Source organism: Jaculus jaculus, chromosome 2 (genome assembly GCF_020740685.1).
Source record: "Jaculus jaculus isolate mJacJac1 chromosome 2, mJacJac1.mat.Y.cur, whole genome shotgun sequence".
Lineage (NCBI taxonomy): Eukaryota > Metazoa > Chordata > Mammalia > Rodentia > Dipodidae > Jaculus > Jaculus jaculus.
The window spans coordinates 171,621,771-171,693,859 of NC_059103.1; the positions used below are offsets into that span (position 1 = coordinate 171,621,771).

General features: G+C 43.3%; 1 protein-coding gene across 1 annotated transcript; it reads right to left on the minus strand.

Moving 5' to 3' along the window:
* Positions 1-7,468: 7,468 nt before the first annotated feature.
* Positions 7,469-32,624, minus strand: Ywhaz (tyrosine 3-monooxygenase/tryptophan 5-monooxygenase activation protein zeta). The gene is made up of 6 exons (XM_004663039.2): positions 32,451-32,624; positions 29,248-29,552; positions 13,687-13,810; positions 12,714-12,877; positions 12,534-12,629; positions 7,469-9,435 (listed from the first exon to the last, which is right to left on the minus strand). The coding sequence occupies exons 2-6, from the start codon at positions 29,539-29,541 to the stop codon at positions 9,376-9,378; spliced, it is 738 nt and encodes a 245-aa protein (XP_004663096.1). The 5' UTR covers positions 29,542-29,552; positions 32,451-32,624; the 3' UTR covers positions 7,469-9,375.
* Positions 32,625-72,089: the final 39,465 nt, after the last annotated feature.

Consider the following 72,089-nt stretch of genomic DNA (forward strand, 5'->3'; position numbering starts at 1 on the left):
TGTTTTCTTTCATCACCTTCTAAAAAATATTTTTTTTTAATTTTTATTTATTTGAGAGAAAGAGGCAGAGAGAGGGAGAGAGAATGGGTGTGTCAGGGCCTCCAGCTGCTACATACGAACTCCAGGTGCATGCACCCCCTTGTGCACCTGGCTTATGTGGATCCTGGGGAATCGAACCTGGGTCCTTTGCCTTTGCAGGCAAGTGCTTAACCACTAAGCCAGCTTTCCAGCTCATCTTTCATCTTCTTACTCAATTCAACATTTGTATTATGACCATATTCTATTTGATATGTACTGTTACAGATTCTAAGCGGAATCTGTACTTTCTGAGGTCAGTACTTTTCGTTTCAAAGAAATTCTTACAGGTACAGGCGAGATGGCTCAGTGGTGAAAGGCACTCGCCTGCAAATCCAGCCTGTTTAATGGCTCCTTACCGAAGGCTCTCTAGGTCAAGTGTTTGGTGTGCTCACCAAGGATCACTCTGCGGTTTTGTAAATGGGGGAGAAAGCACCAAACTCCAGAGTCAAGACCATCACAGCCCAGCCTGCAACCTCCCTTTGGGCTGAAGCTCTCCTTCCCTCTTGTGGGTGCTCCATGGGTACATGACTGTCAGTTTTGTTTCAGGACCCTCAGCTCCTTCAGCACCCCGCATGTTTGGGCTGCCCCGGGCCACAGTGAGCAGGAAGCAGGACACATCTACCGTGAACAGCACTTAAGGGACCTGGGCTTCGGTCTCTTCTGCCCCTGACAGATGCTTCAGCCAGTTGTCTTTGTCTCTTTTGCCAACTTCACTGGAGACTTATTGGTTACCTCTCGGGAGCCATTCTCACCAGTTCCTGTTGACTTCTTTCTTTCGTGGTTTTTTTTTTCAAGATAGATTTTTTTTTTTTTTCAGTCTAGCCCAGGGTGACCTAGAATTCCCTATGTAGTAAAGAGTGGCCACGAACTCTTGGTGATCATCCTACCTCTGCCTTCTGAATGTTAGGATGAAAGGCATGCGCCACCATGCCTGGCTAAAACTTATAATATATGCATGTTGCAGTTAGGTCTGCATTGCTGATAGAAATCACCCAAACAAGAGCAGCTTATGGGGGAAAAAAAGGTTTATTTTGGCTTACAGGCTCAAGGGGAAGCTCCATGATAGCAGGGGAAACGATGGTATGAGCAGAGGGTGGACATCACCCCCTGGCAAACATCAGGTGGACAATAGCAACAGGAGAGTGTACCAAACAGTGGCAAGGGGAAACTGGCTATAACACCCATAAGCCCACCCCAACAATACACTCCTTCCAGGAGGCATTAATTCCTAAATCTCCATCAGCTGGGAACCTAGCATTCAGAACACCTGCTTATGGGGAACACCTGAATCAAACCACCACAATATGTATATGTATTTTTTTTCTTTTCAATTTTTTTATTAACAACTTCCATGATTATAAACAATATCCCATGGTAATGCCCTTCCTCCCCCCACTTTCCCTTTTGAAACTCCACTCTCCATCATATCCTCTCCCCCTCTCAATCAGTCTCTTTTTTTTTTTTTTTTTTTGAGTTTTCTGCCTTGGTTTCTTTATTGTCCATCAGTCTCTTTTATTTTGTTGTCATGATCCTATTATGATGGTCTTGTGTAGGTGTATTTTTTAAGGTAAGGCTTCACTCTAGCCCAAGCTGACCTGGAATGCACTATGTAGTCTTAGGGTTACCTCAAACTCATGGTGACCCTCCTACTTCTGGAATTAAAGCGCTGGGATAAAAGGTGTGCGCCACCACACCTGATGAATCTGCCTTCTGCTGGTGCATCCTGGACTTTGTTCTGGGAACATCCCACCCAGACAACCCTTTTAAGCCAAGTCTCTTTAAGATAGCCATTGGCTATCTTGATCCAGAGCAACTGGGAACACATCCACTTTTTCAAACTTTGAGAGAACTGATCATTTCTTTTTTCTTTCCTTTTTTTTTTCTGTTCTTTTTCTTATGTTTGTTTTTTCCAGGAAGGGTCTTGCTCTAGCCCAGACTGACCTGGAATTCACTATGTAGTCTCAGGGTGGCCTCGAGCTCATGGCAATCCCCCTGCCTCTGCCTCCCCAGTGCTGAGACTAAAGGCGTGCTCCACCACACCCGGTTAGAGCTGGTCATTTCAGCTGCTTACCACACCACACAACCCACATGGCCAAGAGACCACCATCTCTTGACTTGGAGGCTTTCCCACCAGCCTGGCACTTCCATGTTGTAAAAGACTACATTCCTGACTACTTTATGAGGTGTTTCTTCATGGGACACCCTCTCCTCTCTGCCCCTGCATGGAGAGACGCGCACAGCCTCTGAAGCTTTCTCCCAAGTTCATGGCTCTTCCAAGTTGGACTAACATTCCCAGTAAGGGTTGTCTGGACACTTGTCTTGAAGATCTAAGGAAAACAGAAACAAAACCTGAGGCTGGAGAGATGGCTTAGTGGTTAAGGTGCTTGCCTGCAAAGCCAAAGGACCCAGATTTGATTCCCCAGGATTCCCTTGTAAGCCAGGTGCACAAGGGGGTGCATGCATCTGGAGTTGGTTTGCAATGGCTGGAGGACCTGGTGTGCCCATTCATTCTCTCTCTCTCTCCACCTGCCTATTTCTCTTTCCAATGATTAACCAAAAAAAAAAAAAAAAAAAAAAAAACCTCTACTACCATATTCTATTTGATATGTACTATTAAAAATTCTAAGAATCAGTGCTTTTTGAAGTCAGTACTTTTCTTTTCTTTTCCCCAAATTCTGCTAAGCACAGAACTCTTGAAGAATACCAGAGGAAAATAAGAAAATATTGAAATCCTTAGGGCTGGGGAGATCTTTCAGAAGTTAAATGTGCTTGTTTGCAAAACCTGCAGGCCTGAGCCCAATTCCCAGCCACCTGTGGAAGACAAGCGGCTTCAGCGCCTGGCATTTGTTTGCAAGGGGCCCTGCCATGTTTCTCACCCACTGCTCCATGCAAGGAAGGATTCAACCAAGCAAACACCGAAAACCTTACAACCTGGCCACATTCACGGTATGATTTGATTGAATGAAATGCATTTCAAAGACAGGCTGAATTTGCTGAAGTGGTGTCCTAGTGACAAACTCTTCTGAGCCCAAAATAAAATAAATAAAAAACCTCACGATGTGCTATCAAAGGTCCTTAAAGGCTTTCCTGATCCATCATTTCAGAGACTGGCACTTTCCCCTTTAGACACCAAATTTAAATCCTTCCAGATCAGTCCTTCCTCTGCTCGAATCTCCAGGTGTTTTCACTTGTTCTTTCAGAGGCAAATGAAAATAAAGCTAGGACATTTTTTTTTTTTTTTTTTTTTTTTTAATTTGAGAGCGACAGAGAAAGGCAGATAGAGAGAGGAGAGAGAATGGGCGCTCCAGCCACTGCAAACTAACTCCAGACGCGTGCGCCCCCTTGTGCATCTGGCTAATGTGGGTCCTGTGGAATCAAGCCTCGAACCAGGGTCCTTAGGTTTCATAGGCAAGCGCTTAACCGCTAAGCCATCTCTCCAGCCCTAGGACAATTTTTTGGGGGGAGGGGGGATGGGTTATGAACAGGATAGCAGTTCTTCAGCCTCTGTAGTCTTGCATGTTCCTTCTCCCGTCATTTAAACAAATGTAGTGACTATTTTTATTTTATCTGTTATTTTGAACCACTAAGCAAGTCTTTGATATTTTGGCCTACTGTACTTTCATTTATTTTTTCCCCCTTTCTGCAAGCTCTGAAGTCCAACACTGAATTTATCGTAATTCTTTCTCCTTGCACTTGTGAGGCCACCAGCACAGCTCAAATCTAGAAACATTCACATTACCGATAACCTGTATTTACCCATATCCTCTTACCTTAGCCTGTTCCTGCTTCTCTATGGACAGCCTCTATTCTCATTTTTAAAATGTTTATGAGAAAGAGGGAGAGAGAGAGGTGGGGGGAGGGAGGGAGAGAATGTGAGCGCCAGGGCCTCCAGCCACTGCAGACAAACTCCAGATGCATGCCCCACCTTGTACATCTGGCTTAGGTGGGTCTTGGAGAATTGAACCCAGGTCCTTTAGCTTTGTAGGCAAACGCCTTAACCGCTAAGCCATCTCCCCAGCCCCTTTAGTCTCCCACTTTATATACTTGCACCTCATTCATTTCTTTGGTGGAAGAATGTTTCTCACATATACAAGCAAAGATAATTATACTTCTGAAGTTTTATGAGGGTCATACTATTATAGTTAGCTGGGTTTTTTTTTTTAACTCAATATTGTTACTATTATTGATTCATACTCCTTCTGGTCATAGTTGATCCATTTTCACCACTGAAGATTTGACAGCATGATACTATCCCTTCTCCTTTCAAGGAAGATTGTTTCCGTTTCTTTTTTTTAATTTTTTATTTATTTGAGAGTGACAGACACAGAGAGAAAGACAGATAGAGGGAGAGAGAATGGGTGCACCAGGGCTTCCAGCCTCTGCACACGAACTCCAGACGCATACGCCCCCTTGTGCATCTGGCTAACGTGGGACCTGGGGAACCTAGCCTCGAACTGGGGTCCTTAGGCTTCACAGGCAAGCGCTTAACCGCTAAGCCATCTCTCCAGCCTTGTTTCCGTTTTTTGTTAATTCCAAAATTCAACTTTTTCCTAGCTTTTCTCACAAAAGGGAGATTTCTAGCAGATCTCAGGGAATCCGTGGAATTGTCAGGACGTGAACATTCATTACAAGCTTTCCCCCTTTTTCAGAGCGCTAAGCACCTTTTTTAAAATGTGTGTGCGCATGTGTGTGCATCCCTCAGTCCTATTTGAGACAGAGGATTTCTTAGCATTCGGCTGCTGGACAGGCCAGTCTTGCCGGCCCATGAGCTTTCAGATTCTCCTAGTTCCACCTCTTTTCTGCAGGCGCATCGGGACTACAGACACGTGCACCACTTTATAGATTGTTTTACATGGGTGTTGAGGAGCCAAGTTCATGAGCAGGCTGGCAAGCACCTTCTGACTGCTGGGCCATCTCCCCAGGGCGCCTCCTCCGCACTGGAAACAGGATCACTACAGTCTCTATTCTGCTTCAGCCTCTCCTTTCACTGTTTGGTAAGAATGCTTTATATATTCATGATACTGTTTCCTCAGTTACCTTTCCATTTTTATGTAGGTGAACTTAGTTCAAGATTCAAAAAAACTATTTACTTCTAGTGTTTTCTGTGGCCTACTGAGCAAGTGTTCCTTACACTTCAACATCAAGTTAGCTACCTGTAATCTAACCTCCTCCCCCCCCATTGCTTTTGTCCTTCTTTTGTGCTTAAGAAACAAGCTTCCACTCATGTTTGAAGTTCCCCAAATACTGGATGCATACCCACACAGAAAAAGCTCTCTAGAGCACACCCCTAAACTAATCCAGGCTAATTAGCGTGAAAGCCCATTTTGACAACCTTTAGCCTCAATCTCCCTCTTTCGGAGGAAGCATAATCTGCTAAACAGATTTTCTACCTTTTTGTGTGGGCTGTTAGAATTACTTTTTCTTTTTTTTTTGGCTCAAAAATGTAGTCTGGCATATCATTTCCCCCCAGTATCTGCATTCTCTCCCCTGCAAACACGTGATTTACCCAATGCTAATATGAAAAAATGCCTCTTCTGGGCTGGAGGGATGGCTTAGCGGCTAAGGCATTTGCCTGCAAAGCCGAAGGAACCAGGTTCGATTCCCAGGACCCACATTAGCCAGATGCACAAGGGGGTGTCTGTAGTTCATTTGCAGTGCACCCATTCTGTCAAATATTTACCTTTTAATGCCTCTTTTGGTTTGGAGAGCAGCCTAAGCAGTTAAGGCACTTACCTATGAAGTTGAAGGACCCAGGTTCAATTCCCCAGTACCCACATAAAACCAGATAGACAAGGTGTGGCCTTCTCAAACGTTTTTTAAATGCCTCTTCCTGGGCTTCAGCCCAAACCCATTAGAATCCTTACACATGGGTGCGAGGTGGTCTTTAAATGTCTCAGGTAATCCTGTGAACAAGCGTACTCGAGAAAGCGGAATGGAAGACCTCGTTTCTTCCTGCCCTCATATTTGGTGCATGTAAATTCGTCTTGACACCTTTCATACCGTAAATTCCATCAGGATCCTATTAAGTCTACAAGTCTTTGCTGTAACATAAATCTCAGAAAAAGCTTACTGGAATAGTGGCTGGCTTAAGCCAACACCTAATTATATTAGAATTACTAAGCCCTTACTGAATTCAGTTATTTGGTAGGGGCTCAACTTTAAGTGTTGACATGTTCTTCTGGACTCAACTGTGATCAAGTATTTGGCCCACAGGCATCACCTGGGGTTGTGTATAAATATACTTGGCTCTTCATTTCTGCATCACAAAGACAAGCTCCTTCGGCAAAATGGTTGTATGTCCTTTTATGAGATTGGGTAGTGACAGCAAGACAAGGCAGGTACAATTGTCTTCCAAATGATTGCAAGGGGTTCACATATTCAATGTTAGCACACTACAGTGTGATGTCTCTAACCGCCTGCTTACTCAAGAGACCTGTTATCAACTGCATTCCTCAAAATCCAGACCCCAAAGGAGACACCCACTGGACAGTGCACTTGCAGCAAATCCATCATTTAAATACTGCCATCACCACAGAAGTTTTCCATCTGTGAATTCAGGCCACGGAGGACTGTTGTGAACATCTGTTGGGTTTCCAGTCACTGTTTCAAATGCATGTTTGAAGTCTAAGGTGGCTGACAAATGTGTTTTGGCCCATGGTGGGGAAAACAAGGAAATGATTGAACATCTACAAATTCTATGGACACATGTTCCTTCAATGCTATCCTGACTCTTCCCAATTCTATGATCTTTGCAGGAAGGGGACGGCACAGCTGCCACATTAAGGACAGGGTTATTAGGCAAATTGCAAAATTCCTTTCATCACAGGGCCACTCCACACAAGAGTGAGGACTCTGAAGAGGCCTTCACAGACTGCAACTACTGGATCCACCAATACCCTGGCATTATGTTACATTGATAAAACAGACATGAAGCCTTGGTTTGCAATAATTAAGGAAATAAGGCAAACTTACTGAAATAATTTCAAGGGGAAAAAAATCTCAGGCTGAAAATCTTCCATCTATTAGGCACTATTTAGTATGATAGTGAAAAACCAAACTTGTTTACCAATTGAGTAGTGCATACAAATAGCCAATAGGCAAATGTGACAGGTTCCAGAGTTTAATTTACTTGAACAAGATGTAATTCCATCCTCAGTCTACTAACTGCTTAATTCTCTTTAGCCATAGTGGTTTCATCTCCTTGGCCTGGGGTTTAGGCAAATTTGAAGTAAATGAGATGCTTGCTTCATGCCCCAGATGTGTGAGATTTTGTTTCTCCTGGAAATACCCACCCAGACTACATTTTTGATTGAATCCAGTAGTTGTGATAGTTGTCTGAAAGTGCTGGTACTTCCCAATTTCATCACCCTCATCATCAAGACTCACTGCCTCCCGTCATCAGTATTTATTGAGCATTTACAGTGTACTAGGCACAACAGAACATACAGAAAACATTGTCCCTGCTCGTGAGGAGCTTACATTCTAAAAGAAAAAAAAATACACCTCTTTTAAAATGGCAATTTTGTTTGGTGTTTTCTGTAAAGTACTGAGGAAATATTCGGTAGGGTGTGAGCTTTGGGTATAACTTAGCCCCATCGTTATTTAAAGAGGAAGGGAAAGGATTTTAAAGGCAGACAGCGACAGACCATTCAGGACAGGGACACAGACACAATCTCATCAACTAAGGAGAGACGTGCTGCAATAAAGGGGAGAGGGGAAGTGTGTGGGGTGCAAGCAAAGGAAGCAGATCATTATCTTAGACATGAGTGGAGCCAGAGATCATGCGGCCTTTCCCAAGTACATGGCCACCAAGTAGGAATGGTTAGTGCCAAGAGAAGAGGCTAAAAAGGTAGGTAATCTTGCGCACTTGACAAACGGAAAGAATAAAGGATCAAATCAAAGGCAGGCTGTAAGAATACCAAGATAGTTTTAAAAAACAAAGTGATTTGGAAGCACAGAACTTATGTCATGATGGGCCAAGAACATTGTGGCTTCTTAAGTTAGAAAATGCCATATACCAAAATTTAAAAATGGAGCATATTACCTTTTGCAATCTGTCCCCACTTCCCCCAAAAAGTTCATTTCACTGGGAAAGGGGGAGAAGAAGGGGGGGAATATGGGACGTGGTAGAGAATGTTAGTTATATTAGCATTTTTTGTTATGATAAACTTGGTAAAAGCCCATTAGCTGCCAAAGGGAATAAAGAATTTCCAAGAATGTACAATTTCCTTTAGAGAAGTTTCAAAACCAAGACTAATTTACATGAAAAGCTGTAGAGAAAGTAGTTGAAAAGTCTATTCATAAAACTTTTATTCCACTGACATGAACTTAATACACATGTTCTTAACAATTATGCTTGGATTGTTCATGAAAATTTCATAAGACATTAAACAAAGCTAGCCATCATCTCAAGTTATTTCCCTGTTAACTATTTTTACAGCACATGCATGTTAGGCAAGTATCAAAAAAAAAAAAAAAAATCACAAAAGCAAAAAAAAAAAAAAAACCCTAAAAAAGTTAAATACATGGGATTTTTGTTTACTGCGGTGCTTGATACACATGAAGTCATGAATACCAAGAATTCATTTTACTGTACTTTTACACTTGTTCTTAGGTTGCCTGAAACATTTAAATACAAATAAAATGTGTAGCAAAAATAATGAAAGCAAACAGCAGGTAACTTTACAAATAATGGAATGTGAACCGTTTCTGCCCTTACCAGAGTAAATTGGGTCACAACTTTTTCTAAAGAACACTTCTGTAGCTGCAGTCAAAGATGTGCACGCTGAGATTGACTATTCCACAGAAACACATGATTCCAACATGTAGTATTCCATGGGATATCTGTTTGTACCACAGCCTTGTAAGTGCTCCAAACCTTAAAGTACCCACAATAACTACACTTGTGACTGGAACCAATTATCCCTTTTATTCCCCACCAGGACAAACCAATATGTAGGCAGTTTTCTTTGCTTAGACATGGAAGCAGTTTTAACACTGGCCCCTGTGAAGCCACAATGTACCAAAGTACTATGCCAAACATTTATAACGTGTATAAAAATTCCACATCCCCATATTGGCCACCTCAAGATGAAAACGAGTAACTCCCTAAATGTTAACTGGCTCTACTCCCCTAATATTAAACATAAAAACCACATGGGAAATATAGAAATTCAAATAGAAGTAACATAAACCTGTCATAAATCGTAAACAAAAAACTATTTGTGGGACAGCATGGATGACAAATGGTCTACTGTGTAAATTTTAGAATGAGGCAGACAAAAGTTGGAAGGCTGGTTAATTTTCCCCTCCTTCTCCTGCTTCCGCTTCATCTCCTTGGGTATCTGATGTCCACAACTGGTAAAAGAAGGAAAAGATTTTTTCAGCATGCTTCAGAGATGAGAGGAAGACACTTACTTTTCTCTTGTATGTCAAGGTCCTAGCATGTAGCAGGCTTTTCAAAAATGAGATACACTAGCTGAGTACAACTAAATCAGAATCACCTAATTTTCCCATGGTAAGACTAGTAAGGCATTCCTCCCTGGTAGCACTTACGACCAACTCACACTCCAAAGAAATTCCTACACTACATCAGAGTTGTCAACTCAGTACTTGACATTTCAGCTGAGAAAAACTTACTTTCTTTACTTGTATGACTTAAAATGAATGTTGAGTAAATAGTATGGTCAGAACCAAGAATCCTAAGAGGTAAAAACAAAACTCTCCTAGAATGTTAATTATGGATCCCATTATTTCTTCATTAATATTTTTTTCAATAGGTTAAAGTAAAGTTTGAAATTATTTCACTGTTAAATTATTTCTTAAAGATTGGGATCACTAGTAATATTCAGATACATGTAAAAGGACTGATTCAAAAACATCCCAAAACTTTTTATACACTAAAAATAAGGAGGGGAGGAGAAATCTCAGCTAATAGCATTTATCCCCCCTAATCACCCACTAGTTTTACTTATTTGTTAATCAAATCTACCTGTAGCCTGGAAAGGAAACCACTTTCAAAGTCATGTTGACCTTTTGTACCCTGTTGCATGCTCTTGTTAAGTAACAATTATGGTTAAGACAAGATCAAATCCTCTCACACCTTCAAAGAGGACAGGTCTCTTTCTGGGGTAAGGTGTTGATAAATTACGCAGACCAGAATCTCAGGTTAGATTTTGGCAGAATTTTTGGTACTGGTGGTATTCAATCCAGAATCCCAGACATGCTAGGTAAGAACTCTATTGAGCTACATCCCCAGGCCAGTTAATATTAAAAGTTAGTTAATGGGGCTGGAGAGATGGCTTAGTGGTTAAGGCATTTGCCTGCAAACCAAAGGATCCTGATTCGACTCTCCAGGACCCACACAAGCCAGATACACAGGGGGCGCATGCATCTGGAGTTCATTTGCAGTGGCTGGGAGACCTTGGCGTGCCCATTCTCTCTCTCTCATAAATAAATATATTTTTAAAAAATATTTAATGGGACAGGGGAGATGGCTCATTGGTTAAAGGCATGTGCTTGCAAAGCCTACCAGCCCAGGTTTAATCCCCCTGTATACATGTGGAGCCAGACTAAACATGCACATTCATCTGGGCGTTTGTTTGCAGTAGCAAGAAACCCTGGTGTGTACATGGTACTCTCTCTCTCAAATAAAATGTAAACATTAATTAGTAAACAAATTGAAGTGCTTCCTTCAGCTGACAGATCCTGTTAGGGCAAGGCTGTATGTAACTCAGCGGTATAGCATCCGCTGATTCTGAGGAAAGCCCTGGCTTCAATATCCAACAGCCTTTCCATTCTTTGCCACAGCTTATTTTTTTGGTTTAAAATAAAGTTATCACAAATTTGCAGACAACCTCAGAACTGCAGTTACCGAAATAATTTTAGCTATTTAATTGACAGTGGTCCAGAATGAAGTCAAAGGGAAATATGTAAAAAGGATGGCCCAAGTAAGTCTCCCCCGAGGAAATGGCCCGAAAGCTAACAAAACACTTTAGACTGCAATTTCTAATTTCTACCACTTTACCTGACACACAGTAAAGCCAAGACCTCAAATTGTTATTTACATAAGAATGGGGCAACCCAAGAAACCAAAGAGACACAAGCCCCAGCTGCAGGGAATGGGCTTTATTCATTGAGGGGTGAGTAACACAACATCCTCATAAGCTCATGCGTTCAGCCACTTGGTCCTTAGCTGGTGGTGGTGTTTGAGAAACTATGGAACCTTTAGGAGGTGGAGGCCTTGCTGGGGAGCAAGTCACTGGAAATAGCCTCGCTCTGCTGTCTAGTCTCTCTCTTCCTTCCTGCCTCAGGCTGAAAAAGTGAGCAGCTGACCTCTATGTCTTCCCCACCCTAAGGAAAGCATATCCCTTGGAAATGTACACCCAAAGAAACCCTTTCCTTCCTTAAGTTGTTTCTGGTCAGGTATTTGTTCACAGCAGTGGGTAATGCAGAGACAACTTAAATTTTAGGTACATATTTAATATTAAGGAATTATTTGTTAATTTTAAGCAAACGATGGCACTGGGGCTCTTTTTAAAATCTGGAGTACAGGGAGGATCATTACAAGTTTTCACAATGTCATTTTTTTTAAAGAATAAACTGGTTAAAACAGATTTTCCAACATGTCTATTTCAGAGTATGAAATTTTCTGAGGTTACTAACACCTCATACCTATACAAGTATGAAGGTAACTTTTTAAAGGATTTTTTAAATATACACGTACTGGCTGCCACTGTTTAGTTCAGAATAACCCTTAGTTCATGATCCTTCTGCCCCCAACTTTAGATTAAGACACTGAGATTACACCACATCAAGTCTCAGTTTACTTTAGCTACTACGCATAATTGTTTTGGGACAAGTAGGAAAACACTCAAGACTTGAAAGTAAGTGGTTTATGCCATTACTAAGTCAAAACCAAAGCTCACAAAGCATTCCTGAGACTCTTAATTGTTCCCATAGGCTTGTAACAACCCAGATGTACATTTTTTTTTTGTTTGTTTTTCCAGGTAGGGTCTCACTCTAGCCCAGGCTGACCTGGAATTCACTATGGTGTCTCAGGGTGGCCTCGAACTCATGGCAATCCTCCTACCTCTGCCTCCCAAGTGCTGAGATTAAAAGTGTGCGCCACCACGCCCGGCTACCAGATGTACATTTTTAGTACTTGGACCAAACATTTCTGGAAGATAAGTTTTCTTCATGTGGTTTTAACAGCAGACAGGACATAGTATTTAGTAATTTAAGAGACCAGCTGGTCATGGTGGTGGCATTCAGGAGGCAGAGGTTGGAGAACTGCCATTGAGTTCAAGGGCACCCTGAAACTGCAGAATGAATTCTATATTAGCCTGTGATATAGCAAAATGCTACCTTGAAAAAAACCAAACCAGAAACATTCCTGCAATGAAACAAAGTGTCTCGAACCTCATCAATCATTCATGATGCTGGTGGGTACTTACTGTCAAGTTGTCTCTCAGTAACTGCATTATTAGTGTGCTGTCTTTGTATGACTCTTCACTTAATGTATCAAGTTCAGCAATGGCTTCATCAAAAGCCTATAATATTTTTTAAAAAAGTACATTTTAGTGCTCAGCTAATGAAGATCACTAAATTTCCACCCAACAAGTTAAGATACATACTGTCTTTGCAAGAGAGCAGGCTTTCTCTGGTGAGTTCAGAATCTCATAATAGAACACAGAGAAGTTAAGGGCCAGGCCCAATCTGATAGGATGTGTTGGCTGCATTTCCTTTTTGCTGATTTCAAAAGCTTCTTGGTATGCTTGTTGTGACTGATCCACAATCCCTGAATAATAAACACACCACAATGTACTGACAGGTTGTGATTCATCTTCATTTCCCAAGCCAAACCTCTCAGTTAAAACCCATGTCCTCTGAAATATAAGCTCTAACAACCTTAACCAAAGTAAGACTCTAATTTAAAACAAGAAAGGCCTCCTTTTCTGGATCATCCCCCAGCCCCCACTTGCTATTGGTGAAAACAAAACCCACCTAATTATCTTGCCATTATGATAGTTCTAATAACTGACTTATATCACTCCCCAGTTATACTGTGGCCGCTTCTTAAAACTGTGTGGAAACATTCTTATATGCAAAACTGGCTTTTCAGAAAGCACGCATTTTGGAATACAAGTATTACACAGTAAAGCAAGGGGGTGGGAGATAAAAGCTGAGTGCTGAACTGAACAGATGCCTCAGCAGTTAAAGTTTCTTGCTTCCAAACCCGATGGCCTATGTTCATTAATTCCCCAGCACCTACGTGGAGCTATAGGCACAAAGTGGCGCATGCATTTAAGAAGAGTTTGTTGGTTGTGACAAGAGGTCCTGACATGGCCATCCTCTCTCTCCTTACAAATAAATAATAAACTATCAGCTAGGTGTGCTGGCTTACACCTTTCATCCCACCACACAAGAGGTAGAGGGAGGATGGTTACCAGGAGTCAGGGAACCTGGACTACAGCACGAATTCCAGGTTGGACCTTGCATCAAAGAAAAACCAACCACAAACGGCTGACACTTTAGAAGGTGACCACCAGCACTAGCACTATGGTATTTGCTAAAAGTTCAACCAACAGGCGTGAAAACCCAGCATACCTTTCTTGTCATCACCAGCAGCAACCTCAGCCAAGTAACGGTAGTAGTCTCCCTTCATTTTCAAATAGAAGACTTTGCTCTCTGCTTGTGAAGCATTGGGGATCAAGAATTTTTCCAAGAGAGACTTAGGAAGAGAAGAAACAAATGTGATAAGACATTTATAAAACAAAGTTCAGTGTATTTCTTAAGCACATACTATGACCTAAGTTATAAAACTTTAATACCAAGTCACTGCCTATAATACAATAGAATACAACTGGTTCATGAATTTGCAATTTAAAAGATGGCGGAGTGCTTCAGGCAGCAATACTTGAAATTGGAATTTAATGTTTCATTTACTACTGAAGGATGACACAACAGTGTTCATCTGTTTACAGGCTGATTTTAATGACTGTGAGGTATCTAATATTTCCCCTTTAAGAGCATTTTCCTGGAATGCCTTTAAATGTATGTGATATGAGGACAAAAAAAGTAGGGTTGTAGAGCTGGGCGTGGTGGCGCATGCCTTTAATCTCAACACTTGGGAGGCAGATTGCTGAGAGTTCAGCCTGCGCTACAGTGAGACACTACTTCAAAAATCCAAAAAAAGAGGGCTGGAGAGATGGCTTAGTGGTTAAGGTGCTTACCTGCAAAGCCAAAGGATCTCTGTTCAATTCCCCAGTACCCACTAAGCCAAATGTACAAGGTGGTGCAGAGGCCCTGGCACACCCATTCTCTTTTTCTCTGCCTTTCCCTCTCGAATAATTTTTTTAAAAAGGAGTAAGAGTTGTAGAGATGAACTCTTTGGGATTTGGAGAAATGATTCAGGAAGAAACCAGTAACAGATACAACCACAGTCCATACTCAAAAAAGTAGAACAAGATTACCATAACTTACAAGAATACAACTGAAATAGCACTTCATAAAAAGTCAACGTTTCAAAACCAAAAGTTTTTTTTTTGGATGTAGGGTAGTCTCAGGGTGGCCTTGAACTCACAGCAATCCTCTTCCGCCTGCCTCCCAAGTGCTAGAATTAAAGGTGTGTGCCACCATGCCTGAAATCCTAGCACCTCAGAGGGCTGAGGCTGGAGGCCTGCTTAAGTTTGAGCTAGTCTGGGCTACATGAGATCCAGACTGAAAAAATACAAATAGTAAATCATGACTAAAATTTAAAGTGTATCTTTAATCTCCTCACAAAGACACATATAAATCACTATCAATAAATTAAAATTTCAAAGGGTAGAGAAAGGAAGGGAGGAGGATACTTAATAGGTTGATATTGTATATGTGTAATTACAATGATTGTAATGGGGAGGTAATATGATGGAGAATGGAATTTCAAATGGGAAAGTGTGGGGGTGGGGAGGGAGGGAATTACCATGGGATATATTTTATAATCATGGAAAATGTTAATAAAAATTAAAAAAAAATTAAAATTTCATCCTTTTCATTTACAACTATTAACAAGAAGCTTATGAGAGCCTTAGTGTACACAAAATAAAAAAAATCTCTCTGCAGGTTGATTTAGCACAAAAGGTATGGTAAATGTATTGGGGTGGGGAAATAATAGCAGTAGCAGAATTGGGTAAACATTAAAAAAAATTTTCACCACCTCCCCTTGCTTCTAGTGTTACATTCTGGAAATTAAAGTGAAGTCTATTTTAATGAGTTGAGTTCCCTGTATACACACACACACACACACACACACACACACACACACACACTTTTATTTATTTATTTTTGGCTTTTCAAGGTAGGGTCTCACTCTAGCTCATGCTAACATGGAATTCACTATGTAGTCTCAGGATAGCCTTGAACTCATGGCGATCCTCCTACCTCTGCCTCCCAAGTGCTGACATTAAAGGCATGCACCACCATGGCCAGGCCCAATCAATTTTTACAAGGAAGACCAATCAATATCTAACTTTGGAAGTCCAATTCATCTATTTACATAAATAATTACAGACAAAATAGGGCTGCCAGGGCCTGCAGACGCATGTGCCAATTCGCACACCTTGGCTGCGTGTGGGCACTGGGGAAATCAAACCCAGGAGTTAAGTTTTTACAGGTAAGTGCCGTAAGTGCTGAGCCATCTTCTAGCCCCAGCTTATTAAAAAAAAAAAAAAGTGAGAAATATCACCAGTCCAAGCCATGGAATCACAAGAAAATGAGGTTTCAAGCTAACAAAATTTATATGGCTTATTATACAGAAATTGATTTTAACTTACAGTAAACACCACCATACTTTTGCTATTAGCTTTTCTATGGACTACTTAGTCTTTCTGGGATCCTATCTTTAAGACACAAACTAATATCCTCATTTAATAGAAGTCAATGTGACTCAAGTATGTAACGTGCTCAAGCCCTCAGATACTTGTGAAGGTGCAACTCCCAGGAAGGCACTCTGAACACTCTCCTAGGATCAGGCCATGCTTCCTCTGCCTCAACATAGTACTGTGTCTACTGAAAGGGGTACTGTGGTTCCAAGATATATCAACAAAAGAAAAAGTCAAAGTTAAGGACAAGAGCTAGGGAGACAGCTCAGTGGGGAAGAGCACTTGCCAGGCAAACTTGAGGACCTCATTTTGAAATCTAGCAGCAATGTAAAAAACTGGGTGTGGTGATTCATGCCTTGTAATCCCAGCAGGGGCCAGAGACAGGAGGATCACTAGGGGTTACTGTACAGCGTGACTAAGCAGAAAAATGATAAAAGCCCTAGGTTCACTGAGACCCTGCCTCAAGTACATAAGGAACAAGATAGAGAATGACACCTGACACCCATTTCTGGCACCAGCTTACAAGTACCTTGCACTAACATGAGCACATACTATACTCACACAGTTTAGTTTATTTTTTGAGGTAGTGTTTCACTGTAGCTCAGGTGACCTGGAATTCACTATGTAATCTCAGGGTGGCCTCGAACTCTTGGTGATCCTCCTACTTCTGCCTCCCGAGTACTGGAATTAAAGGTGTGTGTAACCACACCTGGCTCACACATTTTGTGCACATACACGTGTGTGTGTGTGTTGAGGACAAACTTTCAGCACTACATTACACTGATGAGACTAAGTCTAGAATATAGTTTAATAAAGACGATATCAATCAGCCAGGCACTGACAAACTAGGGAACAGGCAGGCAGCACGCAGGCGAGAAGGAGTGACAGGTTATGCGCGGCTCCAACAGCTGTGACTAGCTCTACTCACAGCTGCGTCTGGCGGCGTGCACCATGACCCCAGCACCGCAAGGACCCTGAGGGGCAAGGCAACCCAAGCTACATGAGATCCTCTCTCCTCACCTGCTCCAAGATAGCTAGTTAAATTTACCAAGAGGAGAGCTTCTGTTTAGTGAGAAAACTTAAGAACAGTCTACCAATCCAGCAACAGCTACCTCATCAGAGGTCTAAGAACCCAAGAGGATCACTTGGGTTTTTGAGAGAGGAGATTCAAAAGTAAGATGTGGTCTTTTTTTTCAAATCTAAGGCAAAATACTGAGTGCACTACACTAGCTAGCTAATGTAAGAGGCAACTAAGTAAAAATTAACTTGTCAAACTAACCAAAAAGCAATGGAACAAGGTAAAAAGCCAAGTCCAAGAAGGAAATGTAGGAAGAGAAAGAAAGGCAGAATGTCAACTGGATAAAAGGGAGTAAAGCATCAGCACAGCAATCAGTGAGCAGAACAGAAAGGGGAAGGAGAAAAATCATGAGCTACTTTCAAAATGCACAATGAAACTTAAGAGAGTATGTGGAAAATACAGAATGTGTTCTTCTAGACTTTGTTCTCCTACAATGTACAAAGTAATGAGAACCTTAATTTGAAAACGGGGCAGGCAGTGGTGGGCATTGAATTACATAAGGAAAGCACAAACACAAGGCCAACTCCAGCGAGGGCCGGGCTGACTACCAGCTACTCTAGCATTCCAGTTCACTGCTTACTATAGGTTGTTACCAGGTCAAAATTTTAGCAGTATCCTTGGGCTGCAAGAGTTTGTTAAAGAGGGTTGTCAACAGTTGCCTAATACCCAGGAGTGCTCTAAGGATTAAGTGAGTCAAATCTACAGTTTAGAAAACATTGAGAAAATGAAATAAAGAGCATTAGATAATCACCTTCTGACAAATTATTAAAGGTGTCTACCTTAAAAAATTCCAGTTTTGCAACACATACGTGTCTAGTGTTATGTGTGATGTATTTGTGTAGATGGGTGTGCCTCAGACACATGTGTGGAGGTTTCTAGCTCAAAAGGCCACCATGCTTAAGCACCAAGTGCTCTTAATCACTCAGCTGTCTCCCTAACCCTAGGGATGGCACTATGCTACACAAAATGGTTGCCAACTCTCCAGTCTCATGTGGGAGATGACAGGCATTGCTACCACACCCAAGTTTTTTTTAAAGCCCTGTTTAAACTGAAAAACGAAAAGCATTGCTGGTTAAATGACACCATCATGTGCTTCCCAATGACAGTCACTGAAGATACAGTATCATATACAGGAATTCCTGCCCCAAACCACAATACAAATTTAACAAGGAATTACAATTGTCTTAAATCAAGGGGATAACTCAAAAAAACTTGGGATAAACAGCACCCAAATCATGAAGGGCAGATGGAATAACTGATCCACACACAGTAAAAGAGAATGAATGAAATGTGTGATCTGGAATGCAATCACCCAGGAAACATGGTGGTTCAATCTGTGAGATTTAAGAGATATAGGTTACCTCATCTGTCAAGTTCAATTTCTAGCTTTGGTTATTATATCCATTTGCAGAAATCAGGTGAAAGATGTGAGAAATTCTTCCTACTACCTTTCCCAAATCTAAAATTACTTGAACAATGAGATTTGGAGGGAAGGTTCTCATTGTCTTAAGGAGTATTTCAGGGCCAGGTGTGATGATGCAGGCCTTAAATGCCAGCACTTGGGAGACAGAGGTAGGACAGCCATGAGTTCAAGGGCAGCTTAAGCTAGAGGGAGACCAGTACCTCAAATTAAAAACAAAAAAAAAAGGTTTGTTATCTGTAAGTATAGAAGTTGTCAATAAAAAACATATGTTAAAAAAAGAGAATAGTTCAGCAAATGGTCATAGTGTTCAATTCAATCTATTCCCCAGAAGATAACTATACATAAAATGACATCAGACAAAACAAAACAAACTCTTAAACTGGGTACTGAGAATCATTCTTGTAACCCTAGCACTACAAAGACAGAGCCAGGAGGGCTGTCTTGTCTCCAAGGCCAGCCTCTCAGCTATGGAGACTATTTCAAAACATAAGATGGGCTGAGAAAATGGCTCAGTGTTTAAGAGCACTTGCCACTCAAGCATGAGGGCCTGAATTCGAGATTCCCTAGCACCCACATAAGCAGCCGGGTACGACCACATGTGGAGAGGAGACTGGAGAATTGCTGGGGCTCATGAAAACTGGTAGAGGGGAGGCCAGAAAGACAGACTTCATCTCAAGGAAATACTTGGGTGACAGAACATTCAACATTCTTTTGCACAGGCTGGGGGCCCTGTTGCAACCATTCTTTATTAGCCCCTTTCTCTCTCAAAATAATTTGAAAAAAGGGGGGGGGGCTGGAAGTCCCCTCAACTCTAAAACTCCATGCTTCTCCAAAATTCAATTCCCAATATAAAACTCACAAAATACTCCAAGTGGCTGCACATTTTTAAATCATGGCACCCCAGCACTCAAGAGGGTGAGGCAGGAGAGGACTGCTGTGAGTCTGAGGTAAGCCTGGGCTAGCCTGAGACACTACCTCAAGAAAAAAAAAGATATGCCCCTTAATAGGAAATAATCTCAACTTTCAAGCAAAACAACTGAATTTATAGCCTTGTAGAACTCTTTTACTTTAAAGAGCAATGGAACTTTTGATCATTCCAAATCCTCTAAAATTTGAAATAAAAAGCAAAGCCACGTGTTGCAAGAGGGGCCAACTTTAAAATGAGTCACTTCCTCTCAAGTGGCTGGAGCAGCTTCCAGTTTTTACCAATCACAACCTCTTTAGTTGCTTCCAATCAGCCAATTAGAAAAGTGCTCCATAGAGGGTGTCAAGAACTAATTTAGTATTTGCTGTTGATTTCAAACTTAATTTTGTATGCAATGCCTGGCCTCTTGGAATAAGATTTTTAAGTGTTCTATGAGGAAAATCTCATACAGAAATAGTTGTTAACCTTCAAAGGTAAGGCTGAGGATAAAGGGTAAAGATTAATGAACAGAAAGTTTTCTGACACATCACTTAACTCAAATGCAGTTCCCAATAATAAGCAAGATTGGCAATCTTTTAACATCTTAAAAACAACAACAAAAAAAGCTGACAAATCAAACCCAAGTTGAGAAATATTAGTGGCATCCCAAAATATTGTAAGTCCTTTAAAAAGTAGTTGCTCTCTAGTTTATGCTAAAAATTAGGCAAGACATCTGCACACACTTTAATGCTGATAGAATATCCACTATATTCTATACTGTTGTGGGATTTTTTTGTGGGGGGATGGTGGGGAGTGATTAGGCTAAGAACCACCAAATTAAATCAGACCTGCAAACTTGTTTTCTGAGTCACTAATTTGAGCAAAACAATGATAGGAAATCACTGCAGCCATTCCTAATGGCTCACACCTGTAATACAGCCAGCCCCTCCCCCAGTGTCAAGTTCGAGGTCAACCCGGGCTAGAGAATTAGAGCTTGCAAAAAGTAACAAAAAGCCCCTGGAACAAACAAACACAACCCCATAAGCACAAGATAAATGCTAAAGGTGACCAACATGGTTTTAAAATTAAATTACCAGGGAGGGGGAGGAATCACCATCTAGTTATAGCATTTGCTACAATTATTCCAACACTCCAGTCTTGCTTTTTCATTTTGCAGTTGCCATCGACCTTGGCCTGAGGTCAAGTTTCTCATAACCCAAGGGCCCACTCCCCAATTACTGCTAACACAAAGCTTTGTGTAAGTCTGTCTGAAACATCTTTTCGGATTTTGTGTGTCTTTAAGAGAATTGCTCACACATATATACAAGGCTGGTCCAGATCTTGTGCTACACACAGCTGACATTTATCTTCATTCTGAGAAGGTCGTATGTATCCCACCCAGGCCAGCAGAAAGCTATGTAGCAAAGGATGGCCTTGAATTTTTCATTCCTTTTTACCCACGTGGCAAGAAAGCATTACCAATGAAGGAACCTCCTCCCCATCGTGTTATTTCTGAGCCTCCTATCTCCCCACCTTGGAAGTGCTGGGGACCCAATTCAAGGGCTTCACTAGGCAAGCATTCTACTGAGTTACTATACTCCTAGCCTCCTCACCGGGTCTTTATATAGTGTGCTTAATTTGCACATGCACACTACATATTTTGTATGAATTCTTTAATGGTACTGTGCTGTATCGAATTCTTTAAAAACGTGTCAGGTCTTTTCCACAGTTCTTTCTTGCTCCCCCCCCCCCCTTTTTTGTTTTGCTTTTAGGCTGTCCAGACTTAAGAGCTACAGCTTTTGATATTTACTTTTCTCTGACAGGCTTGTAGTAGCAGGTGAGAATCAATAAACATTAAATATACACATTTGAAAGTGCATAGCCATGACCCCCGCCCCCGCAAAAAAAAGTAATGAAAACTAGTTTTTAGAAATACTCAAGAATTCCCTTCAGGTTTAATCCTTGATACAAGTAAAGAAACAGGTTATAATAATAATCCCTTCTATCAGATGGGAACAAAGGTAAAGTGGAAGGAAAAAACCATTATTCAAAACACACAGCTTTTGAGACCTATTACTTCCCAGATCTTCCCCAGTATTAAAAAGCAAAGCCTGCATCTGGTCTCAATCTATAGAACCACACTTGGGTGGCTTCTGCCAGGCTTGGACCGAATGTGGTCTAGGTATATGTTGTTATAAACTCTGGACAATGTGTTTATTAGGCTTCAAAAAGCAAAAAAGAGCTGACATTTGTTGGAGAGGTAGTTGTAATTAATGAGAAACATTCAGCTCATTACTGGGGTTCCCTTGTAATAACACTTCTGACACACAAAATAGGGTTGGGGACCAGCAGGCTTTGCAAGCAAGCACTTGTATTACTGAGCTATCTTCTCCAGCTCCCAAAACTTGTTTGGAATTAACTTTCACTAAAAAAGGTTCTAAGCTAGGTGTGGTGGCACATGCCTTCAATTTCAGCACTTTGGAGGTAGGAGGATTGCTGTGAGTTGGAGGCCAGCCTGAGATTACATAGTGAATTCTAAGTCAGCCTGGTCTACAGTGACACCCTACTTTGAAAAACCAAAAATAATAATAAAAGAACTCTTGGGTGGTGGGAAGTATTGATCAGTCATCTTATATTTGTTGGATGCTTCTTTAAAACCTTTATCCTTTGGGAGACCTCTCTGCTTGTGAATTAACAGACAACTATTTTTTCCTAAAGGTGTCTCTAAACTTTTTTTGACAATGGAAATTCCTGAGTAGACCAGAGGAGAACAAAAACCACCACCCATTGCAGATAAGTATGCCTAGTACATTGGGAAATACTGGGTTACGGTGTCCCAGTAAAATATTCCTCCCAGGACAAAGTCAAATTTGTGCCAACTAAAAATAATTAACATATACCTACAAATTAAATGCCACAAATGCAAAGTTAATGGTTGCAGAAATGACTAGGTGTGAAGAGTACCAACGGTAGGTAGGGTTAGGGTTAGTAAATAATGAAGAGAATCAGCAATGGCTTGAACCAGGACAGTATGAAGACCAGCTAGATAAGGGATTTTGGGCAAAAAATGGAACAAATGGGCATGATGAAAGTACATTAAGAAATGTATGCAATAATTTCTGGGTAATGACAAAAATTTAAGTGAATGACCAACAGCAGCAGTCATTAAAGAACTTTTAATTTTATGTCCACTAAAATTACATCAAACATGTGGATTGTGCATGATGGTGCACGTCTTTAATCCCTGCACTCCGGAGGCAAAGGCAGGAGGATGGAGGCGAGCCTAGTGAGACCCAACCTTTAAAAAATTAACATGAAATTTATCTTTACAGTATCACTTTCCCACTTGGCAACATGAACTTTTCTTCACTGTAACCCTTAGTATTGCCCAAGAGAGTATATAGTATGAATTAATTATTGGCATGAATGAGTTAGGGTAGGAAGCAATGATATGGTAAGCAGTCAACAGTTGGTGGTTAGAAAATTAACGAAGGCAGTTTCAGGAGGGTAAGCTCTGGTTTTGAATAGAATGAAAGAAAAGACAGCAGAGGCTGTAAGAATGGCTCACAAGCTAAAAGTGCCTGGCAAGCCTAAGGTCCGAGTTCAGATCACAAGCATCCACATAAAAAACTGGGTATAGTGGTAGAAGACTGTCTGTAATCCCAGTACTGCACAAGGAGGACCTCTGAGAGGTTTACTGGCTAGCCAAACTAGTTGGTGATCTATCTCCAGGTTCAGTGAGTTCTCATCTCAGAAAATAAAGTGGGGCATGGCTGAAAAAGACCCCATGCCTTACACACCCAACACACACATTTAACCCTATTTATCCCCGTTAGAAAATACCCTATGTAAAGCAAGAGCTAAGTGGTTAGTATGAAAGCCACAGTGGTGACTCCAGAAATTCTATAGATCTTAAGCAGCTTACTGTAATTTCAATGAACTGTTAGTTTATTTAACTTATTTAACATCAGAACCTTAATCTTGACTCTAAACATCTTAAAAATCTGTGCCCCCCCCACTGGAATATTAGCATGAATATGCTGAAGGTCATCTAGATTAGAACACAGTGCAAGATAGAACTCAAAGATGGCAATGGTTATAAGGCACATTTCCTAGACTCAGTTCCCTTAATGTGCTAGAGCTGGAACCACCATGGAATTATTATACTCATGAGGAAGTTTTGTCTTGCATAGGTTAACAATGTACAGAAGTCCAACCCAGTTCTATAAAAATAACATTAGTGTATGAGTAATAGAAGAAAGTGAGTGAGCAGCCAGCAGTTCCTTCTCTACTGCGAACTGGCCATAGACACAAGTGACGAGCTGCCTCAACCTCCTCCCTCCATGATGGACTATACTCTCAAATGGGTGAGCCAGAACAAACACTTCCTTAAATTGCTTTTAGGGGACATTTTGTCACTACAAGGAAAAAAAATAATAAATACACTACGTTTCTCTTTGTTCCCTCCCCCTTTTTCTGAGGCAGTGTCTCACTCTAGCCCAGGCTGGCCTCCCACACCTCACAGCAAAGCACCTACCTCAGCCTCCCAAGTGGTGTAACTAAAGGTAATTTTTTTCTTGAAATAAGTCTCACATCCCTCATTAGCTTTGAACTCTCAATGTAGTGGAGGATAACTCTGAAACTTCTTGCCTCCACGGAGTAATGGGATTACAGGTATGTACCACATGCTTAGTTATGCAGTGCTAGCTAGGCAAGAACTCTTACCAACTAAGCAATAACCTCAGCCATTCTGATTTTATTTACTTTTCTACCAACCTACTTTCCACAGGCAAGATCTGATGTCATTACCTCTGTATAGTGTTCTTCATGATGCTTAAAGCCATCAAGCTTATTATGACATTATAGTGGGCCCTTCACAATTTGATCTCTTGGGACCAACTTGGAAAAGGTTTTAACATGTAGCAAGGCTTTCTGCCCCCACAACCAATGCTCTAATAAAATGATTGAAAGTGTTAACAAATGTCACTTCATTTGCTACATTTATTCATTTCACTTAGTAAGAATGGTTGTGTTCACTTCTCTAAGGAAAAGGCTGATGCCAACAATGTGGCCTACATGCTTGAGGCCAGGCTTTTTAATGACTCAGTAATGTATGCTAGTTTCATGCTTACCAAGAGCCCACCATCTGTTTTTAAAATGGCCCCAGTTATGTCCTTATACTTACAGGTTAATGAAATAGTTATGAACTAAAAGATTAGAAAAAAATTACAGGTCCTCTAGTATTTTGAACTAAGAGCCTATCAAATATTTCTCATGTCAAACCCCTCATTTTATAAAGGATACATTCAGAAAGATCAAACATACAATGAAATTATTTTCACACTGTGGGACTATCAATCCTCAAATCAGGCCACTGAACATACACATCTATGAATAAAGAATGTTTAAAGCTAAGCATGATCACATACTTCAACCACTTTTCAGTCAACCAACTAGAATGCTTCTACTGTCCCACTCCTGAGGCACTGTTTGCTTAATGATAAACTGCTTGCTTCCTTAAAAGAGTTAAAAAATTACCCATTGCAAGCTCTTACAACTATTAAATGGTGTATGTTCCCCACTCCTGTAAATCACACACACGGATATGGTGACCAGGATGCACTCTTGGGCATGCTTAAGAGTTGGATCAGTAGTTAAGTACACACAGTCTTCTCTTCCTTAGACATTGAGACATCCTGACGTTTTCCATTCTCAGTCAGGCCTAACAACCCTTCAACCTGTTTATTATTTTTGGCAGCCTGGCCTTTAACCCCACCTTTTAAGTGCTGGGATTACAGGTGTATGTCACCCCGCCCTGTCTACGGAGCCCCCCCGGGGAGTATTGATTATAAGGAAAGGACCAGCAACTTTTTACTTTTGATCAAGGTGTTATTCTCCACTTGACACCAAACAAAAATACCTGCTTTCCCAGTCACAGTCCTTTATTGTCACCATTTCTACTTCATATGCCTCATACTTTCCAACTGAACAAAATACTTCAGAGCCAATATTTAGTAATAAAAATGCTACTGAAACATTTTACTAAAAAGACATTCCATTTACTGCTTCTGGAAGGCACTGTAGGGTACCTTCAATGTCACCCAAGTTCTTTGTACCTTATGCCAAATCACATGTGATGAAGACATGTCAATATATCTCTTGAAAGTACTGAAGATGAGTACATCCTAAGAGGACCTTTGTGAGGAACCCTTATGCTACGGTTGCCAAATACGTCTGGTGCAGTTTCACTGCTGCTTCTCCCAGGCCTCATACAAGGAAGGGAAGCATTCTTTGCCTTATACCAAGTAGGTTTTGGTATTTTGAACGAAGCACCTGAGAATCTGACTGCTGCCATGAATCCCTCTGCCCATGGCCATACAAGTGCACGTGCACACACACAAGTGTACAAAACACCTTGGATCATACACATGCCACTCAGACCCTTGAGTGAAGAGAACTCTGAAAAGAGTCAAAGTGATTTGCCAATTCTCATCTCAACAACAAAGTCATGGAACACACACTACTGCTATATAACTGCAAGTTTTCTCAGAGTGAGTTATTTCTACAATGTTAAATGGCAGTTTAAGTAAAAATTTTGAGCTCTTCATAGCACAATATACTTTGGGTTTGAATTAGGTTTTCTAGTATACATTCTTTCATTTTGATTTACATATGCAACGTTAAAATTACCACCACACCAAAACGTCTCCCACAGTAATGCTTGGTAACTCCTATCTGGTAACATCTTCCCTTCTTTCCATTTGCTTCTTAAAAAAATGGCCCACGTAACTGGGTGTGGTGGCACATGCCTTTAATCCCAGTATTCGGGAGGCGGAGGTAGGAGGATCACCAGGAATTCAAGGCCACCCTGAGCTAGAGTGAGATCCTGCCTCGAAAAACCAAAAGATTTTTAGGGAGACAGGACATTTTCTCAGTTAACATAATGTAGGTGCTTAACAGAATACAGCTGGATTTGTCACTGGTGTTACTAGCCTAGAAAAATCAATTCTGCCAAATGATTACCTGCTTATTTGTCTCAAACCAAAGTCTAAGCACTTTTACTGATCAAGTACAAAGACAGTTCAAGAAACCTTTTTTTCTAAGACAATTATTAGGTACACTTTACCATTTTACTGAAAAGGGGGAAAGGGATTTTATTAAAAATGTTTTCAAGTCAATCTGACTTCTTTGAAGAGCAGGGTAGAGAAGCCCACATATTAAGTATCAAGGTATCTAAATATTGAGTTGAAAGAGAGCAGCTTTGGAAATTAGCAGCGCTACTGACTTCATTCCATTATCTTCTTCCCCAAAAGCAGCATTTAAGACCTCAGCATTTACTGTATTTTATGAAACCTCCATTACTGAGATGAACTCTTGAAACCAGGTTGAAAATAAAAACTTTGCTAATTCTACTTATATAGTAAACGAACTGAGTTTTTTCAAGGTTAAGATTTCATTAGACTTTGTGAGGAGCTAGTATGCTGAAGGAGACAGAGAGATAATCTTCCAAGAGGTGGTTAGACCTAAATCATTTTCATCCATTTCTATGCAGTGTGTCCCTCCCCCACCTTAAGGAAATCAAAGGGAAGAAAAGGTTAAAACTGCTAGCCCTTTCCTAGGAAAATCCTCAGAGGAATGTAATTTTTACATTCTTTGAGTGGAAAACATGCAAATACCCACCTGTAGTTGCAAATAAGCATGTTAGAAGGTAATACTCTCCCTTTATTTGGTTTTTCAAGCCCAGACTGACCTAGATGTAATCTATGTAATCTCAGAGTGGCCTTGAACTCATGGCAAACCTCCTACCTCTGGCTCCCAGGGTGCTGAGATTAAAGGCGTGTGCGTCACCATGCCAGGTGCATACTCCTCCCTTTCGATTTTTGCCTTAAGGAATATTGTAATTACTAACATACCCCTCTGAAAACCAAAATGAAAAACTACTACTGGGGAGGGAGGAAGGAACATGACAGAAGCTTAGTAATATTGAAGACTAGTAAGAAAAGCTGAAAAAGAAACCCAAAATTTTTTAATATAAAAAGGACATTTTTTAGATTTTAAATATTTTTAATTACTTTAGCTAAATCATGCAATAGGTACATTATTTAGTTTTAAAAAAGCCTATTTTTCAACCTTCAAACTAATAGCTGTACAACTGGGTATGGTGATGCATGTCTACTCCCAAGACTTAGGAGGTGAAGGCAGGAGGATCCAGAAGTCATCCTCATTGAGTTTGAGGCTACCCTGGGCTACATGTGACCCTGGCTTAAAATATAATTTAAAAAAGTTTTCATAAGACTTTTAATTAAGCCAAAAAAAAAAAATGTAGGTAAGACATATGCCACTAAGGTCTTGTGATTATAGGCTCATCTTACTTGGAAAGTTTTTTAAAAATGGTGGGCTTAATAATGGCCTAACAGTTAAGATGTTTGCCTGCAAAGCCAAAGGACCCATATATGCACAAGATAGCACAGGCATCTGGAGTTAATATGCAGTGGCTAGAGGTCCTGGCACACCCATTCTTGCTCTACCTCTTTCTCTCACATAAATCAATCAATAAATAAAAAATTTTAAATGGTGCACATCTTTAACCCCAGCCCAAGAAACAGAGTTTTGAGGCCACTCAAACTCACATAGTGAATTCCAGGTCAGCCTGGGCTAAAGTAGAGACCCTATTGCAAAAAAGAAAAACAAAAAAAGGTTGGATGCTGCCTCAGGAGGTTAAGCCACTTGCCTACAAAGCCTAACAAGCCAGGTTTAATTCCCCTGCACCCATGTAAAGCCCAATGCACAAAGTGGCTAGAGGGAATATGGCATGCTCATACTCACAAACTCCCTCTTTGCTTGGAAATCTTTTTTAAAAAATGTATTTTTAAAAGCCAGGCAGAGTGACTCACACCTGCGATCTCGGGTACTTTGGACAGGTAAAGCAGGAGGCCAACCTGGGATACACAGTGAGACCCAGGCTTAAAAAAATAAAATAAATAAAATGGAACTTTTACAAGAACTAAAACACACAATCACATCAGAAATAACTCGATACTAGTTCTTCAGTGACAAGGATCAAATGTTAAGTATCAAGTCCCAGATTTAGTAACTGTCCAGAGAAATTAGGATGCTGCCTCAATTTCAGTATGCCAGAGCCCTGACAGAGACCCAATGTGGAACAGGAAACCCTATGACATTAAGAACAATCATTTAGGGAAACCACACTGCAATCCCAAAAATTCCTACTTCATTAAAAAAGGCAAGTTCTATGTGCATAAGATGTTAACTGGTAGGACCCTTTACTAGATTATCTCAAAGTTTTCTGGATCAGAAAATTGTAATTGGAAGTTTAATGTTCTTTGGAATTTGCAGAGAAGCCCAGTATTTCAAAACAGTTAAGTACCAAATACTTAAACACTTCTTGAGCCTGGAATATCAAATTTGAGTTGTCATTTCAGTTATCAATGTTCAAAGTTGACTTGCAGCACAAATGTAAGAGCAAGAAGCCAGAACTGTGAATCAGTTTTCTGAGTCATTACATGAGTATTGTAATGGCTTTCAGAGAAGGGAACTAGGTCTACAATGAGTCTCCTGCTGCATTTCTTACAAAGAACAAGGTATGTAAACATCCTGCATCCATATATGCACATGTATGACAAACAGCTCCACTTAAATACTCTACAAGTGAAATGGTAATATATCTGGTTTACATTTTTCAACTAGTTTAAATAATTGCTATTTTTAACAAGACTGACAGTTACTGCAATTATTTTATAGAAATTATCTACAATTGTCTCAACGTCCTTTAAATGTCACCTGAACACTTCTACTTTAGACACACTATTTATAAAAGGCAAAGAAAAGGATAAACTTCAGAGTATGTGACAATGAAACCAGACTGGATGGTGATTCTCACCAGTACATCATTGCAGATGTCTCTTAGCTCCGTCTCAATTTTCTCTCTGTATTCTCGAGCCATCTGCTGTTTTTTTTCAGCACCTTCCGTCTTTTGCTCAATACTTGAGACGACCCTCCAAGATGACCTACGGGCTCCTACAACATTTTTATAAGCAACGGAAAGAAGATTCCGCTCCTCATTAGTTAATTCAGCTCCTTGCTCCGTTACAGACTTCATGCAGGCTGCCATGTCATCGTATCGCTCAGCCTGCTCGGCCAGTTTGGCCTTCTGCACCAGCTCATTTTTATCCATGACTGGATGTTCTGCAGAGGAGAAGAGAGTATTTAGAACATTTTTTACATTAAAATACCCACCAAGTTTTAGCTGCTGTAAATGAGGCCCACTAACACCTCAAACCTACTTAAAGTGAGATTCTTTCAAGGAGGACCCCCCCCAAAAGGATGATCAGAACAGAGAATTTACATACCAAGCACAGTAACACCCAGTTAGTACACAACTCAAATTGTATTACCTCATCTCTATTTAGAAGATCCTAATTTCACGTAAGATCAAAGCCCAGCTCCACAGGAGCTACCTTGAAAACTACCTCTAGGCAGTAGGTATTATGTCTTTCTGCCTAGCCTAATGCTGCCCCTTATACTGTACTACAAACTAGTTGTCTTAAAACAAAACAGAACAAACAAAAAAACCACCCATTTCCACCTACCTTACTTGGCCAAAACTTCATCTCAGCATCACTAAGTGACCCAAACTAAACAGCTTTCCTTCACTTAGTAAGAAACAATGCCTATGAAGAACTACATTTCTGATTTTCTTTCCAGCATGTTTCATGTCAGTTCAATGTAAATTGTTCTTTAGTAATTTTCTAACTCCGGTCAGGAGTGATTAAATGTTTTCCCACCCCAAATGTACTACATCTTTGTAGCACTGCCAGCTGACCACAACATGACAATTGTCTGATGAAAAGCAACCAACCAAACTGCTTAAGATATTTTGAATATAAAACCACTAGGGATCAAATATGTAACCCAAAGACCTCATCTATCTGTACTGTGTTATTTGCAAAACATCCATGACTCCTCGAACTTCAATTCTTGTTAACTATGAGCACTAAGAATGTCACACTGGAAGCATCCAAAAATGCTTCAATGTCATTTTTCTAGCTTATATTGGGTGTCACTCCGTTTCTAACGGCTGAAATTATCACTCAAGCTGGTCTTTCCTGCCTTCCCATTTAATTTTGTTTTGCTCCTTTTGATGTTCCCTGGACTTCAAGTTACCTTACTCATTATTCATACAATGATCCCAGGAAACTAAATGAAATGTACTATTAAGAGGGGCACCCACCACGGGAACCTACTCCCCAATCCCAGTTACCTACGCAGGGAAGTACCACATGCTTTTTTTTTAACCTATCCAGAACAGTTTCGACTAGTTTAACAAGTAAATCCGCAATCTTGAACTGGAGGCGTACTGTTTCAGTGCTTTAAGCTTTCTAAAATTTGTGATCGCGTGGTTTCCCTCCGGGTCTCGAAATGATCAGAAATGGCCTCTGGGCTTAACGTTGTTTCTAAAGAAAAATGACTTAAAACCCGTACAAAGGCTTCCCTCCCTCACTTCTTGGGCACACGGGGACAGAAAACTGGTGCTGCTAGGCCTCGCCTCCACACTGCGGAGGAGACTGGCCGCACCCATTTAACCCTTCCCCTCCGCCGGCCGCCCGGCAGGGTGAAGTGCAACCACCTCCCCTCCTTGGCTCCGCCCCGGCGGGTGCCGCCGCTCCAGTCCCCGGCTCTCTTTGTCATGGCGGAACTGTGTCAAGGAGCCCAACCTCTTCGGAGTGTGAATTCCCCCCACCCCGGCTGGAGGAGGAGCAGCGGCCCGCGCACCCGCCCCGGTCGACGGCTTGGGGAGCCGCTCGCCCGAGCCCGGGGTGGTGGTGATGGGGAGCGGGGGGGGGGGGGGCAGACACACTCGAGCGCCGTCCGCACGAGCGGGATCGCCGCGCCAAGCCCCGCTGCGGACACACCCCGCTCCCGCAGCCCGCACGGTCGCCGCGTCCGCCCGGGGTCCGGCCATCCGGAGCCCGCCGAGTCCCGACAGCTGCAGCAGGTGGGGGAGGGGGCGAGAGCCCCACCCAGCCCAGCGGGGCCACCGGCCGCGGCTGTTCGGCTCCGGGGCGCACGGCCACAGCCCGACGAGTCTCCAAACCCACTCGGGAAGAGGGGGTAGAGCGCAAGGCGCGACCCCGCGACCGCCACCCCCGAGCCCGGCTCTAAGCCCACCTGGCCTCGGCCACCCCACCCGCGCCGGGTCCCAAGCAGCGAGGGCTGGCGCCCCTCCCCCGCCGCAGCCGGGAAAATTCAAGTTTTTTTTTTTTTTTTCCTTCTCTCTCCTTGTACTGCAGAGCCCAGGAAACGCAGCCCTGGGTGCCGGGCGAGCCCCACCCCACCCCAGACCTCTAACCCGCGCCCGGCTCGCCCTGGGCGCCACGGCGCGGCCTCGCCCTCGCTCTCTACCTGGCGGCAGTGCGGGACGGGACCCGCGACCCGCCCGATCCTCCTCCCTCCGTCCCGGGTCTCCGCCGCCCCCCCCCACCTCGGCCCCCCGAGCCCAGCCCAGCCCGCCGCCCGGCCCGGGGTGGGGGAGGGCCGGGTCCTCGCGCCGCAGCGCGGGCCGCGGAGGGGGAGGGGAGCGAGCGCCGAGCCGAGGGGAGGGGGCGGCCTCACCTGCGCCACCGCAATGCCCGCCACCGCCGCCCAGTCATTCTCTCGGACGGGGATCGGAGGCCGCCCGGGGCCACGGGTAGGGGCGGATCGCGGCCGGCGGCGCCGCGGTCAATGGTGCCGTCCACCACCCCCACCACTCCATCCCGGGGATCTCGCGCGTGGGCGCATCCTCCACCGCCACCATCATCTCCCCCCTCCCCGCCCCCGGGGACAGGGACAAGGCAACGAGCACCGACGTGCGCCGAGGCCATGGTCCGGAAGCAAGTGGCCGGAGGTGGCAGCCCGAGCCCAGCGGAAGAGGAGCCGCCGCCCGCGTCCGGCTCCAGGAGACTCCGCCTCGGCCCCGCACCGCTTACCGCGGACGACCGCTCCGGCAGGAGCCGCCGGTTCCCCACGCCTTCGGGGAAGACCGACTTGGGGACGACACGGACGGAGCGGGATGAGACGACGGCGACGGGCCGGCCTCCTTACCTGTGTCCCGAGTGGGTGGCGGGCGGACGGACGGGCGCTGGGCAGTCTCTGGGCGGCGGCAGCGGCGAGGCTGAGACTCTGTCCCTGGATCTCGCTGCTCACAGGCTACAGCCGCTCCGCAGACACGGGGTTTCCTCCAATCACCAGCCCCGGCAGCAGGGGCACCACACGCACGATGACGTCAAACGCTGCTATGGCAACCGTTGATTGGTGCCCACAGCTCTCGGGGCCCGGCGCAACCGCCGCTCCCCAGCGCGCGCGCCCGCCCGCCCACCCGCGCCACGGGGCGAGCGGAGGAGCGCGCGTCCTCGCCCCGCTCGCTCCCGACACCCTTTCCGTGCCACGCTAGGCTCCCCCAACTTTGCTCTGCTCCCCACCCCACCCCCCACTTCCCCGCCCAGTGCGCTCGGCCGACTAGGTGCTTTGTTCTCTCCACCCCGCCTCGGAGGCCCCACACCCTCTCCCCAGCAACCTCCCCGGGGCTAACCCTTCCTCTCAGCCCGCGGGAAGGAACCCTCGCCCCACCCCCACCTCCGCTGGCGTCCACCGCTTCTGCGTCGGCGCCGGACACTCCCTCCAGCAGGGGCTCCGGTTCTGCCACATCCGGGACCTTTCACATCTCCCCACCTCCCCTCCTCTTCTTCTCCCCCCCACCCCGCGGCCGCCCCTCCCTGCGTGCTCGGCTCCGCGGTCACTGGCCCCCTGGACTCCTCCGGGGCCAGGGTGACGCGGGCTCGTCTAGGGTTGGGCATTATGAGCCAGCCAGGGGATGGGGAGGTGGCCGTGGCGCATCCCTGGTGGGTCCCCGCCCGTGGCCCCGCCGCTCCCATCCTCGGGCTGGGCGACCTGGACGCACGGCCCTTCCCCTCCTTCCTTCCTTCCTTCCTTCCTTCCGCCATCCGGCTTTACCTGCTTGGCTGGGGAAAAGCGGTCTTCGACCTTTTAAGGCTCGGAAAAGAGAGCGAGCGAGCGAGCCGTCCCGCTGCCGAGGGTGGCTGAGCGACGCCCGGGCCCTTTCCAAAAAACCGGCGATGGCGCGCAGTGACAGCCGCGAGGGGACAATGGGGTGGGCGCGAGGTGAGGCCCCTTGGCAAAGAAGAAAGCCGTTCCCAAGGGCAAAGGCTGGGCTGGGAAGGTTGGAAGGGGTCGTGGAAACCTGAGCAGAGGCGAGGCTCGAACGCACGGCTTCCTTCCTTGGATAGATTTCGGACTCCCTCCCCCCTGTAAAGCTTTCACTTGAAGACCTTACACTGCAGTGATTAAAAGCATGACCTTTTTAGTGTCCTGGAAACAAAGTTTGGGGGTGGGTGGGAGATGAAGTCGTTCTTAGGGCCCCTGGCAGAAGGGAAGGAGAAGGGCGGAAATTGCAGGTGCCTGAGCCGGCCGGGTCTCCACCCAGAACACGGAAGGAAGTTCGAGGAGACACATTGACAATGTCAAGTATCGGCCCTGTCGCCCTTCGCGAGCTAAGACGTGATTTGCAAACCTCTTGTAAAAGTCATCGATTATATATAGTTAGTGAGGAAACACTTCTATTACCTTGAGGAAACTGAGCACCTGCTGGAGGCCTGTATTAAGCACAGTTGAGAAAAGAACCTCAGGAATTCAGCCTCAGGTTCTCTAGAAGATTCTGTGTCTCATTCTTCATCCTTTCCTAACGTCGTCCTCTGTGTGCGTTGGATACAACGTCTGGACCACAAGCCTGTCTACTGACTGCTTTTTGCCCCAAATGACAGCTGATTACATAGTGTAAATGGAGAGCTGCCAGTGACCAGTTCAATTTCCTTGTTTAGTTCCCCCAAGTTTCCGCATCAGCAGTAAATTCACAGTAGGCTTCAGTAATGAACAAATTGATCCAGATTTTATTTCTGAGATACCCGAAATCAACTTGCTTTGATTCTCATGTGAATGCTTTCAAAGAGTGAGTCACATAAAGTGACTAATAATTCAAAAGCATTTATTTTAAAGTTGTTTCTAGTTTTGTACTAGGCACTAGATATTTAACAAAAAGATACAAGGTCAATCTTTTTTTACTGCTGTTACTTTAGTTTCTGGAATATTGATCTATATAGTATATATAGTCCTTAGAGGACGTTAAAAGATTTCTCTGTACAAATTGCAGATTTACTTTGGCAAATAATAGCTACTTTAAGTAGCAAAGCATTTTCATCTCTTAAAATAATAGGTGCTTTTAGATCTTACAAACTCAAAACAGCATGCTCCATAAGGCTTAAGGTTGCAGGAAGCAAGAACAAGGAATGCTACGGACCCTCAAGTGAAAACTATGTTGAAGAATAAATAGCATAATAAAAGCAATAAACAGAACCTATGGACTTGAACTCTTGGGAAATTACTGGAAACTTTCACTAGCAACCTGACCTGTTTTTTCTTCACCTAGCTAGACCTCATAAGTTGATTGACCTCTCTGTGCCTTGATATTTATCACAATAAAATATTGGTAATAAAAGCACCTAGAACGGGGCTGGAGAGATGGCTTAGCGGTTAAGGTGTTTACATGCAAAGCCAAAGGACCTCGGTTCCATTCCCCAGGACCCACATTAATAAGATGCACAAGGTGTTACATGCGTCTGGAATTTGTTTGCAGGGACTGGAGGCCCTGGCGCTCCCATTCTCTCTCTCTCTCAAATAAATAAATAAAATTTTAAAAAATTACCTGGAGTTGAGTGTTACATAAATATACTATAAATATGTATGCATACACATGTTTATGATTGTCCTATATATATTTTTTTGTGATACTGAGGCTTGAACTCAGGACTTGCTGTGGTGGTTTGATTCAGGTGTCCCTCAGAAACTTAGGCGTTCTGAATGCTAGGTTTCCAGCTGATGGAGATTTGGGAATTAACGCCTCCTGGAGGCAGTGTATCACTGGAGGCAGGCTTATGAGTATTATAGCCAGTTTCCCCATCCTCCTGTTGCTACTGTCCACCTTATGTTGGCCAGGGGGTGATGTCCACCCTCTGCTCATACCATCGTTTCTCCTGCCATTGTAGAGCTTCCCCTCAAGTCTGTAAGCCAAACTAAACCCCTTTTTCCCCCCAAAGCTGCTCTTGGTCGGGTGATTTCTGCCAGCGATACAAACCTGATTGCAACACTAGCCAAGCTCTCTACTAACAAGCTGCATCCCCAGCTTGTATATTTCTTAACATCATTCCATGACCAGTCATAGAAATGAATTCACCTGATAGACATTTCTACTGTTCAAAGACTAGTAAAAATAGAATGAAATTGTACATTTTTTTTAAATAAAATGTCTTTTAAAATTGAGAGGTTGGGCTGGAGAGATGGCTTGGCAGGTAAGGCTTGCAAAGCCTAAGGACCCAGGTTTTATTCCCCAGTACCCAAGTAAAGCCAGATGCACAAAGTGGTGCATGTACCTGGAGTTCGCTCACAGCAGCTAGAGGCCCTAGCATGCCCATTCTGTCAATCTCTCTCTCATACACATAAATAAATAAATAAAATGTTTAAAAATAAAGAGTTGACGTTCACTTTGGAGCTGCACATTTATATTAACAGGTGAAAGCGAATGAGACATAAGTGAGAGGGCACAGAGTACCTCTTCCATTCCTGTCCTGGAGGCTGCCATGATCTCTTCAAGGTTACCTGACACATTAAAATGAAAAAGAGCTGAAGTAAATCAGCCCAAGAATGGACTAGTAATGATGTAACAGCCACATGATCTTTTACATGTATGCACAATCCTTCTGGTCAGGTGTTTGTCCCAGCAATGAGAACATAACTGCAACAGAAAAATTGGTACCCAGAAGTGGGGTCATTGCTGTGATGAAACTATATGGGCTTTGGTCTTTTGGAATGCGTTTGTGGAAGAATGTGGAAAGACTTGGTGCTTAGAACTGGGGAAGGCTTGAAGTGCTATAATGTCACTTCAGCACTGCATTGACTAAAGAGTGAAGCATGGTGCAGAGGGATCTGTATTCAGCAGTGGGCCCAATCTTGGTTTGTCATTCAAAAGTACATACTTCAGATTCCTACACTGGACAGTCACATGCTCAGCTCCATCAGATTATTGCAGTGATTGAATGAGAAAGTTAAGAGAGGGCTACACATGGAGCAGTATATTCTGATTACCCATTGCTTACTAAGTAACTGGGTGTGAGTTGTTTGAATGTAAAGGGCACCATAGACTAAGGTATCTTTTAAACTATTCTACTTATTTTTTAAAAATATTCATTTATTTGGGAGTGAAAGAGGCCAGGGGGTGGGGTGGAGAGAGAATGGATGTGCCAAGACCTCAGGACCTCTAGCCACTGCAAATGAACTCTGAACATATTTGCCACCATGTACATCTGGCCTACATAGGTTCCGGAATATTAAACCAAGATCCTTAGGCTTCATAGGCAAACACTTTAATCACTACCCCATCTTTCCAGCCCTATTTATTTATTAGAGAGAGAGAAAGAGGTAGATAGATAGTGGGTGTGCCAGGGCCTCCAGCCACTTCAAAAGAACTCTAGGCACATGTGCCACTTGGTGCATCTGGTTTACTTGGGTATTGGAGAATCGACTTGGATCCTTAGGCTTCACAGGCAAGCACCTTAACCACTAACCCATCTCTCTAGCCCAACTCAGGTATTTTTGATTAAACTTCCTACTCAGTCTTCAGTAGGTGGAGCTCTGCTGGAATAAGTGTGTTGCTGAGGATGGGTCTTGATTCCAGCCCTAAGAGGTGTGTAGAGAGCCAGCTTGAGATTTGGCTGTTCCCTTTCTCTATGCTGTGGATGTATGAGGAAGTGAGCCAGTTTCTTCTACCATAATGAAGCTTCCTGCTTCCCCTAGAATCTGTAAGCCTAAAACACCTCCCATAAGCTGCTTCTGGTCAGGTGTTTGTCCCAGCAATGAGAATGTAACTGCAACAGAAAAATTGGTACCAAGAAGTGGGGTCATTGCTGTGATGAAACTATGTGGGTTTTGGTCTTTTGGAATGTGTGGAATGTGGAAGAATGTGGAAAGACTTGGTGCTTTGAACTGGGGAAGCCTTGAAGTGCTATAAGCAGAACCTTATGGGCTATTCTGGTGAGAGTTTTAAAATTCTAAATGCAGAGAGAATTGTGGGCTGTGAGGGCTTGGTTTAAGTTTTAAAGGAAAAGAAGAGCACTTTGTTGGAACTTGGCTTATGTTGGAAAGGCTGGCTGAGTTCTTCCACCCATTCCCTGAGAATCTGAGCAAGGTTGAACTTAAAAGTAATGGGCCTTTGTGCTTGACAGAAGATATAGAACAGAAAGATATGAAAGATGCACACTTTATCACAGGAAAAAAATTCAAGCACTTTAGAAGTTAAAGACACGGAGACTATTTTTTTTCCTTTTTATTGACAGCTTCCATACTAACAGAAAATAAACCATGATAATTTCCTCTCCTCCCCCACCTCCCCCTTCACAGAGCTATGCTCCATCACACCCCCTTCCTCTCTCCATTAGTCTTTTATTTTGATGTCATCATCTTTTCCTCCTATTATGAGGGTCTTGTGAAGATAGTGCTAGGCACTGCGGGGTCATGGATATCACGGTCAATTTCTGTAGCAACTAATTTTTGATTACTTAAACTTCAATTGTTGAGATTACCATTATTAAAAGTAGGCCATGGATGAGCCATTGAAGGATCAAGCTACTAAGAGTGCAGAGTATTTTGAAAGAAGGTGGCTTGAAGAAAGACTGGTTGAAAGAGTCTCACTGCTCTTCAAGATCAAGCTTTATTCCCCCTTGGGTTTACAAATTTGGTTATGCTGCCTCTTGTAGGCAGTTTCTATGTTGCTGGGATGAACTTACAGACAGACACACTTTAATGGAGAAAGGGATTTATTTCAAGCTTATCAATCCAGGGGAAGTTCCATCAATGTTAGAAGAAGCTGGCTCCCTTTCACAGATCCAAGGAGAGAGAGAAACCACCACCAGCCAGCAAACACCAAAAAGCAGAAAATATATACTGGCAGCAAGCAGAACTCTCAGAACTCAGTCTGCTGTCCATACCTTTGGGCTGTAATTCCAATCTTCCCCCAGTGACATGCCTTCCTCCAGCAGCCTGATGGAGATTTAAGCAGGAAGTGTAACCTTAAAAAAAAAAAATACCTGAGGAGCCGGGTGTGGTCGCAAAGGCCTTTAATCCCAGCACTTGGCAGGCAGAGGTAGGAGGATCACCATGAGTTCCAGTCCACCTTGAGGATACAGAGTGAATTCCAGGTCAGCCTGGGCTATAGTGAGACCCTACCTTGAAAAATAAAAAAAAAACAAACAACAACAACGAAATCTGAGGCTCTGGGGGACATATGGTCAAGCAACCACACCACCCACCTAGCACTGGTTTTGGAAGCATGATAAATGAGGGAAGCAGGTAGTCATAAAGTACACATAGTTGCAGGAGCTTCTGAGATTTGGCAATGGGAAGCAGGGGTGATATCCCTGTGTGGAGACCCAGTAAGACCACTGTATGGAGATATGGAGATTAACTATGGTTTGTAGTATAGACCTGAGGATGTTGTGGGTAGACCAGGAGTGTGTAACAGCTACTGTGGAGAGATTCTGGCTCAGCATGGAGTTTTCCCTGGGCTTTGAGCCCATCTAAAGGGCATGAATTGGATCCCAAGAGACTTCATCTCTGGCTTTAGATGTTGGACTTGGAACGGTAGATGTTTGATGTTTGCCTGCAGCATATTGATCTTTTTTACTCTGTGCCATTATGTTCAAGGCCACCCTGAGACTACATAGTGAATTCCAGGTCAGCCTGGGCTAGCGTGAGACCCTACCTCAAAAAACCAAAAAAAAAAAAAAAAAAAATTATTTTTTTATTTAATGGGACACAGAGAGAGAATGGGCACACCAGGGCCTCTAGCCACTACAGATGAACTCCAGATGCATGTACCGCTACCTGCATCTGGCTTACGTAGGTTCTGGGGAATTGAACCTTTGCAGGCAAGTGCCTTTAACTGCTGAACTACTTTCCCACCCTCTAGACTCAGGTATGCTTTTAAAATGTTTTATTTTTATTTATTTGAGAGAGAGAGAGATTGAGAAATAGGCAGGGGGAGAGAGAGGGAGAGAATGGGCACACCAGGGCCTCCAGCCACTGGTAATAAACTCCAGATGCATGCGCCCCCTTGTGCATCTGGCTTAAGTGAGTACTGGGGAGTCAAACCAGGATCCTCTGGCTTTGCAAGCAAGTGCCTTAATCACTAAGCCATCTCTCAAACCCCAAGACTCCGGTATTTTTGATTAGTTTCCTACTTAGTATTTGGCAGGCCAAGCCCTGCTGGAGTAGGTATTAGTGGGGGCAGATCTTGAGTCCAGTTAGTGATTCATGAAACCATTTTGTCCTATCATTGCCATGGCTTGACCCCACTGCCCAGTCTTTTGAAGCTCCTCTAACTGCTCGCTCATGGGACATGACTCAAGTGATGTACTGTACTTGGAGGTCTCGTCCATAAATCTTCCCTCTGTCATCACTATTGGGTCCCTAATCTGCCAGCAGAGTGGAGAGCAGACAGGCCTTTGAGAAGGATAGGACAATAAAATGAAAGCCTGGATTCCTGGAAGCTTAGAGACCTCCTTCAGTGCCTTTGGAATTTATTGGGGTGGGGCAGTATCTTTTATTATTAAGCCACTAAAATGTTAAAAGGGTTGCCTGTTTTCATGCTTAAATTCTGTTGTCAAATTAATCAGATTAGGAGTCAAGGAAGAAGCATGCCTCTGGGGCAGGTCTGTTAGGGTGTTTCCTGGAAGGAATGATGGAGGAATGAAGTCCTTTCCCTAGAGTGGGCAGCCCTGCTGCTGGTGGGCTTTATAAAAAGCTGCTGTTAGGCTTTTTGCCTTGCTGACATGCACTTTCTGGTGCATGTATCTGCCCTATTGCTGGTAACCTTGGACATTGGAACCCAACTTCATCTCCTGCCAATGGGGACTGAAGACCAGTGTCTCTCTGGGAATCCTCTAGGCTTTCAATGCCAGATTGGGGTTACTGAGGCATTCAGCCTCATGGATTGAGCAGCAACCAGGTTCTCCACCTCTCTAGCCTACAGATAGTCTGTAACCTGTATGCGAATCCAATAAGCCCCCTTTATAATTCATATCCAACAGAATCACTGTAGAGATCCAAGACTAACACACCTGTTGCAACAGCTGAAAATGAAGTGTTTGGATGACATTGGTAAGGCCAAAGCATGGTAAAGATGTTTTGAAAAAGAAAATATGGGGGAGCTGGGCATGTCGTAGCATGCCTTTGATCTGAGCACTTGGGAGATAAGAGGCAGGAAGCTGAAGAGTTTCAAGCGCAAACTTGGTTACATGAGCTTGTGTCTCAAAAACAAATCGAAGGCTGGGGGAAGGATCAGTAAGCAACGTGCTTGCTATACAAGCCTAAGGACCTGCGTTTAGACCCCAAGCACTTAGATAAACACCAAGCACGCCAATACATGCTTGTAATCCCAGAGCAAGGGGGTGGGAGGGTAGGGGGTGGAGACAGGTGGATCTCTGGGGCTTCCTGGTTAGCCTGATCAGCAGAATCAGTGAGCTCCAGGTTCCGTGAAAGACTCATTCATTCCAGGCTGGCCTGGAACCCTTGATTCTCCTGCTTCCACATCCTGAAACTGGGATTATACATATGTGCCAGCATACCTGGCTTTTCCTTACATTTTTAGTTCTGGGGCCACTGTTGATTAATAGCATATGTCTGTAGCATCCTATTAAGAACACAGACACTCTCTGAAATGTTCTTCCTCTTTTTCTTTTCCTAGTGCTGAGGACCAAACCCAGGGCCTTGAACTTGTTAGATAAGCACTGTATCACTGAGCTAATTCCCCAACTCAACATATCTTCTGCTTCTCCTTCTTCTTACTTTATTTTTATTTATTTACTTGAGAGAGAGAGAGAATGGGCATGCCAGGGCCTCCAGCCACTGCAAATAAACCCCAGACACATCTGGCTTACGTGGGCCCTGGGGAATAGAACCAAGGTCCTTTGGCTTTGCAGGCACACGCCTTAACCACTAAGCCATCTCTCTCCAGCCCTCTTCTTCTTGTTTTTGTTTTGTTTTGTTTGTTTGTTTGTTTTGAGACAGGTTCTCACTCTATCCCGGGCTGTCCTGGAACTCTCTTCGTAGTCCCCAGGGTGGTCTCAAACTCACGGCAATCCTCCTACCTCTGCCTCCCGAATGCTAGGATTAAAGGTGTGCACCACCAGACTCAGCTTGAAAAATTTTTTTCTTTTCCCACAATAAATAAGTTTACAGCACATGCTCTTTCTTGGGGTCTTCTAGCACGTTTGGTAGCTCATGTTACAAGTGATTATTTCCCCATTATATGTCAGTGAGGGAAATTCCTTGCACACCATGAACTTTACTCCGTCTCTACTCTCTTCTTGAAAACAGGAGCTAAAGTTACAGGAAGGTGCAAGCCTGTGCTCCTCATGGAATCCTGGAATTCAGCAGCTGTTTCCATTTGTCACCTACGGAGTGGTCTCCACGACAAGATCTTCCCCTGCTCCAGCGGTCCCACTTATGTGCAGTGAGGGGAATTTACATTGTCAGGAATCAAAGGCTATGTGTGACTCCTCTCTAATCAACTCTGATACAGGAAAAAAAATAGTCTACACACAGTTGAACACTTTGGCTACTAATGTGTTTCTGCTCACCTCCTACTGTAGGCAGGGGATCTGTCCATCACATTTATCTTCACACACACACACACACACACACACACATTATTTCTTTTTAAACTTTTTCTGACAACTTCCATAAGTATAGACAATGAGCGCTTGGTATCTCTACTGTGACTTTTCTTGCCACTCGTAAATGCTAATTCAGTAACAATCTGAAAACTTAGGATTATTTCGTTCTCCTGCCTCCTCCATCACCTGCAGCAGGTTGTCCCTGTGTTGCCGAGATCTGGTCTGCAATTCCTGGAGTCGGGTTATCCTCCCATATCAGTCTCTCAAGTTACCTGGGGCTTGGAAGCTTGATCAGCTGCTTTTTCCTTTGCAGAGAACAAGGTCTCCACACTGTTTCTGTTCTCTTTGCTTGTTTTTGAGGCCAGGTCTTACCCAGGTGGGCTTCACCCAGGAGACGGTCTTGTCTTGGTGCTGGAAATGTAGGTGTGTGCCACTCTACCGGGCTAAAGCCCGTTTTGTTTTGTAGTTCCTGTTTTGCAGTACTGGGGATGGAACCTAGGGCCTTTTTCAGGGCTAGGCAAGCACCCTGTCACTGAGCCACACTGCCAACAGAGAAAGCTCTTGATTTGGCCTCTTCTGCAATGTAGTCTATGGAGATTCCTCTCAGAATCTTGGAAATGGTCAATTCCTATTTAAAAAAAAAAACCAACTCTTGATATTTAAATAAAGAGAAGAGAAAAATTAAAGTAAGAATCTTGGGCTGGAGAGATGGCTTAGCGGTTAAACGCTCGCCTGTGAAGCCTAAGGACCCCGGTTCAAGGCTCGGTTCCCCAGGTCCCACGTTAGCCAGATGCACAAGGGGGCGCACGCGTCTGGAGTTCATTTGCAGAGGCTGGAAGCCCTGGCGCGACCATTCTCTCTCTCTCCCTCTGTCTTTCTCTCTGTGTCTGTTGCTCTCAAATAAATAAATAAATAAAATTTTAAAAAAAAGTAAGAATCTTAGCTTGGGAATATTTTAATATCTGAAGTCTTTGATCAATGATGTTTTTACTATAGTTCACTTTTTTTTTTTTTTTTTGAGGTAGGGTTTCACTCTAGCTCAGGCTGACCTGGCATTCAGTACGTAGTCTGAAGGTGGCCTAGAACTCTCGGCGATCCTCCTACCTCTGTGTTCCAAGTGCTGGGATTAAAGGTGTGTGCCACCTTGCCCAGCATAGTTCACTTTTTTTAAAGATGGGATCTCATGTATCCCAGGGTGGTGGCCTCAAAGTTGCTATGTAGCCAAGGATGACCTGGAACTCCTGATCCTCCTACTTCTACCCCCTAAGTTCTGGAATCCCTGGCATGCACCAATATACTTGGGTTTTTGCAGCACTGGTATCAAACCCAGTGCCTCCTGCAGGCTAAGCAAGCACTTTTCCCAACTGGCCCCAATCTTTAGGTTTTGATAGTTCTCATCAGGCCAAAAATGAAGGTGGGTGATGGTTTGCAATACCAGAAATTTTGTCCGAATTCAGGAGTCACTTTTGTGGAGAGATACTTATCCACTGAATCCCTTCTTTCCAACTAGACTCTTCTATTTTGATCTCATCATTTTCCCCTCCTATTATACAGGTCTTGTGTAGGGAGAGCATCTTCTGAGGCATGCATCTTTTCTACTAGGTTATACTACATTTATTTTTGTTTTTAAGGTAGGGTCTTGCTCCAACCCAGGCTGACCTGGAATTTACTTTATAGTCTCAGGGTGGCCTTGAACTCATGGCGATCCTCCCAAGTGCTAGGATTAAAGGTGTGTGCTGCTATGCCTGGCCTACAGTTTTCCCTAGTGAGGGTAACTGCTCAGCTAAAGTGAAGTGTCACCAGGCTTTACTAAATTCATATTGACTATGTAATTTCCATGTATCTCTTGCCTAATTTCTTGAAATCACTGTTTTATTTTGTTTTCAGCTTTGAAAAACTGTGTAAATTATCAAATAAATTAGGTACATAAAGATTAAGAAGCTTATTTTTTCAGGCCGGGCGTGGTGGCGCACGCCTTTAATCCCAGCACTCAGGAGGCAGAGGTAGGAAGATCACGTAGTTCGAGGCCACCCTGAGACTCCATAGTGAATTCCAAGTCAGCCTGGGCTATAGTGAGACCCTACCTTGAAAAACAAAAACAAAACAAAACAAAAAGATTAAGAAGCTTATTTTTTCATTTTAAATTTTGTTTATTTTTATTGATTTATTTGAGAGCGACAGACAGAGGGAGAAAGAGGCAGAGAGAGAGACAGAGAGAAAATGGGTGCGCCAGGGCCTCCAGCCACTGCAAATGAACTCCAGACATGTGCGCCCCCTTGTGCATCTGGCTAACGTGGGTCCTGGGGAATCGAGCCTCGAACCGGGGTCCTTAGGTTTCACAGGCAAGTGCTTACCTGCTAAGCCATCTCTCCAGCCCAAGAAGCTTATTTTTTCATTTGTTGTAGTTCTAAACTTTTTTCCTACTTATCCTTACTCAAGTAGAATTTACATAAAGTAAACTTCACTAATTTTAAGTTAAGTTGGTAAATTTTGACAAAACTTGGATGTTTTATATAATCATATAACTATTGCAAGATTTACTATACAGTGAAACATTCCCATCACAATATACTTTTGTTGTTGTTTTTTCAAGGTAGGGTCTCACTCTAGCCCAGGCTGATCTGGAATTCAGCAAAACTCCCTTCAGGCCTCTTTTTCTTTTTTTTCTTTTTAAATTTTCTTTCTTTTCTTTTTTAATTTTTTTTTTTAATTTATTTGAGAGTGACAGACACAGAGAGAAAGACAGATAGAGGGAGAGAGAGAGAATGGGCGCGCCAGGGCTTCCAGCCTCTGCAAACGAACTCCAGACGCGTGCGCCCCCTTGTGCATCTGGCTAACGTGGGACCTGGGGAACCGAGCCTCGAACCGGGGTCCTTAGGCTTCACAGGCAAGCGCTTAATCGCTAAGCCATCTCTCCAGCCCTCAGGCCTCTTTTTCTTTCTTGTTTTTCTTTTCTCTCTCACTCTCTGTTTGCCTGTGTGTACATGATATGTGTGAATGTATGTGTTTTCTTATGTGTGTATGTGGATGACAGAGACCAATGTCTGGTGTCTTCCTCAATTGCACACCACCTTAATTTTTGATGGGGTGGGTGTATCAGTGAGCCTGGAGCTCACTATTTCCTCAAGATGAGTAAGCCGTAGGGATCCTTCTCTCTCTGCTTCCTCACTGCTGGGATTCCAGGTGTGCACCCGTGACCCCAGCTTTGTGGGTGTTGTGGATCTAAACTGATGTACTTATATTTTCTTGACCCACTGAGCCATCTTCCCAGCTGTAGTTTCATATTTCATCTTCCTTGTCTGCAGCCTAGCCATGTGAAAGTTAGAAATGTGATCCAGATGTGGTGGCTCATGTCTGCAATTCCGGCACTTGAGAGGCGGAGGCAGCAGGATTGCTGCTACTTTCAGGATATTCTGGGTGATATATTGAATTCTAGACTACTGAGCAAAGCCCCGTCACAAACAAGCAAAATGAAATTAGAAAGGTGACAATTGTGATTTTTATATTAGGTTTGTATTTTTCACAGGCTGAGGATAAAGCTCAGGTGGTTGAGTGTTTTCTTAGCAAGCACAAAGCCCCAAGTTTAATACACAACCCTACCCTAGAGAGATGGCATAATGATTAAGGCGTTTGCCTGCAAAGCCAAAGGACCTTGATTTGATTCCCAGGACTCACATAAGCCAAATGCACAAGGTGGCACATGCATCATTTGCAGTGGCTGGAGGCCCTGATGTGCCCATTCTCTCTCTTTTTCTCTCGTTCTCTCAAATAAATAAATAAAATAAAGAGTACCCAACCTTGCATAAGTCAGGCATGGTGGCTTATGCCCATAACCTCAGTATTATAGAGGTAGATACAGGAGGATCAGAAATTTAAGGCCATGCTCATATACATATCAAATTTGGAGACTCTGACTCCAAAACAAATAGATAAATTAACAAATAAATTTTTATTTTGCTATAGGTTATTTTCATTAAGTAGATATTTGCCATGTTCCTGTTCCCATGCCAAATGCTCCATCCATAAAATCTCACAAAACCGAGATGGAGTAGCTTTCCTTACCCTTACTGAAGGGTAATTACAGACACAGAAGTGAGGCTCAGTTGGAACCAATGGCAGCCTCTGACATCTGTGTTCTAACCACCATGCCTCCTGCCTCTCACTTTTATTTGCATTTTAAGTTTTATCTCATCTAAAACTCAGCTTGCCTTAAACTCACCGTCAGCTCAGTTTGCAAATACTGTTCATATAGATTATTGGAATTGTAACAGTATGAGCTTGAATAATATTTGATTATTTTAGTATTGTGTAAGGTTTCTCCCCTGAAAGTGTCTTAAGATACAGAAGCTAGCCTGATGTGGTGGTGCAGGCCTTTAATTCCAGCACTTGGGAGGCAGAGGTAGGAGGATCGCCATTAGTTCAAGGCCACCCTGAGACTCCATAGTGAATTCCAGATCAGCCTGGGCTAGAGTGAGACCCTACCTTGAAACAACAACAACAAAAATATAGAAACTGCCTTTGCAGTGGCTGGAGGCCCTGGCATGCCTGTTCTCTCTCTCTATCTGCCTCTTTCTCTCTCTGTCTGACACTTTCAAATAAATAAATAAAAATAAACAAAAAAACCAAGATAACCCTTTTTAAAAAATATTTTATTGTATTTATTTACTTGAAAGAGAGAGAAAAGGGTAGATCAGAGTTAGAGAGAGTGAGAGGGAAAGAGAATGGGCATGCCAGTGCCTCTAGCCACTGCAAACACACTCCAGACGCATGTGCCACCTTGTGCATCTGGCTTTACATGGGTCCTAAGGAATCAAACCTGGGTTCTTTGGTTGTGCAGGCAAGTTCTTTAACCACTAAGCCATCTCTCCAGCCCAAGACAGCCCTTTGACTAGAGGAGCACTGGCTGGGACAGAGCCACCATGCCCACAGCTGTCTTGACTGAAAGCAGCCTGATTCCCTTCTGCATGGGTTCTGGTGGCTTATGGCGCTGGGTTGAGGGAACAAGAACCTTTCTCAGTTGAAGTTGAAGGTTCTGGCCTGGGAATAGGTCTGCAGACAAAAAGAACCAAAAAACAAAACGAAACAAACAAACAAAAAAAACCCAGCCATACTCAGGCTGGAGGTGGCTTAATATGAAACTGCCCCTTCCAAATGAGATAGAACAACTCCATAGTTTCTCTTTAGAAGACGCAAACATTAGTGAGGCTGAAGTACAAAGGACATTGGCTATTGTCATTTTCTCCTGCTACAGTGAGTTGTCCAGACAGCCCTGGGACCCAGGAGCCTCATCATTGCCAGAAGAGACCTGTTGTTTCTCAGCATATTCTTGCAGCACACCCTAGCCCACCACAGGGAACGTGGGCATATTGCTTCCTTAAACACGACATCCTCAAACTCTGAAAATGATAACACTGCCATTTGTTTCTTCCTTTTAAGAGTGAGCAAAAGATGAGCACTGATTCCCAATCTCTAAGACCTGTCCTTAGGGCAACATTTTATTTTTACTTATTGGGAGAGAGGTGCTCATTATGCCAAACTGGATTAGAACTTGTGAATTGGGATTCATGATGTTCTTGCCTCAGCCTCCTAAGTACTGGGGTTACAGGCATGTTCCATCATGTCTAGCTCTTGAGTAACTTTAAAAATTATTATTTTGGGGGCTGGAGAGATGGCTTAGTGGTTAAGTGCTTGCCTGTGAAGCCTAAGGACCCCAGTTCAAGGCTCAAATCCCAGGACCCACGCTAGCCAGATGCATAAGGGACACATGCATCTGGAGTTCATTTTCAGTGGCTGGAGGCCCTGGCGTGCCCATTCTCTTTCTCTTTCTCTATCTGCCTCTTCGTCACTTTCAAATCAAAAAAATTATTATTTTAAGCCAGGTGCGGTGGCATGCACCGTTAATACCAGCACTCAGGAGGCAGAGGTAGGAGGATTGCCATGAGTTTGAGGCCACCCTGATACTCCATAGTGAATGCCAGGTCAGCCTGGGCCAGAGTGAGACACTACCTTGAAAAACCAAAAAAAAAAAAAAAAATTATTATTATTTTAGCCAGGCGTGATAGTACACTTGGGAGGCAGAGGTAGGAGGATCGCTGTGAGCTCAAGTCCATCCTGAGAATATAGAGTGAGTTCCAGGTCAGCCTGGGCTAGAGTGAGACCCTATCTTGAAAACCCCCAAAAAATTTAAAAAAAATTATTGTTTTAAATTTGTATGTGTATGTGCACATGTTGAGGGGGGGCAAACATGTGCCACTGCACATATGTGGAGGTCAGAGAACAACCCAGGGAGTTCATTGTCTCCTCCACCTTGTTTGAGACAGGGTGTAACTAGTTATTTTGCTAATGGGGGGGGGGGGGCGGGTGGGCCATGAGCTTATTCTCCTAACTCTACTTCCCCTTGCATTAGGTGCATTGGGATTGCAGATGTGTGCATCAGTTTGCTTCAGGATTTCTGTGGATTCTGGGCGGGGTGGGGGGTGAATTCAGGCTTGCAGAGCAAGAGCCTTTAACTGCGGAGCCATCTCGCCAGCCGGTGGGTGACTTTAAAACGATGCCTCTGCACTTGCATGTTTCCCATAGCAACTGTCACATCTCTCATTTTCCATGGTGATGCTTTTCTACATAGTCTTTTTCTGAACCATTTTGGTCCCTTCTGTTCAGTTCCGGGAAGATGGGATGATGTGAAGTGAATTTCTACTTTTGTGTTGTTTACCAAATAGGCCTACTATCTGTTCTTTCACTCATTCATGCATTTGTTCATCCAATCTTCTTTCCTCCGCTTCTACCTATGCGCATGTCACGTGCCCTTCCCGCAGAGTGCAATGTAGCGAGTTGGCAATTTTGCCCTGCCGTGCACTGTTATCATGGCTTCAGAAATTCAGTCATGCTACTCAATAGGAGTGGGATTAAAGAGAAGACAGGATGGAATAAGAGACAATTACTTTGCAGAGAATTTTAAAAAAAAGTTGAAACAGTGTTAGTTAATTAAAAATAAAATTTAGGGATGGAGAGATGGCTTAGCGGTTAAGGCATTTGCCTGTGAAGCCTAAGGACCCAGGTTTGATTTCCCAGTACCCACATAGAGCCAGATGCACATGGTGGCATTTATGTCTGGGGTTTGTTTGCAGTGGCTGGAGGCCCTGGCATACCCATTCTCTCTTATTTGGCTCTTTCTCTCACTCTTTCTCAAATAAATAAGTAAAAATAAAATATTTTTTAAAAAAAATTTAAAAATACATAATTTAGAGGGCTGGAGAGCTGGCCTAGCAGCTAAGGTGCTTGCCTTCAAAGCCCAAGGACCCAGGTTCAACTCCTGAGAGCCCACATAAGCCAGATGCTCATGATGGCTCATGTGCCTGGAGTTTCTTTGCAGTTGCAGAAGGCCCTGGGGAACCCATTCTCTCCCCTCCTCCCTCTCACTCTCTAATAGATAAAATATTTTATTTTATTTTTTTAAATTTTTTTGTTCATTTTTATTTATTTATTTGAGAGTGACAGAGAGAGAAAGAGAATGTGCCCCTTGTGGACCTGGCTAACGTGGGTTCTGGAGAATCGAGCTTCGAACCGGGGTCGTTTGGCTTCACAGGCAAGCACTTAACTTCTAAGCCATTTCTCCAGCCCAAATATTTTAATTTTTTTTTGTTTATTTTTATTTATTTATTTGAGAGAGAGAAAGGCAGGCAGATATATAGAGAGAATGGGCGCGCCAGGGCTTCCAGCCACTGCAAACCAACTCCAGACGTGTGCACCCCCTTGTGCATCTGGCTAACTTGGGTCCTGGGGAATCTAGCCTCGAACCGGGGTCCACAGGCTTCACCAGCAAGTGCTTAACCGCTAAGCCATCTCTCCAGCCCCCAAATATTTTAAAAATACATCATTTAGAAAAAAAGAATTTGAACAGGATTGTACCTTGCATAGGTAGATAATGCTCTCCCAGAAGCCATATGTAGTTGTAAGAAAATCCCAGTGCCAGTACCTCCCAGTGAATTATTGGTGTGGGTGGCCCCCAAGGATCCCCAAACTAATACTGGCTATTGCCAATGCTGTTGATTGTCCACTAGAACTAGATGGTAAGACTGGAGAGGATAGTAGGGCTGGAGAGATGGCTTATTGGTTAAGGTGCTTGCATGTGAAGCCTGAGGACCCAGGTTTGATTCCCCAGTACTCACATAAAGTCAGATGTACAAGGTGGTGAGCCCATTCTCTTCCTTTCAATCTCTCTCTCTCTCTAATAAATAAATAAAATATCAAGGAAAAGTTTTTTTTCTTTTTTTCTTTTTAAGACTTGTTGATGCTACCACATACATTAGTTGCAGGACACTGAGAAATCAAGCTGGATCGACTTCCGGTTAAGATGGCGGCGTAGGTACCATGCCAAAGCAGCCTGGGGGCGGGGGGAAGACCAAAAAAAAAAAAAAACTCAGCAAAATACACACTTTTACTAAAAAGTGAGGTGTATAGGAAATTGAAGCAGCAGCGGAGAAGTAGGAGAGTTCCAGACCATCCAGAGCCCGCACAGGCCGGCAGAAGCGGCCCCGGCAGCTCTGCCAACCCGGCGGCGGCGCACCAGAAAGCGGCCAGGCTCGGCTCCATCCTCAGGAAAAGCCAGGTGCGGGCGCTTCCCTCACCCCACTCTCCGCAACTCGGGACACGTGAGGGGAGAGCGGCAGCGAGCAACGGAGGGAGGAGCAGACCGCGAGGTAGAAGAACGCGTGGAGCAGCGAGACAACCAGAGCAGCCGCGGCTCCCTCCCCTCCCCCGCCGCCTGAGCCCAGCTCCAGCGAACAGAGCAGCGGCCCGGGACCCGGCCACGCCAACTTGGGCTGACAGCGGGACCCAAGCAGGAGCAGAGTTCGGCAGCAACATCAGCGGCTCCAGCACCGGTAACAGCGGCCCCAGCAGCAGCAGCCTCAGTGGCAGCAGTGGCAGTGGACCCAGCAGCAGCAGCTTTGGCAGCAGCAGTGGCTCCAGAAGTGGCAGTTACAGCAGCAGCAGCAGCTGAGGCAGCAGCAGTGGTGGGTCCAGCAGTAGCAGCTTCAGCTGCTGACAGACCCATCAGAGGCAGCTTTAGCAGCAGCAGTTCCAGCAGTGGGGATGCTGTGATCTTCAGGGCCACAGTTGCCAGGCTCGGTTTGCCCCGCAGGAAAAGCAAGTGCCCAGCTCCAGAAATCAGAACAGCAGCCCGACGACCCAGGCAGCAACTTGACTGAGACCAAAATCATCCAAGGTAACTGGGATTGCACCAGGGAAGGGTCTCACTTGGTCACAAGTTGACTTGGATCCCTCAACAGACCAGAAATCTTAACCTCTTTGTTGATAGAGGATCTGGTCATTATAATAACTACTCTTGCATACATACTTGGGGCTGTTTTTGATTGCATGTGTACAGTGTTTAGTTAACTTTTAGAATCTACCTGTATTTTATTCCACTCAGCCTATTTGAATACTCCCATAGCAGAGAAACTCAACCCCTAGGAACATCTTTGTAGATACTCTGAGAGTCTTAAGAGCCACACCTAACACCTTAAGCTCCTACCCTGAAAATATATAACATCAAATCAATTGATATAGCTAAGAAAACCCAGCTAGCTAGAAAATCCAAGCATTAACTTAATCCAAGATGCAAAAATATACACATTATAACACAAGAAACACTAAAAAGCAAGACGATATAAATCCACCTAAAAGTATTAATGCATCAGAAATGACCTCCAGTGAGAACGAGTTAGAGGAAATGCCTGAGAAAGATTTCAAAAGAATGATTGTAAATATGTTCAAAGAAGTCAGAGAACAAATCAAAGGAGTCAAAGAGGAACTTAAAGAGGAAATCAAAGGAATCAAAGAAGACGCAGGACACCAATTTCATGAAATAAAGAAGGCAATACAAGACATAAATAAGGAAATAGAAATAATAAAGAAAAACCAGTCAGAATTACTGGCAATGAATAACACAGTTAATGAAATAAAAAACTCTGTAGAAAATCTCACCAGTAGAATGGATGAAGGAGAGGACAGAATATCTAAGCTAGAAGACCAGGTGGCAGATCTAATACAGTCCAACAAAGAGAAAGACAAACTTACACAAAAGTATGAGTGGGAATTTCAAGATATTTGGGACACTATGAAAAGATCAAATATAAGAATTCAGGGCATAGTAGAAGGAGAAGAATTCCACTCCAAAGGCGTAGTAGGCGTCTTCAACAAAATCATAGAAGAAAATTTCCCCCAAATTGGGAAAGAGGTGCCAATGCAGATACAGGAAGCCTTTAGAACCCCAGCCAGACAAAACCCGGAAAGAACCTCTCCTCGCCATATTATAATCAAACTTCCAAACACACACACCAAAGAAAAAATATTGAAAGCAGTTAGAGAGAAAAATCAAGTTACCTACAAAAGCAAGCCCATCAGGATTACAGCAGATTATTCAACACAAACTTTTAAAGAGAAATCAAGCTGGAACTGAGCTGGAGGTCTCTTCCCTGCTGACTAGCAGTCATAGTGCTGGAAAGTGCCATGCAGGCTTCCAGCTGGGTGGGTGGGGGAGTCATCAACAGTTTTACACAGCAGTGGACAATGTGAGCTACACAGTTGAGCAGACAGGCAAGATGTGCCCACTGGTATAATAGTGGCATGATTGTTGTAGCAGTAACCACTGCTCTCTGATCAGATTTGAAGCCTGCTCCATAGGAGGGAATTCACACCTAGTAAAAGCCTTTGGGCAATAAGGTCATGGGCCCTAGAGGGGAAGTTATGACAGTTGTTTGGCTAAATGAATATGTTTTGCCCATCAAATTGCCCTCTAAATATTTATGTTTGTGCCCATAGATTAGGGCTGCTCTCACCTTTGGTCAGAGAAGCTTCTTTTTGTAGTTGGCAGTGACTATTGGGAAGACTTAAAACTTATCAAATACCAAAAATAAGTGATTGGTGAATGGTCAGCATTAAATAAGACATCTCTATCACACCTTGCAAAGCTCAGGGAACATTGTGGAAGAAGGGATGAAAGGAATGTAAGTCAGAGGATGAGGAGGAATGCTTTGGGATGCTGACTGCTGGTCAGGAAGCGGCTGTTGCTTTCCTGAACTCACAGCAACTATCATTGCATGGACATGATTTACACACAATATTAATTGGGCCCGTCAGCATTCTGTCATGGGTGGTGGAGGAAGGCAAAAAGAAAAAATAGGGGCTGGAGAGATGGGCACACCCATCCTCTCTGTCTGTCTCTCTTCTATTTCTTTCTCTGCTTGAAAATAAATGAATAAATAATTTTAAAAAAAGACATCAAGGAGTGTGCCACCACACCTGGCTAAACTTTTTGTTAAACAAAACCTTTAAAAAATTGCTTACTTATTTATTTGAGAGAGAGAAAGAGAAGAGATAGAGAGAAAGAGAGAATGGGCACACCAGGGCCTTCAGCCACTGCAAACAAAGTCCAGACGCACGTGCCCCTTGTGCATCTGCCTTACATGGCTCCTGGGGAATTGAACCTGGGTCTTTTGGCTTTTCAGGCAAATGTCTTAACCACTAAGCCATTTTCCCAGCCCTAAACAAAACTTTTTACTACAGGGTCATCTTAGAATTTTTCTATGGTATAAATTTTTGGCTTTACAGTATTTGAATTTTCACTTTACTTTTCTCAAAAAGTGGTCATTAGGGAGATATAGTATGACCTAGAGTAATTTTTCTTCATAATTGTAAGCAATAGACTGATAGCTTTATTTTTTTCTAAAATAGTAAGCCTCCTTTGATTCAAGGAGGATATATCCCAAGATCCTATGTGTATGCTTGAAACTATGCATACATACTATCATAAAATTTAATTAATAAAGTATGCATATAAGAGATTAGCAATAACAAATAACAAAATGCAATTTAAAAAAAAATATATTTTTGATTTATCTGCAAGCCAGGACACAGAAAGAAGAGAAAGAGAGAGAAAGAGCAGGGATGGGTGTACCTGGGCCTCCAGACACTGCAAACCATCTCCAGACACATGTGCCACTTTGTGTATCTGGCTTATGTGGGTACTGGGGAATTGAACCCAGGTCGTTAGGCTCTTCAGGCAAGCACTTCAACCTCTGAGCCATCTCTCCAGCCCTAAAATGCATTATTATACTATAATAAAATGTATGTGAAAGTGGCTTCTCTTTAATTATTGCACTGATTTGAAATGGTACAATGTATAGACAAGGAGACTAGATGGAGTGATGTAAGGGACACAGGCATTGACCCAACTAAGTACCATGGCAGCTGACTTGGTAACTGAGATGGTTACTAAGTCACTGATGAAAGGGTAGCATATAGAGCATGGAAACACTGGGCAAAAATGATTTAGAGTGAGACCCTATCTCGAAAAACAAAACAAACAAAACAAAAACAAACAACAACAAAAAAAAAACAGGATAGTCTATCATACACTCTTGCTTCTGCCAGAGATGTAAATCATTTTTGTGTGTAATTTAAAACTTCTAAATTGCCAATATTTGGAATTTCCTATTTGCTATTTTCAGATCACTGTTGACTATAGGTAAAGGAAACCATGGAAAGTAAAATGCAGATAAGGAGTGGGAAATTACTGCATATGTCTTGAAATACTTTATAAAAAAGACCTGAAGAAACATTGAAGCATGACTTCAAAGAGACTAAGTGACTCTCAAAGTAAGAAATGAGTATTCAAAAGCATCTGCCATTTTGTTGTCAGATGACAATGTTGTAAGGTATTCTTACATTAAAGGTTGTGAGGATGAAAATACTTTTAAAAAATGATTTACTTATTTACAAAGAGAAAGAGAGAATGGGCGCACCAGAGCATCTAGCTGCTGCAAATGAACTCGAGATGAATGTACCACTTTGTGCATCTGGCTTTACTTGGGTCCTGGGGAATTGAGCCTAGGTTGTTAGACTTTACAAGCAAGTGCCTTAATTGCTGAGCCATCTCTCCAGCCTGAAAATACATTTTATTTTATTTATTTAAGAGAGAAAGAGGAATATATATGAGACAGAGTGAGAGCGAGAGCGAGAGCGAGAGCGAGAGAGAGAGAGAGAGAGACTGGCCATGATGCCAGGCCTCCAGACATTGCAATTGAACTCCAGACACATGTGCCACCAAAAACTCTTTTTGAGTATGATAGTTAGGTCAAGTAATATTGAGATGGTGAAGCAGGTTTACTTGGGGGAAGGCGGGAACTATCCATTTTTATTTTTATCTTGCGTTTTGAGGCAGGGTGTCACTGTAGCCATGCTGACTTTACAGGTTAGACTGGCTCAAACTCATGGTGATCCTCCTACTTCAGCCTCCATAGTGCTGGAATTAAAGGTGTAAGCCACCAAGCCCTGCCTTTTTTAGTTGTTTTAAGTAGCTACTTTTTCCAAAAAAAACCAAAAAACAAAAAAACAAAACTAATGGGGTATAATACTCAATGTAGTGAAAAGTCTCCCTCCTGAGAAGTTTTGACCCAAATAAGTAAGGTTAAACTGGTCTTTAACAAAGGAATTGGAGAAAAAAAAAGTCTTTTATGGGCTGGAGAGATGGCTTAGCAGTTAAGCGCTTGCCTGTGAAGCCTAAGGACCCCGGTTTGAGGCTCGACTCCCCAGGACCCACATTAGATGCACAAGGGGGCGCACGCGTCTGGAGTTCATCTGCAGTGGCTGGAGGTCCTGGTGCACCCATTGTCTCTCTCTCCCTCTCTCTCTCTCTGCTTCTTTCTCTCTCTGTCTGTCACTCTTAAATAAATAAATTAAAAAGATAGTCTTTTCCACAAAGAATAGTTGAACAATTGCACATCCATCTGAAAACAAAACAAAACAAAAAAAAAAGAATATAGACACGGACCTTATGTATGTCACAAAAATTAAGTTCTAAATATGAAATGTAAAACTACCAAAGTCCTAGAAGATGGCATAGGACATCAGCAAGATGATTTGGAATTGGAAATAAATGATTTCTTAGTTACTATATCAGTGGCATAATCCATGAAGAAAAAAGAACCAGTGTGTTGAAGGGTCATGAAAATTCAAAAGCACTTCTGCTCCACGAGCAACACTGTTAATACAATGAAAAGTCAAACACCCAGACTAGGGCGATGGTTGCGGAGGATGTATCTGACAAGGGCTGCTATCTCCAAATAGACAAAGAGTATTAAAACTCCTGAGTACGAAAATAAACAACCTGATGTAAAAATCTGCCAAGGGGCTAGGGAGATGGTTCAGTGGATAAAATCCTTGCCACCCAAGTGTGAGGCCTGGAGCTCAGATCCCCAGCACAGGACAGCCCACCTGTGATGCCAGTGCTTGGAAGGCAGAAACAAGGGCTGCCTGGGCAAACTGGCCTGCTAGGCTAGCCCAGTTGGTGAGCCCTGACTCAAGTGAGAGAGCCCCTGCCTCAGTAAACAAGGTGGAAAACCACTGAGGAAGAGACCTGATGCCAACCTCTGGCCTCCATACACACAGGTGCACACACATGCATGCACACCTGCATGTGCATGTAAAACATATACACATATATCACACATATGTGCAAACAATGGGTTAAAAACCTTAGCAGATACTTATTGGAGGAAGAAACAGAGGTGGCCAGTGAGCACAGGAAGAGATGGCATGTGCAGCTGGGGGTATGTCCAGTACTTGCCTGGCACACATGAAGCCCTGGGTTCCATTCAGAGTGAGGAGGGGGGACATGTATGGGCAAGAAGACAGGGCCTACTACCATTGCAGACAAACTCCAGATGCACATGCCATTTTGTGCATCTGGTTTTATGTGGGTATTGGGGAATTGAACCTGGGCTGCAAGTAAATGCCTTTAACGGCTGAACCATCTCCTCTGCCGAAGTATTTTTTTCTTTTCAAAAGAAATCTACCCTCTAACCCAGCCCCCAGGGTGCTTTAGTGATGTTCTTGGCATTTGACCCCACTGTACCAACCTCCCCATCACTTCTAGACTTTTGACTATTTGACAATATTTATTAAGCACCTAGGCACATTTCTAGGTGCAAGTTTACAGCAGAGAGTAAAGCATAATTCCTTCCCTATGGGACAGACACTGTGGCGGGACAGAAGTGGGAACAGCTCAATACAGATGACCGCTGGCTTCTGATCTCTCTACTTCGCGAATCTGAAAAAGAAATAACCATTCAAGGACTTGCCTGTGAAGCCTAAGGATCCCGGTTCAAGGTTCGATTCTCCAGGACCCACATAAGCCAGATGCACAAGGGGGCACACACATCTAGAGTTCATTTGCAGTGGCTGGAGGCCCTAGTACGCCCATTCTCTCTTTCTCTATCTGCCTCTTTCTCTCTCTGTCACTCTCAAATAAATAAATTAATTAAAAAAAATTAAAAAAGAAATAACCATTCAAGGATGGCAAGACGGTTCAGAGGTTAAAATTTATAAAGCCTGCTGGCCTGGGTTTAACTCTGCAGCACACACATAAAGCTAAAAATAATCACTCAGTAAAAATTAGATACAAATACATATGTAGGAATATTTATTAATAATCCAGATTTTGAGTTTTAAAAAGTATTTTACTTGCTGGGTGTGGTGGTGCATCCCTTTAATCCCAGCACTTGGGAAGCAGCGGTAGGAGGATCGCCATGAGTTCAAGGCCACCCTGAGACTACATAGTGAATTCCAGGTCAGCCTGAGACAGAGAGAGACCCTACCTCAACAAACTAAAAAAAAAAATTTATTGGAGAGAGGCAGATAGAGACTGACAGAGAGAGAGAGAGAGAGAGAGAGAGAGAGAGAGAGAGAGAGAATGGGCACACCAAAGCCTCTACACTGCAAATGAACTCCAGACACATGTGCCACCTTGAGCATCTGGCTTATTTGTGGTTACTGGGGAATTGAACCTGGGTTCTTAGGCTTTGCAGGCAAGGACCTTAAATGCCAAGCCATCTCTCTGGCCTCAGATTTTGAGTTTTAACCTTTTTCTAGGCTGGTGTAAGGCGGTCAGATGCTCTGTCAGAATCTGGACAGGGGTAGAAAGCTGTGGCATCCAGTCAGTCACGTGATCACAAAGGAACCAACCACTGGTACTTAATGTGCGGTGATGCTAAGCTGTGGTGCTCTGTACGTTAAATGCATGGCATGCATTTTCCTTTTCTATTTTCAGTTTACGTAAGTGCATACGTGCAGGATCATCTGCATATGGTCTCTCTGGCATTGACAAGTGCCACTGAGGACCAGTGGTACTGGGTGGGAGGGTGCTATTGTTAAAGGCTCATCTTGGGAGGCTCCCTGACGATATTTAAATAGATACCTGAACAAAGTAAGAAAGCAAGCCATATGGCTTTCTTGAGAAAATTTTGGCCCACAGGGAATAGGAAATAATCATATTCCATGCAGACTGGCTCCTTGGATTGCTCCCTCGGCAGAGTAACTTCTGCTCCCTTTCCAAATAAAACTCAAGGGAGAAATCACCTGTTCAGCATTTTATCCCCATGGCTAACTGAGCTTATCATGATGTCTCCTTCCCTCAAATTCACCATGTTCTGCCTCAGCCTCCAGCATATCTGGGAATACAGCTATCCAAATGACCACCACATCTGGCTCATCATGGCCTTTTTCTTTACACTTACAGAAGCATGTACTAAGGGCTGGGGAGATGGTTCTGTGGATAAGGAGCTTGCTATTCAAGCATGAGAACTTGAGTTAGGATCCAGGAGACCATGTAAATTTGTAAGCTGTAGTGCTAGTGACTGTAATCTCAGTACACCTTAAGCAAGAGGGAAGGCGGACAGCAACACAGGACAATCACGTGGAGGAAGCTCATGGGCCAGCCAGTCTGCTGCGTGCAGTGGCGAACAAGAGACATCCTTCCTCAAGCAAGGTGGGGAAGGAATCCTCATTGACACCTGAAGGTGCATTTCTATTGACCTCCACCTGCATTCTGTGGTGTGCTTAAGTGTGCACTCACACATATAAACATGCCCATACATATACACACTACACACATACATATTAAGTGGATGATTTACTTATCAGAAAGTACTATTTTATGTAGAGCTATACTTTGCATAACTAAGTATCTTTTTCCAATCAATACTTAGTCCAAAAACAATTTACTTGTTGAGACCAGATTTTCACAAATTAAATATTTTGTGAGCAGCATAAATTCTCAAAAATGACATTTTCATGCATGTGTATTTTGATCAGAATCCCCTTCAATTACCTTCTCTTGTCCTCCCTCCCCCATCTCCCTTCCATTGAACCCCTTCATTCCACCCAGTCCCTCTTCTACTTTGATGCTTCCCCTCTCCCCTTTTGTTTTCCCATTGAACACGGTGGAATGTTGTTGGGACCGTATGGTGCCGGCCTCACACCGGTAACTACAGCTGCTCTGAGGTCAGAAATGCAATGGCCACTTTTTGACCAGAAGACAGCATTTCAAAAACACTCCCAGGGGCCTTGGGGTATTTTAGGTGGCACATAGCTCACTCATTCTACCTCCTCCTTGCTGCTGTGGAGATGTGACATCTGGCTGGCTGTTCCCATCCTTCTCTCCCCACCACAGTGAAGCTTCCCTTTGGAATTATAAACTGGAAGTGAACCCTTTCCTTCTGGAAGCTGTTCACGGCCGGGTGTTTTGTGGCAGCAATGAGAAAGTAACTACTGTAGCCCCCAAACAAATAATGATATGGTCCCAAATATCAATAGAGAAATACAGATCATATGCCTTGGCAGCAACCGAGGGACATAGCAGAGGCCCGTGGCACATGTATCCAACGAGGCTAAAAGCAAATGGTACAGATGCTATATTTTGTGTGGCTCTTAAGCTAACTCATTCACTTACCCATTCATTTGTTCAACAAATATTTACCAGGTGCTAATATTTAGAAAATATTATAGTGTATGTATATATAGGCATCAAGCAGCTTATGGCCACAATAAATGACTTTTTTCATGGTCCCTATGGGTCAAGAATTTGGAAGCAGTTCAGTTGGGTGATTCTGATTCAAGGTAGTTCCTGAGGTTGCAGTCTCTCTTTTTTTTTTAATTTTAATTTTAATTTATTTGAGCGAGAAAGAGGGAAGAGACAGAGAATGGGCATGGTAGGGCCTCTAGCCACTGCAAATGAACTCCAGACACATGCGCCATCTTGTGTGTCTGGCTTTATATGGGTTCTGGGGAATTGAACCTGGGTCCTTTGGCTTTGCTGGCAAGCTCCTTATCCACTAAGCTATCTCTCCAGCCCATTGAGGTGATCTCTATGACAGATACATACCCAGTTCTCCTGGGCCCTTTTCTAGTTGAGAGGAGTTGAGCAATAGCTAAACTGATGAATGGACAGGGTAAGCATTAGAAAGGTCAGGAAGTGGGGTTAATTCTTGCTGAAGAGGAGGACAAATACAGATGGTGAGGAGAGCCCCGAGTAAGACCTGGCTAACTAGAAACAGCAGGTCCCTGGGGATAACCAGTGACAGAATGTTCTATACACACCCACAGGTAGCAATGGAATTAGTAATAACGGGTGGACCCTTCATTTGTATGTGAGAACGAGAGAGCATTATGGTTCAAAGAATGTGTTGTTTTACAACTAAAGGTCACCCTTACCATCTGAGGCTGGAAGTTGAATAGAGCTGTGCCGAGAGGATAAAATGAGAGAAGCATTTGACAAACTTGTCTAGCCAGGTGTGGTGGCTCAAGCTATAATCCTAGCACTCGGGAGGCTGAGGTAGAAGGGTCACTGTGAGTTCGAGGCCAGCCTGGACTAAAGAGTGGGTTCCAGGTCAGCCTGGCCTAGATTGAAACTTTGCCTCAAGCAACAACAACAAAATCCCAACAGTAAACAAGAATAAATAAATAGTAAAAATTAATTCAGCTATATCTATTAAACACTGAATATAGGGCTGGAGAGATGGCTTAGTGGTTAAGCGCTCGCCTGTGAAGCCTAAGGACCCTGGTTCGAGGCTCGGTTCCCCAGGTCCCACGTTAGCCAGATGCACAAGGGGGCGCACGCGTCTGGAGTTTGTTTGCAGTGGCTGGAGGCCCTGGCGTGCCTATTCTCTCTCTCTCCCTCTATCTGTCTTTCTCTTTGTGTTTGTCACTCTCAAATAAATAACTAAAAAATGAACAAAAAATATTTTAAAAACACTGAATATACCAGGTGTGGTGACACACGCCTTTAATCTCATCACTCAGGAAGCTAAGGTAGGAGGATCACTGTGAATTTGAAGCCAGCCTGGGGCTACAGAGTGAGTTCCAGGTCAGCCTGGGCTGGGCTAGTGGGAGACCCTACCTCAAAAACAAAACAAAAATTAGCCGGGCCTTTAATCCCAGCACTTGGAAGGCAGAGATCAGAGGATTGCCCTGAGACTCCATAGTGAATTACAGGTCAGTGTGGGCTAGAGCAAGACCCTACCTCGAAAAACAAACAAACAACAACAACAAAAAAAAAAAAAAAAGAAGAAGAAGAAAGAAAGAAAGAAAAAAAAATTAAACCAAAACAAAACAGCAACAACAAGCCAAAGAAATATGGCTGACTTTGATGAATGAGGAATTCCCCTAACACCAAGAAACATGAATACAGAAGTTCTCCTAAGGAATTTCAAACAAATGTTCAAAAAAGCATTATCCACAACAGTCCCAAGCTGGAAGTCACCTAAATTACTAAATTACTTCTACATGCAGCAAGCTGCATGAATCCCACAGACACAATACTGAGGAAAAAAAGAGCCCGCTAACATGAGCTCATGTATATGAAGTTCAAGGACAGGCAAAGTTAATGAATGGTAACAGAATTCAACCATGGTTTCCTGGGGGTGGACTGGACTGACTTGGGAGAAATCTAAAGAGACCTTCTAGGAAATTAAAAATATGCCCTATCTTGGTCTGGGGATATAGCTCAGTGGCAGGGCACGCCCCTAGCATGTGGGGGTCCCTGCATTGGATCTCCAGCACTGCCCCAAAACAAAACAAAACAAAAAATTCATATATTGATCTGGGTGTTCCTGGTTACAGATTCTGTAACCCAGGTAGTTGCTAGTTGCATGCTTAATACTTATTAGAAACAGCAACACTAGGTCAGTTTACATATGGTACCATCAAAGGCTCACATAAAAGATACATAAAAGGTTGGAGAAATGGCTTAACAGTTAAGGCATTTGCCTGCAAAGCCTAAGAACCCAGGTTCGATTCCCCAGGACACACGTAAGCCAGATACACAAGGTGGTGCATGTGTCTGGGGTTCATTTTCAATGGCTAGAGGCCTCTCTCTCTCTCTCTCTCTCTCTCTCTCTGCCTCTCTATCTCGATTTCTTGCTCTCAAATAAATAAATCAATAAATTTTATTTTACAGAATGACACAAAGAACCAATAAGAATCCCAGGAGTGAACCAGCCTACATGTCCCTCAACTGATGAGTGGATAATGAAGATGTGGCACATTTATACAATGGAGTTCTACTCAGCGGTAAAGAAAAAGGAAGTTATGAAATTTGCAGAAAAATGGATGGACCTGGAAAGGATTATACTAAGTGAGGTAACCCAGGCCCAGAAAGCCAAGCGCCACATGTTCTCTCTCATATGTGGATCCTAGCTACAGATGACTGGGCTTCTGCATGAGAAGGAAAATACTTAGTAGGAGAGGCCAGAAAGTTAAAAAGGAGACATAAAGGGAAGAGAAAGGAAGGGAGGAGGGTACTTAATAGGTTGATATTGTATATATGTAAGTACAATGATTGTGATGGAGAGGTAATATGATGGAGAATGGAATTTCAAAGGGGAAAGTGAGGGGGGAGGGAATTAACATGGGATTTTTTTTATAATCATGGAAAATGCTAATAAAATTTTTTAAAAAAGATTTAAAAAAAAATCCCAGGAGTATCCCAACGGCTCCAAATTTCATTCAATGTTCAGGTTGGAGAGAAACTGAGGACCCAGAGCCAAGTATGGTCTTGGAAACCCATTTCTTTCTTTAGTCAACCCTCATTATCAGGAAAGAAAATAAAATGTTTTAAGTAGCTGGCTTCGGCAGCTTGTAAAATTGTCGGCTAAGTTTTGCAGGAGGTTCAGGAGAGGAGCGGGAGCAGGTTAAGGAGCAGCTCCCCAGGGAAGCACACTCTGGAGGAAATGGGCGGAGCTCCGTGGGGCAGGAAAGGAAGGCGAGCTACATGCTTTCTCCCCCTTTAAGTTCCCTAGGAGAGATTTGGGAACAGCTGGGAATCAGAGGAGGTAATAATATTTTTTGGCATCTAATGTACTTACTTCAGTGCCACTTTTTGTAGGAGCAAAGAACCAGGGGAAACACACACACACACACACACCCTAAGTTACCTGGGGACCCTGCCTTTAGCAATCTAGAAGCACAAGGGAACAAGTTGTGATTTGTGCTCTAGTGACCTGACTGTGAAAGCCCTGCCTTTTTTTTTTTTTTTTAATTTTTATTTATTTATTTGAGAGCGACAGACACAGAGAGAAAGACGATAGAGGGAGAGAGAGAGAATGGGCGTGCGCCCCCCCCCTTGTGCATCTGGCTAACGTGGGACCAGGGGAACCGAGCCTTGAACCGGGGTCCTTAGGCTTCACAGGCAAGCGCTTCACCGCTAAGCCATCTCTCCAGCCTTTTTTTTTTTTTTTTTTTTTTTTTTATTACAGGCCAGTAAGCAGGTGCTGTGTTAAACTCTGTCTTCATTTTGTCCTCTAGTTCTTTGGATACCCCTGAAGGTCTAGATTATCTCCCATTGAGGAAGCAGGGTTCAGAGAGGCACAGTCTCAAGTTCAGTCATCCAGTGGAGCCGGAGGCCACCTCTGCACTGAGTCCTTAAGCCTGTCCTGTGCCATCTTAAGACTGAGTAGTTTTTTTGGTTGTTGGTTTTTCGAGGGAGGGTCTCACTCTAGCTTAGGCTGACCTGGAATTCATTATGTAGTCTCAGGGTGGCCTTGAACTCATGATAATTCTCCTGGCTTACATTTTCTTTTTTTTTTTTTAAATATTTTATTTTTGTTTATTTATTTATTTGAGAGAGAGAAAGAAGCACAGAGGATGAGAGAGGCAGACAGAGAGAGAATGAGCGCACCAGGGACTCCAGCCACTGCAAACTAACTCCAAATGCATGTGCCACCTTGTACATCTGGTTTATGTGGGTCCTGGGGAATTGATCCTAGGTCCTTTGTCTTTGCAGGCAAGTGTTTTAACCACTAAGCCATCTCTCTAGCTCTGAGTTTTTTTTGTTTTTTTTTTTTACATTTTAAGGAGGTACCAGGAAGGCTGCCTGTTTCCTCCTTTTCTACGTGAAAAGCGAGTGTTGAAAGAACAGCTCTCTGAGGAAACAAGCACTTTGATAGGCTTTGTTGTTGTTGTTATTGTCATTTTTTTTTTTTTGTTTTTGTTTGTTTTGAGACAGGATCTTGTTATGTAGCTCTGTTTAGCCTAGAGCTTACAAGGTAGCTCAGGCCTACCTCACACTTTCAACAATTCTCTTTGTCAGTCTTCTTGGGGCTGGGATTCCAGGCCTGACACTATACTAGGCTTGATAAGTTTTAGGGGGAACAATATCATATTTCCCTCCATCACAATCACCTTAGTAGAAATGAGTTGGGAGTTTCAATGTACCTATTTTAATGCAAAGGCATCAAATGTGTCTCTGAATTGGATTAATACACACACACACACTATATCATATCAGTTCTATGTGGATTCCTATAATTCCACAGTACTTGGTCCTCATTTATTTTTTAAAAAAATTTATTTATTTGTTTGAGAGAGAGAAAAGCAGAGATACATAGAGAGAAGGAAAGAGAGAGATTGAGAGAGAGAGAATGGGAGCACCAGGGCCTCTAACCACAGCAAATGAACTCCAGATGCATGCATCACCTTGTGTATCTGGCTTAGGTTGGGTATTGGGGAATCAAACTTTGGTCCTTAGGCTCAGACAAGCACCTTAACTGCTAAGTCATCTCTCCAGCCCAGCCTTCATTTCTTTTCTCTCTCTCTCTCTCTCTCTTTCTTTCTTTTTGGTTTTTCAAGGTAGCATTTTACTCTAGCCCAGGCTGACCTGGAATTCACTATGTAATCTCAGGCTGGCCTCGAACTCACGGCAATCCTCCTACCTCTGCCTCCCAGGTGCTGGGCTTAAAGGCATGCGCCACCACACTCGGCTACCGGTCCTCATTTCTTAAGCATGCTCGTCACCTTGCGCTTCACATATCCAGCAGTGTTTGAGCTCTCTGTGTGCTTGGCAGTGCTCAGGCATTATGGATTCAGCAGTAATTGAGGCACAGAGAGTCCTTCATGAGCTTTCATTCTGGCAGGTGTGTGTGTGTGTGTGTGTGTGTGTGTGTGTGTGTGTGTGTGTGTACTGGTCATTAAACTAAAGGGTAAAATCTAGGGCATGTCAGAGGGTGATATGTGCCCTGGAGAGAAATAAGACAAGGAAAGAGGCAGGAGGGAGAGGGAAGGACACTGAGGTCTTCTGTTATTGTCGACTTCTCTAGGACTGTGTCTTCTCCAGGACTGCAACCCAGCCAGTCACAGAGCTCAAGGAGTATTTATTGATGGAACATAAACCAGCTTCCTTGAGCTCACTGGTGTAGAAACAGTTTTTGCTCTTCAAAGCTTTTGACAGAAGTGCTCTTTGTACTACTGACGGCCCTTCCAAGAAGGAAGTGAGTGTTTATTTTTGGGGTGGGTTCTCTGCTTTCTATGGTTTTTATCAGCGCCTGGTATACAGTGGCAGCTTTGAGTAGGGCTTCGGCATAAGCAAGCCCACAGAACACAAAAAATAGACCGACTTGGCCAGCAACAATGAGACTTATTCCTTTTATGGAAAAGATGAGGAATGGGAAATTCGACGAGACAAAACAATGCCCATGTCAAAAAAGGACACAAGGGAAAGCAATGAGAGGAAGTGAGGAAGAAATGGCAGGATAAAGGGAATGAATTGACAGAAAAAGGGAAAGCGAGGACAGAAGCAAAACCCAGGTAGTGCCGTGAGGTTCCAAGACCTCCAGGGAGGACCAAGGAGCAGGGGATCCAGTACTGAACCCCAAGAAGGGGACTCTTGATTTATTTCTGTTGTCAATAGGTGGTAACTCTCTGAAAGTTTGGGTGTAGTTTCTGTCTCTCCCTTGTAGCACATCTGTCCTAATAAATTTCCACAGTTCTTATCATCAGAAGACATGCTCTGCAGAAAGCATTAAAATTCCCTGTATTTCTTTTGTGTGGTACCAGAAATTGAACCGAGGGTCTCATTTGTTCAAGGCAAGTGCTCTACCACTGAGGCATAGCCACCACCACTGTTTTTAAACTTTTTTTTTTTTTTTCTCCCCAAGGAAGGGTCTCACTCTAGCCCAGGCTGACCTGGAATTCACTATGTAGTCTCAGTGTGGCCTCGAACTCCAGGCGATCCTCCTACCTCTGCCTCTGCTAGGAATAAAGGCGTGCACCACCACGCCCAGCCTTTTTAACTTTTTTTCCTTTTTTTTTAAATTTTAAAATTTTCAAATTTTTATTAACATTTTCCATGATTATAAAAAAAAATCCCATGGAAATTCCCTCCCTCCCCACCCCCACACTTTCCCCTTTGAAATTCCATTCTCCATCATATTACCTCCCCATTACAATCATTGTACTTACATATATACAATATCAACCTATTAAGTACCCTCCTCCCTTCCTTTCTCTTCCCTTTATGCCTCCTTTTTAACTTACTGGCCTCTGCTACCAAGTACTTGTTAACTTTTTATTTCACGACAGGGCCTTTCTAAGTTGCAATGCATGGCTGTGGACTCACCTGACAGCCCAGGCAGGCTTTGAGCTTTCCATCCTCCTGCCTCAGCCTCTGAGTACTGGCATTAGAAGTGTGTACCATCACACGTCCCCGGCCAGGTCTTTTTGTTTTCTTTTTGTGGTACTGAGGAGTGAACCCATGGCCTCTGACCACTGAGGTCACTCTTATTTGTCTGAGACAGGATCCTCCTGCCTTAGCTTATGGAATGCTGGAAATGCTTACAGGGCAGCTTGGTGGGCATAATATATGCATTTAGCCAGACACTTTCTTTCTTTCTTTCTTTTTTTTTTTTTTTTTTTTGTTTCTTGAGGTAGAGTCTCACACTAGCCCAGGCTGACCTGGAGTTCACTATGTAGTTAAAGGGTGGCCTTGAACTTATGACCATCCTCCTACCTCTGCCTCCCGTGTGCTGGGATTAAACCACCACGCCTGTCCTGAGTTGGCTAATCTTGACTATAGACTTGACTATTGAGAGACACTTAGGTGATTAGCAAAGCACATGTGTGGGTGTGTTGTGAGGGCGTTTCCAGAGGTGATTAACTAGCATGGGATAGCAACTGCAAGAGGAAGGCTTGTCCTGAATGTGATGGGCACCGTCCGGTCGATTGGAGGCCTGGATGGTACTAAAAAGAGAAGAAAAAGGGAAACCCATTAGCACTGGTGTCCTTCCCTCCTTCCTTCACCCCTCCTCCTTTCTCTTTCTTTTTAAATATTTTATTTTTATTTATTTATTAGAGAGAGAGAGAAAGAGAGAGGGGATGGGCATACTAGGATCTCTAGCCACTGCAAATGATCTCCAGACACATGCACTACTTTGTGCATCTGGCTTAGATAGGTTCTGGGGGATTGAACCTGGGTCCTTAGACTTCACAGGCAAGTCCCTTAACCACCAAGCAATCTCCAGCCCTTCCTTTCTGTTTCTTCTGGCTCTCATAAGGTCAGTGGCCTTCTCAACCACATGTGGTGATATCCAGCCTTGCAAGTGATCCAGGGAACCTTGAACTGAAACCTCTGAGGTTATGAACCAAAATACCCACTCCCCCACCCCTTTTTTTGTTTTTAGAGGTAGGGTCTCATCTTAGCTCAGGCTGACCTAAAATGTGCTATGTAGTCTCAGGGTGGCTTTGAACTCATGGTAATCCTCCTACCTCTGTCTCCTGAGTGCTGGGATTAAAGGCCATCATGCCTGGCTCCCCTTTTTTCCTTAACTTATTTTTCTTGGGTATAGATATTCTATATATTCTTGCTGAATATATAGAAAATATTTAAGAAGTCATGAATTTTAGCCAGACATGGTGGCTCATGTTGAAGTTAGAGGATCACTATTAGTTCGAGGCTAGCTTGGGCTGTCTGACCCTTCCTCATAAAACCAAACCATGAATGAATGATCATATTTGCTTTTTCAAAAATTTATTTTCAGAGAGAACGAGACAGAGGAGGAGAGAAAGAGCACATCAAGGCCTCTTACCCTGCAAGCAAACTCCAGATGCATGTCCCATTGACACACACACACACAGGTATCTCAAAGAAAGAGAGAGAGAATGAATGAATATGGGCATGCCATGGCCTCCAGCCACTGCACATAAACTCCAGATGCATGCACCACTTTGTGTATCTGGCTGTTTTACACGGATACTCAGGAATCAAATCCAGGTCATTAGACTTGGAAGACAAGCATCTTAAATGTTGAACCATCTCCCCAACCTCTTGAAAGCTTTTTTTTTTTTTTTAAATTTTTTTGTTCACTTTTTATTTATTTATTTGAGAGTGACAGAGAGAGAAAGAGGCAGATAGATACATAGAGAGAGAGAATGGGCGTGCCAGGGCCTCCAGCCACTGCAAACGAACTCCAGATGCATACGCCCCCTTGTGCATCTGGCTAAAGTGGGTCCTGGGGAATCGAGCCTCGAACCAGGGTCCTCAGGCTTCACAGGCAAGCGCTTAACTGCTGAGCCATCTCTCCAGCCCTTTTTTTTTTTTTTTAACCTCTCTGGAACTTGTGCTAAAAGCAAGTGCCTTTTTGTCAGCCATCTCTTTTGCAATAACCTTGAGACACACTATTTATTTTTTTATTTATTTAACATGCAAGTGGACAAACTCAGGGTCTCGTGCATGCTACTGAAGCATCCTACTACTGAGCTATATCCCTCACTTATCCAATTTTATTTTATTTATTTTATTCTTTATTTCTTGGTTTTTCAAGGTAAGGTTTTCAAGGTAAGGTTTCACTCTAGCCCAGGCTGACCTGGAATTCACTATGGAGTCTCAGGGTGGCTTCAAACTCATGGCAACCCACCACCACACCCAACCCAATTTTATTTTTAAAGACTTTAAGTTCATATCCAACTGGAAAGGAGGGAAGGAAACAACTCAGATGCCGATGAAGAAGCAGGAAGCAGTGAAAGCGCTATAACACTCTTGGATTCAAAGGCGTCTGAATAACTTACAGAGCTCCTGAGTCTGTTGGAATTACAAGCACACTTAGCCACTGATGCAGGCAATGGAGTTACATTTTGCTGAACTCAGAATAGGCTTGGCGCAGTTAGCCCGACGCCTTCCCTTGCCTGTGAAGCATACACAGGAATCAGCTTCTGCACATACTGTGAGGAAGGAGCAATTTGGCCTTCAGGAAGGGACAGAGCCATGTTCCAAGAGCCACGTTCAGCATTTCAAGGTCGTCTGTGATGACTGAAATGAAACACTGTGACTAACGGTTCTTCCGTGAATGATTTAGAAAACTGAAGGATAAACCAGAGGGTTACTGTAAGTTTGAGGCCAGCCTGAGACCAAGGAGTGAATTCTAGGGCAGCCTGGGCTAGAGTGAGACCTACCTAGAAAAACCAAAAAATAAAGCATAAGAGAAAGCTACTTATGTATTGTATAAATTTATGTATGTAAAACATCAAGAGGTCTCCTCCCTTCCTTCCCTTCCTTTATCTATTCTTTTCTTCTTTCTTGGTCTGTTTCTGAAAAATGAATGGGAACTTCTTGTACCTTTGGGACACTCAAGGAACACACACATTTAAAAAAGTATTTTGACAAAAAGATTTGATATTCCAAATAAGGTCTCCATAAAGAGATTCTTATTATTTACAGGAGGATAAAAGAAAAGCAAAAATAGTTATCCAAAATCCTAGGTTTAAAAAATTTCTATTCCTTGCTTGCTCTCTCTTTCTTTTTTTTTTTTTTTTTCTTTTGGTTTTTCGAGGTAGGGTCTCACTCTGGCCCGGACTGACCTGGAATTCACTATGGAGTCTCAAGGTGGCCTTGAACTCATGGCAATCCTCCTACCTCTGCCTCCCAAGTGCTGGGATTAAAGGAGTGCGCCACCACGCCTGGCTCTCTCTTTCTTTTTTAAAAAGAGTTATTTATTATTATTATTGTTATTTTGTTTATTAGAAACAGAGAGAGAGAAAGAATTAGAGAGACTAGCCACTGCAAATGAACTCCAGATGCATGTGCCACCATGTGCACCTGGCTTATGTGGGACCTGGAGAATCGAACCTGGGTCCTTAGGCTTTGCAGGCATGTGCCTAACTGTTAAGCCATCTCTCCAGCCATCCATTTCTTTTTTTTTTTCAGTTAGGGTCTCACTGTAGCCCAGGCTGACATGGAATTCACTGTCACCTCAGGGTGGCCTTGAACTCACAACAATCCTTCTATCTCTGCTGAGACTGAAGGTGTGTGCCACCATGCCCAACTGTTCCTCTTTTCTTTAAAAAAATATTTTATTTGTTTATTGGTGAGAAAGAGGCAGAGAGGAAGGGAGAGAGAGAGAAAATGGGTACACTATTCATTTTCTCACCTGCCCATCCATCCATTCATTGTTGCAGTCCACCATCCTCAAGTTAATTCATAGGTTTCTCTAATATCATTAATTATGTACTTAGATCTTAGGCCCCTGACCAAATGTACTAAATACCTGCATATCTACTGAGATACTCTGTCCTGTTACCATGACTTCTGATAATGTAGCCTGTGCTTCTTTGCTAAAGCTTCTGTGGTGTTCTATACAAAAGAAAGAAAGGGGAAATAGATTTTTCTCACTCCCTCCTTTATTATTTCTTTTTGTGAACACACACATTTTTACAGTGTTGATGGTTTATCTTGGCTTCATTCTTCATGAGCTGGAAATCCCAAGATGCAATCAGCAGCTTAGAATTCTGTCTATATGAAGAAGTATAGTTAAGGATAGAAATGAAGTGGTGGTAAACTTGTAATTAACAATGATTAGTTTTAATTATTATTATTATTTAAAAAAATATTTATTCATTTGCAAGGAGAGAGAGAGAGAGAACAGAGTCAGACAGAATGAGCACACCAGGGCCTCCAGCCCCTGTAAACAAACTCTAGATACATGGGCCACTTTGTACCATCTGTGGTGTGGGCACTGGGGAACCAAACCCAGGCGGTTAAGGTTTTTAGGCATTTGCCTTAACCCCTAAGCCATGTTTCTAGCCCAATTAAAAAAATTTAAAAAAATATTTTATTTAAAAATTAAAAAAAATATTTTATTTATATTTATTTATTTGACAGAGAAAGAGGGAGGGAGAGAGAGAATGGACGCCCCAGGGCCTCCAGTCACTGCAAATGAACTCCAGATGCATATGTCCCCTTGTGCATGTGGCTAACATGGATCCTGGGTCCTTTGGCTTTGCAGGCAAAACGCCTTAACCGCTAAGCCATGCCTCCAGGCCTTGATTGTTTTTAATTAATTAATTTACTTATTGTAGTGCTGGGACTCAAACCCAGAGCCTCCTGTCTTCTATGATAGGGTTCTATTACTGAGCCATATCCATAGCATCAGTGATTAATTTTCCACCCAAATATTCTTATAGATTTTGAAATTCTGGGTATATGTCTATGTGTACAGGGTATATACATGTGTGTATGTGTGCAGATGCATGTCCTCCCTGAGCATGCGTGTGGCGGCCAGAGGAACACGCTGAGCATCTTCCACTACCAATCTTCCGCTTTATTTCTTTGAGATGGGGTCTCTCACTGCACCGGGAGCTGCTTCTTTTCACTGTGTTTCTTGTTCAGTAGGGCTGACCAGTGAGACCTAGCCAAACTCCTGTCTCCATCCCCTGTCAGTGCTGGGTTTACAGGAATGTGTGGCCACGCCTAGCTTTTTTTTTACGTAGGTGCTGCGGATCCAACTCAAGTCCTCATGCTGATGTAGCAAGAGCTCTTGCCAATGGAGCCGTCTCTCAAGCC

What these genes read in the sequence shown, in the direction of transcription:
- Ywhaz (XM_004663039.2), bottom strand. Translation starts at nt 29,541, where the DNA reads ATGGATAAAAATGAGCTGGTGCAGAAGGCCAAACTGGCCGAGCAGGCT. An exon ending in TGCTGGTGATGACAAGAAAG is followed by an intron (nt 12,878 to 13,686) that starts GTATGCTGGGTT and finishes TTTATTATTCAG; the next exon opens with GGATTGTGGATCAGTCACAA. An exon ending in TACTGAGAGACAACTTGACA is followed by an intron (nt 9,436 to 12,533) that starts GTAAGTACCCAC and finishes TTCTTTTACCAG; the next exon opens with TTGTGGACATCAGATACCCA.